At 44.7% G+C, this 72,089-nt stretch overlaps 1 protein-coding gene across 1 annotated transcript; it reads right to left on the reverse strand.

Annotated features, from left to right (window-relative positions):
* Positions 1 to 17,856: 17,856 nt before the first annotated feature.
* jakmip1 (janus kinase and microtubule interacting protein 1) lies at positions 17,857 to 53,949 on the reverse strand (the record flags this gene model as incomplete). The annotated part of the gene is made up of 21 exons (XM_080746004.1): positions 53,783 to 53,949; positions 52,976 to 53,308; positions 50,679 to 50,840; positions 46,319 to 46,531; positions 45,242 to 45,409; positions 44,276 to 44,422; positions 43,265 to 43,435; positions 42,986 to 43,045; positions 41,068 to 41,196; positions 39,846 to 39,974; positions 31,853 to 31,936; positions 30,451 to 30,513; positions 29,244 to 29,342; positions 27,511 to 27,612; positions 25,148 to 25,201; positions 24,971 to 25,036; positions 24,378 to 24,446; positions 23,742 to 23,819; positions 21,403 to 21,612; positions 18,067 to 18,132; positions 17,857 to 17,907 (listed from the first exon to the last, which is right to left on the reverse strand). The coding sequence occupies exons 1-21, from the start codon at positions 53,936 to 53,938 to the stop codon at positions 17,857 to 17,859; spliced, it is 2,610 nt and encodes an 869-aa protein (XP_080602130.1). The 5' UTR covers positions 53,939 to 53,949.
* Positions 53,950 to 72,089: the final 18,140 nt, after the last annotated feature.

A 72,089-nucleotide genomic window follows, 5' to 3' on the forward strand; every position in this document is an offset into this window, starting at 1 on the left:
ATGCAATGTTGTTAGTAGGAATGAACACAGAAGCACCCAGGAGGAAGTGGACTAGGAAAGGGGAGGAGCCCAACAGAGTTCCTGTTTCTACACCAAAAAAGAAGGTGGTGCCCCCAGGGCCAAAAACTATCTCAGAACCGGATGGGTTCTCAGATTGCTAACACACACACACACACACACACGCACGCGCACGCGCGCGCGCACACACGCACACGCACACACACACACACAATAATAATTACCGTTCTAGTTTCAACCATTGGCGGTTTTGAAACGGAAGAGTTGCTCAAACTCTACAAAGAGACGGACAGAATGACATGATGATACAGGCAGCGTTGATGTCATGTGAACAGGCAGTAAACGTCTGACAGAAGCGAACTTACGGTACGTACATGTTGAGTAAGGCCACTGTGTCTGTGTGAAGGGGGAGAGTTGTGGTCAGGAGACGCAGAATGGGGAGACTGCTGTCTCCTGATGGAGTCTGTTCTGTCAGGCTGCAAGTCGATGGGAGGATGAGGAGACTGCTCTCCCCTGATGGATTCTGTTCTGTTAGGCTGCAAGTCGATGGGAGGATGAGGAGACTGCTCTCTCCTGATGGAGTCTGTTCTAACAGGGGCTCGGTACACGGTGTGGACCTGATTAGAACACAGACCGTTGGAACCCAGCGTCTGAACACTGATGTGGATTGGGACACTCGAGTCCACATCCTCCAGAATACACTGAGGGAGAGAGGAACACACACACACAGTTGTGAACTTGTGCTGTTTGTGTTTTGATGGGTAAATATGGTAAGCTTAGCTGTAGGGATGGGACGAAAATATCCCCAACATACATTATCCTGGGCGGAAATCTTTTTGCCAATAAATAGCCGATCTACAAGCTCACAACGCGTCGTGACACGTTGTGAGCTTGTAGATCGGCTATTCTTTGACAAAGAGATTTGGTAGAGAGTGAAAAAAAGACTGTATCAAGTCCGTGTATTAAAAGTACATCAGTGCATGATGGAGGACGATTTCACGATAAATTAAATCTCCACAATATAATTATCGTGAGTGTTTTTTATCACGATAATATCGCGTATCGTCCCATCCCTACTTAGCTGCCACACATCATGGATACCTTGGTACATGCTGAACTCATCACAGACTTGTGGAACTCTCCATCTATGTACACCTTTAGAAGGGAAAAGAAACAAGACACAAAAACAAACAATGAGGTGAAGTCCACATGCAAATAAGAGATTAAAATAGTTAAATAAAAGGTACTTTTTCAAATGTCCAGTAGTGGCCAGTGAAGGCTGCCTACCCTGTATCCGTACACGAATGTTCCATTGCTGCAGCCCAGCTCATCCAGGGGCGGTCTCTCCCAGCCAATCATGAGGCTGCACTGGCCCACATTTCTGATCACCTCAACAGATCCCACCTCTGCTGGAGCTTCTGGAGGATGAGAAGAACAAGCAAAACAATTAATCAATAGGGCTGTGCCGTCATTTATGAGGCAATGGAAGTCGGTGACAATATTCTAGGTGGTGATGGTTACGCTTTAATGTACATGTTATGTTCCAAGAGGTGGCTGTTCGTAGTTACAGTGGAGTCAGTACTGCTGTATGGGGCTGAGACATGGGCCCTCACAGCACAACAGCAAAGAGCCCTGAATGGAGTCTACACAAGAATGCTACGAATGGCAAGAGGTGTCACATGGACGGACCGCATCAGAAATGTGGACGTCTATGGGGACCTACCACGGGTCACAGACAAAGTCAGAGAGAGAAGGATAGCGCTGGCAGGACACTACGTCAGGCACCCAGAACTAGAGGCAAGAAAATGGACTCTATGGGAGCCAACCCAGGCCAAAGCCACCTACGTAGATGCACTGCGGCGCGACAACTTGGCTAACAACACTGAAGAGTTCAAGACCCTGATGTTAAGATAGGAGAGTGTGGAGGACAGCGATGCAGGAGTCCTCGGATTGCATCACATCACACGTGATATCATGGGGAGAAGTACGTTAGACACACAGTCTGACACAGATCGGTGGTAAGGTAGTTCTGCCAATTGGCTCCAGCTCCGATCGGTAGTGATGGAAGCATGACACCCAGGTAGACACCACCCGATTTCACACAATGCTATGAGAGGGGCTTCTCTGGATTCGAAGGGAAGAGGAAATAAGGAGACCAAGGGCTCTACAGAGCCCTATTACTTGCAAGTGCACTGTGCGAGTAAAGATTACCGCCAACTGTAATCTTTTCAATCCAAAGTAAAAGAGAATTAGTTTGAAGTAATTCAACTTTTTTGTAAGCTGCATCCTCTATTATAACCCCTGCCCCCCCACCCCCCCCAGCCCCATGACTTTTCATAATCGCAAAGCACAAGCAATGCCAAATCAATTATTGTCATTGCTTTGGAGAGTCATTAGTCATAATTATGTATTGCCTCTGGGCAGCAGCAGCAGCACACACCCGAGAGATACAGAGAGAGAGAGAGAGAGAGAGAGAGAGAGAGAGAGAGAGAGAGAGAGAGAGAGAGAGTGAGAATTAGAGAACAACAGAGAGAGGGAGATAGCAAATGCTACTTGCAGCCACTTCACAAATGCACTTATTTCTTACAGTCTATGGAACACACTCATTGCTGAAAGAAGAGCGGACTGATGAGATGACAAACATTCAGTTATTGGTAGTAGTAGTGTGTGTGTGTGTGTGTGTGTGTGTGTGTGCGTGCGTGCGTGCGTGCGTGCGTGCGTGCGTGCGTGCGTGCGTGCATGCGTGTACCTGGTTTTGGTCTTTCTGCTTTGGTTTTGTTATCTGGAGGCAGAGTGGACTTCCTGATGACAGGCTTGCATGATCTTCCAGGAGATGGAGGGGCAGATTTACTGCAGGCTGTTGGTGATGCGAGACCAGCAAAGACTTGGGCCATACTGTCCAGGTCCCCCGTGATGGAAGTGATAGATTCTGCCATTTTAGAGATGTTAGCCTTGGGGGCAGTAGGTATGCTAGGGGCAGTGGTATCAGGATTAGTAACAGTACACAGAAACACAGTGGGGACAGTGGCTGCAGAATTGACTGCATTGACTGAGGTAGTTGACCTTGGAGTTATAGTGGTAGCGACTGGATGCTGAGCAGTATATGATGCTGTAGGGATAGAGGTGGATTGCGTTGTCTGTTTGGAGGATATTGGTGTATTGGGGGCAGCAACTATATGAACACTTTCACTTGAGGTGGACTTTCTAGGTCCCATATGGTTGACAACGTTAGAATAGCTAGAAAGAGCTTTAGTTGTGGCAGTGCCTGTGGCTGCTTTTGTGTGTGTCATCTTACTGGGATTGAGTATAACATTTGCGGACCTAGAGGCAACTGCAGTGAAAAGGGTTGCAGACATAGCAGCTTTTATAGGTTTAGTTGATGTTGTTGTTAATGTTGCCGTTTGTGTGGTTTGGCCAGGGGCAATGGTGATTGGAAGAGGGGTGGAACTGGTGACAGTGAGGTTCTTAGTCTGAGAGGTCAGGTTCAGGTCTCCTGTGGACGCATATGAGAAGGCTTTCTTAGGGTGCTGTCTTCTCCCTCTGTCACCTACTTGGATGTCTTCTGACTTTCGCCTCGCTGGACCCTTGAAAGATATTAGATATACATGTATTATAATCACAGTATTAGCCTATTGATTTGGCATGGTACACCTGTGTGTACATATCCATAACAGAGAAAGTCTGAAGTTGACTTACAGTACCGGTTCTTGTGTAACGGCATAACAAGACGCTATTTGTCTCTGCCAGGCCAATGTTGTGGCCAAGACTCAGATTTTTGCCCCTGTCCGTCTGTCTGTGTACAGCTAATCTCTGGCACCGAATCGATGTGAAACTGTGCACACACACTCCCTGGAGGCCAGAGCATTACCTCTACCCCAAATCTTACACATCGGCCTGTTATAGTGCCACCAGGAAGCTGATTTTTGCAAAGCACATTGTTTTGTATTGCTCCTACTCACTTTTGTCCATGTGATCAAGACGGACCGGTCCGATTTTTTATATTTCATCCTGATTGGCTAAGATTGACTTCTACTACCTGGCCTGGCAGAGACCTGTGCTCCGAGGATCCACATTTATTTGATGTAGGGGAGAATAAAACACTCTTCCCCCGGTCACTGGGCAATAAACCGTTTTTTGGTTGTTTGTTTGTTTATTGGCAGTATGTCTGCAAGTTCATAGCTCTATAGTGTACCTGATAGCTGCTGGAGAGAGTCTTCTGAAGTTCATGGTGTAAACTAATGATCTTCTCAGGACTACTCATTCTTCTGCCCTGACCGAAGCATCTGTCTGGGGCAAAGGGAGCAGATCTCATGTAGTTCCTGCCTCTGCAGTCTGAACCATTGGCCGGAACTGAGCTGGACTCCCCTTTCACCCCAACATGGTATAGTCCAAGTCTGTCTGGAGAGGTAGGTGTTTGGACTGGTCCACCAGGGGACTGGGGCATCTGTCAAGGAATGGAGGATAGGCCACATCAATGTCACTATAAACTGTACTATAGACAACAACTAAACTGTAAACAAATGGACTAAACTGTTAACAGATAAGAGACTACTAAATACATGTTATGCTCTTTGTAGATTTAAAGCTGCACTATGTAACTATTTATGTCATTGTAGGGGCGCCATCAAATAAAACAAGATTTTAGACAATTGAAAGAATTAATTGAATTTAAGTGTCAAGGATGAAATTGGATAACTATGTAGACTATCTGTTGTGAAATAAATCAATTATGGTGTATATACACTGCGTTCCATGCTCAGCCCTCAGGGAAGTTAAGAATTCAGAAACTCAACAAATGACACTATTTCTACATGACAAGAAAGAGACATTGGTGTCTATTGACAAGAAAGAGACACTGGTGTCAAAATATTAACGAGAAGAGACAGAGGAGAAAGTGATACAGTCAGCTTGAGCATTAAGGCAACTGTGGCCTCAGGAGGACATCCCATTTTTTGGTGCCAAACTGAGGGGCAGCGACGGCCATGGCCTTCGTGGGATCCCTGAAATTCCTGCCCTGCTGTTCACCACCAGATTTGAACCCAGGTCTCCTGTGCAAGTGCTGACATTTGACCTTCAGGTCAAAATTCATGTCAAACCAGAAACAGGATGGTGTCAAAGGTTGTGTCCAAGCAAGGCACAGGATCTAAATGTCTCAATAGAAGAGCAGGGAAACCAAATACAACCACCCCAGGTGTATAAGTTATATTGTATTAACATACTCTACCTGCGTTGTGTTGCATGCTGCAGGCAAACTCTTTGTCACTGCAGGAACAACAGGTGAAGATGGCGTGTGCCCGTTGGCATGCTCCGACACTGCTGACGTTGGCACAGGTGAATTGGCTTGGCTTTTCACTCCAGCATTTGGTGTAAATTCACAAATGTTTTCCTGGTGCTTTGCAGGGGGTCCAGCAGTGAACAGAACAGCACGGTTTCCCCCGGTGCGTTCAAGGTGTTTTATGCCAGATCCAGGAGTGAGTCCAGTTGGATATTCGTGGACACCAGGTGTGGAAACAGTGTTGCAGTTTTTATCAAATGTGAATCCACTGTTGTAGTCGTGTTGTTGTACATCAGACCGCGGACTGAAGCCATTTGTGTAGTCCTGGATCTTTACATTAGGTGTGAAAACAGTAGTGTAGTCCTCAATCTTTACATTTTGAGTGGATGCAGTACTATAGTCCTGGATCTTTACATCCGGTATGCATGCAGTCGTGTAGTCCTGTTTCTTTACATCAGGTGTGAATGCTTTAGTATAGTCCTGATTCTTTACATTCAGTGTGAATGCTGCAGTATAGTCCTGTTCCTTTACATCAGGTGTGAATGCTTTAGTATAGTCCTGTTTCTTTACATTCAGTGTGAATGCTGCGGTATAGTCCTGTTTCTTTACATTAGATGTAAAAGCAGAAGTGTAGTCCTGGACGTTTACATCCGGTATGAATGCAGTAGTGTAGTCCTGCAGCGCTGTGTCACACAGTAGGTGTTCTGCCTGCTGTGTGAGTAGTCCTGTTTCTTTACATTAGATGTAAAAGCAGAAGTGTAGTCCTGGACGTTTACATCCGGTATGAATGCAGTAGTGTAGTCCTGCAGCGCTGTGTCACACAGTAGGTGTTCTGCCTGCTGTGTGAGCGTGAAGTCCGCACATCCACTCCTATCCATGGCTCTCACCATCTGGGCCAGTAAACTGTTCCTCTCCTGACACTTCACCACTAGACATGACAGCTTGGCCTGTGTTATATTGGATAAAACATTGATATTGACATTAACATGGCAACAGCATGGTATGGTTTTCACTTTCCAAGGTTGAACAGCCTGTCAGTGAACTAATTAATACAGTGTTATGGGGCTGTTAAGTATGACATCATTTTGTAGGCAGAGGAGAATTTCTGCCCCCAGTTTCCGTGAATCTTTTTACTATTTTTACTATTTACACATTCTTCTTCTCTTTGTTGTTGAAAGGAAAGTGTAAGAATTATACTTTAGTCGTTATTTTTGTCTCGGATCTGTTGAAATAGCGAGGGACAGAAAATGCTCTGGGGGCAGAGTTCTCCTCTGCCTACAAAATGATGTCACGGCTCCCCATAGCTGTGTAGATTAGCTAATAAAGCAAATGAAAAATATTTGCCATGTCCAGAACTGTATGAGCCATTCAACTTACCTTTAAAGGAGCTATATCCAAATCTGTCTGGCTCTTCTTTTTCAAGAGAACATCATACTGTAAATACAAGGAACAGATTTATGTCAACTGTTGAATACCCTGAGCTTGTAGAACTTTGTTGACTGCAATTCCTACAACAGACTACTAGTACAAAATGGCAGCTGGTTGCCTACTTTAGATCTTATGTCGCCATAGTGTGACCGGAGTGAGGTGAGAGTAGCGCTCAACCCCTCCTTGTTCCCCTGGTCTCTTCTCAGGGACGTGTACTCTGAGTTCAGCTCCTCTAGAGCCACTGTCTGTGGGTTTAGACACATACGTACATCTTTGAAAACATACTATAGACATGGATCTATGTGCAAGTGTTTAGAAAAACATATCGTCACTGTCGGGCAGAAACCTTGTATCTCCAAGTTTCAAATGTGTACGTTTTTTTCCCGTAAGTAAAGCCCTGCTACATCATACAAGACTGTCGCACAAAACTCAAAACTAGTGAAAATATATTTTCACTAGTTTATAATAACAAAAAAGGGAAGGTTTTGGACATGTTTTCACCCGACAGCAACGATATACAGGCAGCAACACAATCATTGAATCACAACAACGACACTGATACAACTTTCAAACAACAAAACATGGCCACCTTGGCTTTGAGTTGAGCCTGAAGGACATTGAATTGCTCCTCTATCTGGGCCTTCAGTGCCAGAGCATCAGCCTTTGCTCTGGTCAGACCTGCCAGTCTGCTGTGTAGTTCCTTCACCTAAACCAGACCAGTACACCAGTAAGCAAATTAATTAACCATCCACAAATCTGCCTTGCCATTATTTAACTTTCTATGTTTTCTTTCATAAATCAATGCCCCACTTCATCATACTATAGTGTCACACACAAAAAGGTAGCAGAAATAGCAGATCTACAAGCTCAAAAGGTTTATTTTCAGCTTGTACTGCTATTTTTACATTTTAATCCTGAAAAATAACCGTTTTGTACATAATGAGGTGACGATGTCAGTGTAATCATGCATTCAAGTTGTTATCGTGTTCAGGGTATTCGACAAACAAAAGTGAACGAATGGCACAACAATATGATATTTATTAGTGGAAGTTTTTCAAAAGTGCCTCAGGTTCATAACATCACGTTTCCACTTCCCAGCTCTAAAATGAAAATTAACGACTATTACTTGAATGCAGTGACATTTTACAGACCTCTCGTGAGAGCAATCAAATATCTGCTGTTCAGCAAAAAGTTGGAAACCTCACTAAGGCGATATGAACTACATTTGTTTCCTGGGGGCACTGAAAGAAAGCTAAGTAAGCAAAAATCACAGTAGAAACTTTTTCATGAATGTACCTGTGCTGTCAAGCTGTAATTTTCCTTCCTGGCGTCTTCCACCTCATTGGTTATATCGGTCAACCTCATCATTTCATAGGCTGTTTGATCTGCCCTCTTCTCTGCCTCTGCCCTCGCAGCTTCCGACTGACACAGTTTACTGTTCAGTCTCTGGATCTGCATGCACAGACAGTTGTATTGATTATATATAATGTTGCTAGTAGGAACTACGGAAGCTGTTTCAACAACCAACATCTTTGCATAATAGTGTGTATGGAGGCTCACCTCTAGCTGGCTCAGGTCCAGGTCTTGTCGCAACATCCTGAGTTGTACTCCCAAAGCTTCAACCTCCGTCATCAGAGCTATTTGCTCCTGTTGCCCACTCACTTCCACAGCCTTCGTCGCCATGCCAGCATCGTTGAGGCCGGAGAGATCCTGCCTCTGACTCCAGTCCGCCGCTTGCGATTGGCTGCAGTGAGCGGCAGCATCAACAACCTGTAGCTCCTCCTCTCTGAGACTCAGAATTGACAGCCTTATCTGGTGCTCTTCTTTCTTCAAACCAGCGATTGAACGTTCAATCTTATCTTTCTGTTCATTCAAACTGCAAATTGACTGCGACAGCTTGTCTCTCTCTTCTCGGGATTGTTCTTGATCTCTGCTCTCCTCTAGACTGTGGAATGAATCCATAATGTCCTCGCTCTCCTGTTTCAAATCACACACCTCCTGGCTCAACCGGTCCCTCTCCTTTTGTAAACTTTGCAGCGTTTGTGTGATTTGGTCTCTCTCTGCTTTTTCGCTGGAAAGAGACTCTGACACTTTCTTCCTTTCCTCTTTCAGGTGAGGTAATGTCACGGTTAGCTGTTCTTTTTCATCTTTCAGTGCACCCATGGACCTTATAAACTGGTCTCTCTCATCTTTTAGCACACAGACTGTCCTACTTAGCTGCTCTCTGTCTTGTCTGAGACCAGACAGAGACTGACCGATGCCGTCTCTCTCCTCCTTCAGTCCCCAAACAGTCCGAGTTAGCTGCTGTTTCTCTTCAGTCTGAGTTTGGATCGACAGGGAAACCTCTCTTTGCTCCTCCCTCAGGGACCGTAAAGAAGCCATCAGCTCCTCTTGTTCTTTTTCCAGGTTCTGAACTGACCTGCTCAGCTGTTCAGACAATAGACTACCGTGTGGTTTGGCTCGTAGGATATGGCTTGTTGAGACATCGTGGTCATCATCTTGAGAGCAAAATGCTGAATCTGTAGTTAAACGGTCTGCTAGTGAAACGGATATGGACTCTGTTTTATCTTCGCTATTTAATACTCTGTCCACTAAAGCGTCCACAATTACTTCTAAATTATTCCCTAAGTTTGGAGTCATGTGTCCATTTTGTAAATGAACACCATCAGGTATGTGATGACGCTGTGATGATTCTTCTTGAACCTGCCCATTCTCCGCCATCCTCTGCTGTAGCTCCATAATAGTGTTGAGATCATCCTCTGTCTTCTTGGTCAGCTCTGTGATCAGACAGCCGTGCTCCTGGTTCTCTTGCTTGAGCCTGGTTCCGTCTGCCTCTAGCCCAGATATATGCTGCCTGAGCTGGGCAAGCGCTTCAGCATTCTCTGCCTCCTGGAACCTCATGTGGTCCAACAGCTCTTGGATCCGGTCTGCCAAGGCCCGGTTCTCCTGGTTCAGAAGCTGGACGAGGTCATCCTCAGCTACGGTGAGAATGCGCTCATCTTGGGTGGACGGACATGAGAGGTGGACAGCGCTATCCTGGGTTGTTGTGTTCTGCGCTGGCACCCTGTGAATCTGAGAAGATGAAAGTAGCACTAGATCAGTAAACCAGGGGTCTTCAACAGGGGGTCCGGGACCCCCAGGGGGTCCTCCTAATCTTTGTGTGATAAAAACTCTTTTTTAAATTAACCACTTGAACCCTATCATCCATATTCTGAGAACCTTAGCCAAAAATAGCAGATCTACAAGCTCACAACGCCTCAGGCTGAAAGGGTTTTGGAGTATAGGGGAAAAAGAGCAGACCATGTACAGAGTGAAAGGCCAAGTTTATTAAAGGAGTAGTTCACCCCCAAAATGACTTTTTTTCTATTGATTACTCATGCCATGGAGACTAGAGTTCAATAATATTTTTTGGTTTTTGTAAATTTACCCCCATTGATTCCGGATGGTGACCCGTTTCCAAACTAAATATATTATTGAACTCTAGTCTCCATGGCATGAGTAATCAATAGAGAAAAAGTCATTTTGGGGGTGAAATACTCCTTTAAGTATTCACAGTTCAAGTGGTTAAATATCTGAAAACCCAAATTGACGTGAATCCAAAATACACTGATGATCGTGCTGTCAAACGATGAAACTATATGGAATCTATGAAAAGGTTGTGGGGGTCCCTGCTTCATCTCTCTCTCAACTATGGGGTCATTGGCCTGAAGACGTTGAAGACCCCTGCAGTAAACTATTTTTAGTTTAAAGGCATATGAAAATGTATAATTCTTACCAGCCCTGGGGACATCCAAATGAAACATTTAAAAACACAGGTCCAACCCTGAATAATGTACCTTTTCTTTTGAAGGCCCTTGACTCAGCTCTTCTTCCACTTCCACTTCCTGTTCCCTGAGTTGTAACTTCAGGTGGGAGTTCTCCTGAGTCAGCGTCTGCAGCTGCTCCTGTGTACGCTGCAGGGTGGCCTCCAGGCGGTCCCGCTGCTCTCTGAGGGCCTCCACGTCTTCCCCCAGCCCCAGGCTGATGTATGCGTCCCTCAAGGCATCAGATTCCTCACTGGGGCATTCCTCCAGATTCAGGGCCCCTCTGGCACACCAGGTCCCCAGGCTAAATGCCCCGACCTCCACCGCATCCGTGGTCAGAGAGAGCGACTGGTTGTGTTTGGAGTTGAGGTGGGGGGAGAGATTCAGAAGGTCTGGTTTGGCCTGGCAGAGACAAAGGTAGACAGGTGGAGAGTGAGATTTGGTGTTGTGTTAGTTGTCTGCTGCGCCCTGGTGGTGAACAGATGTAAGTACAGCTGGGCATGTTTGTTTGATTGATTGATTGAAGACTTTATTAGAAGTTTGCATAGGAAAAGGTACAGTTTCATGACGGTACAGTTCACTGGTACAAGGTCTACTAAAAGGAGATCCATGAAAAGACTAAGCTTATTTCCACTGGAAACCATTTAAGTATCTCATATAACATTGAATGACAGACAGATAGAACACAGTACTATGCAGTAGATATGTAAAGAAAAACAAAACAAAGACAGTAATTCTTAAACAAACAGTATATACAAAGAAGGGGCAGGGGAGGGTAGGGTTGGGGCTAGGTTCATTATTACCAGTTGCGAACGGCTGCTGCCTGTAAGTGGCTTTTCAGGGCAATTTTAAAGGATGCAAGTGATCCACACTCCTTTATGGCCTTCGGTAAGGCTTTCCACATTTTGGTGGTATAGCAGAAAAAAGAGTTTGACCCTTTGTTGGTTTTGACTCTGGGTTGAAAGTGATCTGTGGCGCTGCCTCTGGTGTTGTAATTATGGACATCCTTAATGTTTATAAAGTATTTTGACAGGTACTTGGGTATCATAGTGGTGTAGTGTATCTTGTACACCAGGCCCATTGCAAGCTGCTGTACTCTGTCATCTACTCTGAGCCACCCCACTCTTAATTGGTGAGTAGCGGTGAGGTGAGTCTGATAGGGAAGGCTAAGCAGGACCCTAATTAGTTTATTTTGGGCTGTTTGGAGTTTAGTTTTCAGGGCTTGTGGGGCGTCACGATACCATACGTGGACTCCGTAGTCAAAGAGGGGCTGGATTATTGCACCAGCTATGGTCTTCAGTGTGTTAAAATTGACCATCGGGGCTATCCTCTGTAGGAAACGAGTTCGTTGGTTGATTTTATTTATTACTTTAGAAGTCATCTTTTCACTGGAAAGATTAGCTTCCAGGATACATCCTAAGTAAGAGATTTCGTTTTTTCGTGTTATGACCTTGTCACCCACTTTGATTGTGAAGTTATCGACCTTTTTGAGGTTATGATTTGTTCCAAAGAGGATGGACTCCGTTTTTCCCAGGTGAATTGATAATTTGTTGTCGTTAAGCCATGTGCAGATCTTACTTAGTTCAGAGTTAAGTGTCTTCTCAACCTGCAAGTGGTCCTTGCCCGAGACTAGGAGAGCCGAGTCATCCGCGAACAGGAACAGGTTGCAGTCACAAGCAGATGCCATGTCGTTCACGTATATTAGGAACAACAGAGGCCCCAGTATGCTACCTTGAGGAACACCACAGCTTACTGGGAGGGGGGGGGACATGGTACCGTTAATCTCCACCACCTGTTCCCTCCCCACCAGGTAAGATTGCATCCAACTCACTGCTGCGCTGTCAAGACCGATGGCTTTTAGTTTCTCAATCAGAATAGAATGATTTACGGTATCAAATGCCTTCTGGAGGTCCATCATGACCATGCCGCTATATTTGCCGTCATCCGCTTCGCGTTTGATTTGGTCAGTCAAATAGAGAAGGCATGTGTCGGTGGAATGAGATTTTCTGAATCCAGATTGGAACTCGTAAATCAGATTATTCTCATCGAGATATCTTGCAATCTGTTCGTAGACTATTTTCTCCATGACTTTGGATATGGAGCTGAGAATGGAAACGGGACGGTAGTTTCCAGGGTCTAGTTTGCTACCTTTTTTATGCAGGGGGGTTACTTTTGCTAGTTTGAAGTCCTGTGGGACATGACCCTGTTCGATGGAAAGGTTAATTATGTGGGTAATGATTGGAGCAATGGTGGCGGCTGAATCTCTGAGAAATCTAGCTGGAATTTTATCAAGGCCAGTGGCCTTGTGCTGAGGTAGGGCGCTCAGTTTTTTAAACACTTCATCAGTTGTCACTGTGGCAAGTTTAAAACTGTCTTTTATGACACCCAGTTTATTGTAGTATTTCTTAACAAAATTTATACCATACCGCCCAGATGGGGCGACCAGTCTTTCAACCAGTACTGTTAGTTCAGTACTAACACACTACGCAGTCATATTTAACACCATATACACACAGTATGGAACGTTTGGTAGAAATGAATGAAGATTGATATGAAAATAATAGTGTCTCTGATGCACACACTAGCCCTAAGATACACTAATTACATGTTCTTATGCTTAGATAGAGAACATTTAGACATTGCACTTTGGGCCCATAGTGAAATAATAATATCAATTATACATAAATGACTTAATTGAAATCTTTTCTGACGTACCTTTCCAGAGCTATTTGCTGAACAGTGTCTCGTGGCAGTGCCATTTGAGAGGGACAGCGAAGGGCAAGAACCAGGGGCTGGACTGGTAATGGTGGGAATTGGGGAGCTAGGCCCAGGGCTTGGAAACGCAGACCCAGCGATGGTGGATGTCTGACTGGGTGTCTGGCCAGACGCCTCCATATCCTGCTGGAGTCTCTGGTTCTCTTCTCTCAGCTCCTCCACCTCCTCCATCAGAGAGCCCTCGGACAGCTTCAGTCGGTAGACCTCGGCCTTCACCCCCTCCACCTTACAGCCCAGGAAGTGGCTGTTCTCCTGGGCTTCCTGGAGCTGCTCCGTCAGCTCCCTTCGCTCCACCACGCCTTGCTCCTCTCTCTCCAGCAGAACCCTGAGGTCCTCCTGCAGGCTCAGGATGAAACCTTGCAGTCTGACCTCGTTTGAAACATCCCCCTCTTTCCCACCGGCTCTTTGGTACCCAGGTGCCTGCTTCCTCCTCCTCTCTTCTTCCTCTTTCTTCTTCTTCTCCTCCCCTCCCTCTTCTCCCTCCCCTTCCCCTCTCAGACATGGCAGTCTTTCTAGCTCCCCCCTGTGCAGCGCAGACCCAGCAGTGATGCTAACCGCGTCGATAATCGCGATGTTGGTGGCGGCGGCCACTGTCATGTCCAAGAGCTGTTTCTCCAATGTGTGCACGCGGCACTGCAGGCTCTGCTCCCGATCTCTGGCCAGGCTGAGTTTGTGCAGGAGCTGCGTCTTGAAGTTCTCAAAGTACTGCGACTGACGACTTATCTCCTCTTCTTTGACCCTCAGCTGGTTCTGGCAGCGTTGGAGTCGATCCCTCCACACGCGCTCTACTCGCTCCTTCTCAAGAGTCTGGGGAGGAAGGGAGAGGTCAAGGGCGGGGAGAGAGAGAGAGAACGGGAGGGGAGTGAGGGAATGGTAAGCAGGCGAAGAGACAAGTGATACTAATGTTTTGCAACACAGAAGTTCAGGAGACTTAACAACTGAAGATACTCCAAAAAATAACATGGTACGCTCAATGTTTCCCCCACCTACAATTTTGGCCTGGCTTCACTGGTACAATACGGTGTATTTTGCCTAAAAAAATCATTTTAATCAATATCAAAGCAGTAGCAGACCCATACACTCACTGACAGCTGTCTCTTGTATAGATACTGTACTGTAGTACTGCTGAATGTTCAATTCAGTTATACATCATCGGATTCTGTGGAGACGCAGACGACTCACCATGGTCCTGACCTCGTCCCTGAGCGTGTGTAGCTTCTGGTCCAGCCTCCGGGTGTGTTGCACGCCGGGCCAGCAGTCGCGTGAGGCGGCAGCGGCAAGCTGGCTGAACTGAAGGAGCAGATTCCTCTCCGACTGCTCCAGCTCTGTGATCCTAGCACCAACCACAGCACATGATACACACAAGCTCACATTACCTTAGCTTTGCGCTAGCACAGAGCAACTAAATCATACTAAATCAACATGGAGCGCTCAGCCCAAATGAACACCTACATTCACAATGACTTACTTTTTACTATTTGAACGCCAAATGGTATCGTTTTGCATTCCGCTGTCAGGGAAGTCAAGTCATGTCGAGGAACACAATTTGGGGAATGATGTGAGCACTGGTGTGTACGCGTGCAGAGCAGTCAGGAGTGTGATACGTGATATCACCTTGGCCATATGTGAGTCCGAGGTAGTAGGTGTGTGTGTGTGTGTGTGTGTGTGTGTGTGTGTGTGTGTGTGTAAGTGTGTCGGTCATGGGATCCCCTCTCCCCCAGTCTCTCACCTGTTCCTCAGGTAGCTGCTGCTGTCAGACTGGCTGATTGACGTGTGTTCCAGAACCTTCACTCTGTCATTCAGAACCCGCAGGGCCAATAGTGGCTCTGCAGCCGGAGAGCCTGTGGCCACCGCGCCGGCGCCCACGCCGTCTTCCATTGGTCAGCCCACTCACTCCTGGAGAGATACAAACAAGTAAATAAATACTCACGTATTCAAAAGTACAAATTACGAAGTACGTTTTATTTTTAATATCAATGCAGTATTGAAATTTAGAACAGTTCCCTTATGTTAATTAATAATTGTTTTATTAATTGGGTCCCAAGAGTCCCTTCATAGAAATGTAGTGTCAAAAGTACAATATTTCTATTTGAAATGTAGCGGAGTGAAATTGTGCTTGCAATGAAAAAAAGAATAATAAATACTCCACACATGTCCTTAAGTACACTATTAAAGTAAGTGTACTTAGTTACTGTCCAACACAACATGTGAGTTTCTAACTGCAGCACAGAATATACTTCGCAGCGCTTCTTCCCCTGCCCCCCCTTTCTTTCCCTATTAAACTTATTTTACACTTGGCACTTAGCTTGGCATCAGACCAAAACACACACACACACACACACACACACACACACACACACACACACACACACACACACACACACACACACACACACACACACACACACACACACACACACACACACACACACACAAATATAGGTACACACACATGCTGAGTTATTAATTATTCACAATAACAACAGCTTGGTACTGTAGCAAGTTGCCAACCGCAGGTGTCTATCAAGTTACCCCACCTCCTCAGCAGCTAGCCCCGCCCCCTCTCCCCTTCCTGACATTCCACAGATCCCTCTTTCCAGGAAACCTTTGCTCTAACATGGCTCTAAGTTAATTTAGGTTACTACATAACCTTGTTTAGGACAATGAAACCAATGGATAACAGAGTTCATAGACTGTATGGGCTAATACTGTACAATGTTCTTTTTTTTTTTGACAACTTACCAATTAATGAAATCAGGTAATAACAACAGTTATGTCACATCATGATAATACGATATCTGATCTAGTCTCATATCATGGTATCAATATAATATATACCAGTGGTTCCCAAACGTATCAGGTCAGGACCCAAAAGAGAGATTAGACGTTTGCCCGGGACCCAAACTAGTGAAAAGTGCACAACGCGTTCCGAGCTTGTAGATCTTTTATTTTCAATACTTCTTAATTATTATACAATTTTTATTTATGGAATTTCTTAGATTTGTTTGTTTGTTTTAATATATATATATATATATATATATATATATATATATTTTTTTTTTTCTTTTTTTAAACTCACTGACTGCTTTATGACGAGTTTGACGATTTATAATCAATGTTCCAGGCCGCCACTGACGAGTTTGAATAGTTATTGTTATATTTAATATACTTGGTTACGATGGTGCACATCTGCTGTAAAAAGAACGAATCCGGTTTCCAACAGGAAACAGGAAGTAGACAAAAAAAAAAAGGAAAAAAATCTTCATTGGCTCCCATGTTACATTTGCAGGAAAACGCCCATATCTCTGTTTTTTGTCATCGACTCCGTGGCGTGGCGTGCGTGTGGATCGTGCACAATCTACTGGATCTTACTTGAGATGGATACAGTATGCTGTGGCGCATATCACATAGGCTCTGTCTGCCTGACAGCGTGTCGTGGGTTCGAGTCCCGTTCCCGACGACCTTTGCTGCGTGTCACTCCCCATCTCTCTCCCCATTTCAGTCTACTGTCCCATCAATAAAATGCATAAAAGCCCCAAAACAAATCTTTAAAAAAAAATGGTGGCGGTCAATGTAGGAAAAGAAAATGGGATTTTTTCTTGAGTCGTGACCCATGAAAATTGCTTTGTGACCCACAACTGCAGTATTGGCCTGCCCTAATAAAAAACTGTATTCTGAAATGATAAGAAGCAACATACCTGCTTTTTTTCCCCTGGTCCAATCACTGTAATCTGGTCTTCTCAGTCCCAAGGCGTCGCTCCAGTGTGTTGTTGTCTTCTGACCGTGGCTGTTCTCTGGTTTCCATAGACACACCATGGACGCTGACCTTTTGCCAGGCTGTCCAATGTCCAGGCAGCCAAGCATCTGGGTTTGTTCATTCCTTCACTCCTCCTTGTGCCCCAACTCTCTCCCTTTCACTACTCTGTATACTGTACCCAGTCCTCCAGTCCTGTGCGTCCTTCCGTCCGTCCGTCCACCTCCCTCTGTGCTGCACTCTTTCATTGTCTGGCTTAGCATTCCGTGTCTAATTTCTCTGTATTCAGAGCTTTTTTCCTCCCTAAGTCCATACATGTTCTTATCTCACAGTGGCGTTTAGGCTCAGGGTTCCAGGTCCAAGAACCACTAGACTAAGACATAATTTATTAGAAGAATATATATATAAAAACACTATCACTACCTCACATGTAGCATCTGGAGTTTGTTTTTATGTCTTCGAATGCTTCCAGGCAGCAATCCAGTTTAGGGTCATCCGCAAAAAAGTGCACGTTTATCAAAAAGGCCATTGGGTATCGACAGCTGTCTAGAAATGCATAAAAAACAAAGTTTGTGTTTTGTCCTCTCTTGCCATCTGAGCGCCTTAGCACCTGAGGAGACAAAAAATAAATATTTGTACATTTATCACCATCATCACTCTGCTTGTACTAATTTTGTCGATGTAAATGTCTAGTCTTACTAGTGGTATGAAGTATTTTAGCCAAAGTAATTCTTCATTTTGATTTCTGAAGTGAATTGATGATTGTTATGGAATATACCTGATATCGCTCCACGTCTCCTGGATTAAGGCCAAAGAATAAATGCTAAAGAGAAAAACAAAAAGAGGAACAAAAACTAAAGAAACACAAAGGGTTTAACAAACAGGCCAAAAGGAAAGGAAGACAAAGATCATCAATACACATAAAGTAACATCAGTATATGTATGTACACACTCTCAACATGCATGCTTATTCCTATCGGTCAATGACAGAAAGAAACAGAAATAACAAGTACCTTTTCCTCTATATCCTTTATTTGTCTCTTTTGCACATCAATCCTGCCCTCCAACTCCCTAATTCTCTGCAAGGCAAACAAGACAGGAATAGTGAAATGCTGGTCAGCTGTTCATACTGTATGTATTACAAGGCAAACGCTGTTACTTTTCAGTAAATGGAAAACAACAACCATGTGTTCCAATGGATACAATGTAGTTATTTAAAGGGGCCACGCCATGCTTTTGAAAATATATATTTTATATAAATATTTATTGGTCCATAATAGCCTAAACAGCCACTCAGATATAGAAATGTCATGTGTTCTGTCTGTCTCTAATTCCAAGCCATTCAGAAGCAATACCAAAATACCCTTTGTTGGCAGTCTTTGGGCTAAAATTGGAACGATACAGGGAAGATACCATGGCACCATGCTTATCTTCTCTGTATCGTTCCAATTTTAGCACCACTTTACCTCATGGTTCCACCTCATATATATATAATCTCAATAGAATATAGCCTCCCAAAAAGTACCGCCCCCTTTTCAAGGGGGCGCAACAGGAAATGAGCCCCCTGTGACATAGAATAGGGCAGATTTCAAAAGAGTACCGTTCAGACACGCCCATTCAGAAAATCACTTAAATTAAAGGTAAGGCTTAGAGTTAATTAATTGGGTTTTTTTGGGCTGGAAGAGACACTGGGAAGACCAAAAAACAAGAAAAAATGAAACATTTTAAATTCATGGTGTAGTCCCTTTAAAGCTCATTGGCATCAAATCATTGGCCAAATAATTATAAACCCCACAGTCACAGACATAACCATTTAAACCTAGTTACCCCTATATAGGGCATGTCATTATACTGTAGGTGAAAATGTTACATTTCAAACATTTCCAAAGTTCTGGCCAAAATATTTCAACAATTAGCTGATAGCTGATCTACAAACTCATAATGCATCACAACATGGTGCATTGTGATCTTGGAGACCAGCTATTTTCTCAACTTTCGTGTGACTCAGTCATAAGACAAAGTATAAAATAGTCAGGGCATTCATTCTTTCGTGGGGGGGATAAACATTAAAAAGATTAAACATTGAGATACAAGGTTTCAAGGTTTACAATGTGACGATATGAGATGAATACAGCAAGGAAACTGCAGCTTAAATGTAACCGTTTCATTCTATTTGATTGAAAGGGCAACTGTGTGGCGAAACAGTTATTGAGAATGTTAAGCCAACCACTTCTGCATCCCAAATCCTGCCTGCTTCGTTCCCACCATGCCCCTGGTCTCCAGGGCAGCCGTTGCTCAGCGTCCAGTGAAGCCTAATTTATGCTCGGTCGCATGGTGATGTTGCGCGCAGAGAATAGCAGACGTACAAGCTCACAACGCGTCGCATACGCGACGTGTTGTGAGCTTGTAGGTCTGCTGTTCTTGCCGTAAAGACACCGCCGAGGGACGAAGCATAAATTGGGTTTAAGAATGGGCTGCCATGGAAACTGCCTGGAGCGCCAGATGAGTGGAGGAAGTGACTTCATCTGTAAGATGTAAAACCTGAGTGGCTCATTTGCACACTGGGAGAAAGCAGATTAGCTAACAGGCCCTACAAACAGTGTTCTTGGCTACAGTGAACATGTACTCATCCAGCCACTTGTCAAAATCCCCCCTTTTGTTCAACCAAATATGCATTTCCAATTTGTTGCAAAATAAAGGGATTTCAATCCTCCCTGGCAAACAAACTAAGATCAGTGTGAAATTGTTAAACAGAAATGTTTTTTTGTTGTTGTTTTGTTATTGATATTACCTCTGAATGAAGGAAAGGACCTGCTTCCAATGAGGCAGGTCCACTTTTATTGGACTTTGAAGTGAGAAGAAATGCTGAATGTTCAATAGCACATAGCACCTTTATCCAAAGCGCTTTACAATGTGACATCCCCAAACAACGTTGGAGGAAACCATGCAAGGTACCACCCTCATCGGGCCAGTCAGCCAGTGTCTTGGTCATAGGACACTTTGACATGAATCCATTAAGAGCCAGGCTACTCTTCCTCTATGTTGTCTAACTTGGGGGGAGTTGCTTTAATTTAATTCTATGAAGTTCTATACAGAAGACATGACCAAAGCAACCTTCCTAATATCTCATTAGCATGGGCTGCAGGTAAACACACTGTCCAAGTTATTCCTCTAGTGTTTTGTCCTTCTAAATTCAACCTCAAATGATAGGTTAGTATATAGGTTAGGTAGATGTATTGAGTTGGGTGTTAGGGATTTCATGGTAAAGTTAGCTACAATAATTTCAAATGAGGTTTGGTTGATCTCTTCAGTGCATTCAGGGCATGGGGTCACATGACTCTTATGAGGGTTGTGGAGTGAAGGGATGCAGAACACAAAAACACGCACACGCGCACACGCACACACACACCTCGTCCACTTAAACACGAGCCGTCACAGGTAGGGATACTGCATCTTTTTCTCCACACCAGAGGTTTGGAGGATGTTTTTGTCAGGATGTCAGGTTGAGAAGTAGGCAGAACTAATGGGGTGGTTGTTGGGGAGTTGTTGTCTCAGGGCCAGTGGTGGAAAGTAACCAAGTACATTTACAGAGGTATACTATGCAAATCTTAGGAATGAATATACAGTATATGTTTTTAAGAAAACATTTGTAATCTAATAACATAATCAAACTCAAATCTTTGCTTCTGGGGGTTCCCTGGAACATCATATTTTGAGATGGGGGTCCGCGGCCAAATACATAAAATTCTAGGGGTCCTTGATATTAAAAAGGTTTGAGAACCACAGATCAAAAACCTTTGAATTTAAGGATTTAGAATACATTAAAGAATCGGGTCTCCTCAGGACTTTAACAGTTTTTAACATAGAACGGGTACACATTATTGCGTATCATTATGTTATGCTTTAACTATTGAAAAATAGCAGATAGACAAGCTCACAGCGCGGCACCGAGTGCCGCGCTGCGAGCTTGTAGATCTGCTATTTTTGAAAAATCGTGAAAATTAGAATTTTGACCCGATTCTATAAGTGTCTTTTGAATCCTTCTAAGATCTTTTTGAAAAACCCATGTTTCTATGTCAGCAATCTGGCTAGCCATCGTCAAAGAAAAGGTCCTTTTCACTTCAACTGGAGTTGAACCCTGACTTTTTCAAAAATAGCAGATCTACAAGCTCTCAGCGCTGCACTTGGTGCCGCGCTGTGAGCTTGTATATCTGCTATTTTTCACTGGTTAAAGCATTCAATAATTCTAGGCCTAAATGGGTTAAAAAAGAAGAAGCGGGGTGCTCCGTTCCACCACTGGTTTACTAGGACGGGACGGGGGTTCGATTCCCTGCAGTGGCCTTCCTTACCTGCTGGGCCTGCTGCAGGAGCTCCATGCGCTCCTGTAAGATCTGACTGTCAAACTGCCGGCTCTGCCGGAGGATCTGCCGCCGCAGCTTGTCCACGGCGAGCCGCAGCTCCTCCCTCTGCCTGTCAGTCAGGGACTCGGCCACGCCCCCGCCCGGTGGCTGCTCCTGCTGCAGAGCGCTATACAGCGTAGCCTCCAGCTCATCGATCCGCTGCAGCCGCCAGCCAGCCACGTAGTACACACACACACACACAGGTTCATGAACACCTACGCACCAACCAGGGTTATTATAGTGAACTAAAATGAAATGACAAAAACTAGAACTGAAAAAAAAGAAGAAACTAAAATGTTTTGGTTGATTTCACCACTTTTCAACCTATCTTCATATAATTGTTCCTCACTAATGTTCGTGATAAAATAGCCAAAAAGGATCTACTCGCTCTTTATCTCATAGGAGGGCTGTGGACAGTTCAGAAACCCACCTACCAGTGACATCATCGATGGGGAATCCAAGCTAATAGAAACTTCAGGCTTTCTATTCCTGAAAAGTTACCATGCTATTAATGGTAGTAGCCATTGTTCCCGCGATAGTAAAAATAATTTTATCTTTAATTTTACTCTTTTGAAATCTGTCCTATTATTAAAAAATCTATAAAACGATCATGTAACTGGTAGGCGGGTTTCTGAACTGCCCACAGCCTTCCAGAGAGGCAGACCGAATATAAAAAATGTTTTGCTATTTTATCTTGAGCAGTGAGGACAAATTATACGAAGATAGTTTGAAAAGTGGTGAAATCGTCCTTTAATTGAAATAAAGATTTAAATAAGGCTTTACCAACAAAGTGAATACCCCATATTACAGTAAAAAAATAAAAAAATAACACCATTTAAAAATGTAACAACCAAACCCAGTTAAAAACTGATTTTGCAAACAAAAAGTCAAAACGAAATAAAGATAAAAAGAAGAAAAATGAAAAACTATAATAACCTTGGAAGTTGGAACACACGCACACACGCACGCGCACACGCACGCACGCGCACACACACACACACACACACACACACACACACACACACACACACACACACACACACACACACACACACACACACACACACACACACACACACACACACACACACGTGCACATGCATATATAGACAAACATGCACATGCACAGCACAGGAAGATGCACAACCACACGTAAATACAGATTTGTGCACACACACACACACCAACACACACCACTGTGAACATGGCAGATATGAAGAACACTGATTCACTGTTTAAGTGTTATTTGGGGCATAATAGTACAGTGGCTACACCGTACAGTACACCATAATAATAACACCAATATCGTTGTCCATCCCTTTCACATGTGCACCTTTTGGAAAAACAAATTTTTGCCCTATTTGTGGAGATAAGCCACCTACGGTCGCTTATCTCCCGATTAGGGAGTCTTACTGGTACTGTAGCTCATGGTGCAAACGCTTATAAATACTAAGCTTTAACCCAATGTTTCTCAAAGTGGGGTCCAGGGACCGCCACAGGTCCAAATGGAACCTTACAGGTCTGTACTTCTGAGAGCATATTAATGGAACCTGTACGCTCTCAAAGTTAAATTAACACATTTTACAGGGTAGATATGGGTTTCCAGAGGAAATCATTGTATCACATGGCCTAATGAATAATAAACTTTTTTTTTTTCTTTTTTAATCATAAGAAATGTTGAGAATCATTGCTTTGACCAACACAGTATAAATTGGTACCATAAACACAGACCAACGCAGAAGCAACCAGGTCAAATGGTTCAATCCATGTGGAGAGTGATGCTATTGAAGTGTGACGTTATTCTGCTCGGCTAACAGGCTACGTGGAGTAAGTGAGGTTTTGAATCAGGATAAGACAGGAGGGAAATTCTTTCACATCGCCCATGCTCTTCTTGAGCTCCGGGGTGAAACTGATTCAGACCAGTGATTGGCTTTATTTGACATAAGGCAGCCAGTGAACCAGCAGCCAAGCGCCCCAGATAAGCCCCTGCTGTCTGTTGTTCACAGCATGTTGGACTTTATTGATAAAAGATGCAGTATCCCAGCAAAACATGACAAAGTTTACCGTTGCGGTGTGAATAGGGCGGATGATGTCTGATGGATTCCTGAAGGCTTATTTATTTTTCATGCTTTAACCACGTCTACAGTGCCGAATTACTGTATCAATGAAACCATTTGGCCTTGCATGTAACTTTCAATACTGCAGTTAAATAATTGCGTTTTTTGTGTGGCTGACAATGAACTAGAACTAGACTGAGGTAGAACTCCATAATGCTCCAGGCTCCGTACCATGTAAGCCTGGTCCAAAGCCTGCTTCCTGTAGTCCAGCTCTTCTTCCAGGAAGCCCTTCTGTTTACTGAACAGCTCCTGCAGAAACATGTGGCATTTTATGACACAGGAAATGACATCACAACAGGAAGGCCCAGTACATATCAGGGGATTTAGGTTGGGCGGAATTTAGCATCCTTTTTGACATAAATGGATTGACGAACGCATAATCACATAAAAAAAGAGTTTTACTGTGAATACCCCGAGTCCAAAATGATTCGAGGAAGTCCAGTTTGAGTATCAGACTATGGGAGAGTGTTTTCTGCTGGTGATTCAGTCCGAGTGTATCAAAGGGTGCGTTCGTAAATGCGCCCCGTTTGTGGTTAGGGTTAGGGGTTATGGTTAGGTTTAGGCATAGTTTTACTGAGGTTAAGGTTAGGGTTAGGCATAGTTTTACTGAAGTTAGAATTAGGATTAGAGTTAGGTTTAGGCACTCACTACACTGAGCACACACCCGGTGCGCATTTCCGAACGCACCCTTTGATACACTCGGACTGAAACACCAGCAGAAAACACCATCCCATCAGACTATGCCTTTAGGATCTCTGTCTGGAACTTAGAAAGATTGTGAATTCTGAAGGTATATCAGTTCCTCACCTTGTCGTTCTCCACGTCTATCATCTTCTGAGTAAGGGCAGCCTCTGTGTTGTCTATCTGCTTCAACCACTGCACAACAGAGAGACAGAGTGAGTGATTGATTCAATACTTTATTAGTCAGAAATATATAACACAAGATAGTCCTAAGGACTTGTTTCCATTGTGGTCCTGTTCAATTAATCAACATAGCATACACAAATTAACACAATAACACTTGTACATCAACAAGTACAAACACTATTATGTACAAAAGAGATGGGAAAATCACATTTATCTCCCCCTTTGGTCTCCTGAGTTCTGATAGATGTTTTTTACAGGCCAATTTAAAAAGAAAGCAGTGTTACCAGTGTGACAAAGAAAGAGCTTTATTGTATTGTGGAAGAGGCTAAAGGGGATGGCATTCATAATGATGTACACACACAGCACATCTATATTTATAAACTAAATTGGTACTGGTACCTGTGTTATATGAACAATAGGCAATCAGAAATTGAGGAGATGCTACACATCACACTGGTTCTATGGCACTACAGTACATGTGTTCGTCCACTAGGTGTCAGAAGAGTATCTTGTAACAGAGGCTTTCGACTGACCTTCTCACACAGGGAGAGCACTGTTCCTGCCTGAATCACTGCTACTTGCTCTTCATTACGGAGATTCTATGGAAAACACCACAAGCTGCTATTAGTATCAGGGTCAAAGCAACGGTCAAATACAAGGTAAACAGATGGATCTCAGAAGACTTCCATCAGCAGGTTATTTTGACTCACCCCGTTGTCTCCCAAGATATCCAATTTCTTCATCAGTTCAGGAATGACCACATCCTAGGTTCAAAATCAAAACCACACATCCCATGTTACTCACTGTGGAGTCTAGCTCAGGTTAGGGCATTCACCAAATATTCGAATATTCAAATATCAAAGTCACTATTCGACGTTGTTCACCGAAGTCGAATATTCGCTTATTATTATTATTATTTTTTTTTCGTTTTCTCTTTAAAAAATACAGAGTTTATAAAGCTTGGCTAGATAGGAAGTCATAAGAATGAGTTGTCAATGCCCCTGGTGGATGAATTTGTTAATGCTCTATACCAGGGCTTCTCAAACCTTTTTAGGCCGTGACCCCCAAAATAAACATAAAAAACTGGGGACCCTCACCCTGACAAGCACTTGGAATTGTAGGTATTAATGTGAGTCGGTTCCACAGATAAATATTGTGAAAATAGCAGATCTACATGCTCACAGCGCCTCGCGTTGCAAGGCGTTGTGAGCATGTAAATCGGCTATTTTCACAATGTTTGCCTCTTGCTTACTTAATATTTGACAGTTTGGCCAGTCCTGTTGAATATTAGACTATTCGAATACTTTGAGATCGAATAATTAGAATACTAAAAATCACTATTCGTGAATGCCCTAGCTCAGGTCAGGTGACCTTTGTAACGATGCGTTCATGTTTACTGTATACATTTACTGTGCTGTGTGATGGACATTGAGTGATTGTGCAAATGTGCATATTATTACTTGCGCCAGCAGCGCGTGCAAGTACTGCAATTGGCTGGGTATGTATGTTCAGTGTCCTTCTTTGTTTAAGCCCGTAGCCCAATCAGGAACCAGCATTTCTGGCAACGTCATCATTAACAGCCAATGAGGGACCAGCATTCCTGGTGATGCCAGTGGTGAGCGCGCCTCATGGCCCGCTCTGCTGGCGCACAAGTAGGCCGGCCATACATGGCCTACCTGTGCACAAGATGCAAGTTGGCACCTCGACAGAGTGCAGTTCTAGTTTGTATTGTGGATATTTGTATTTTTTTAGCAGCAACTTGTGGGAAATTGAATGGAAAATAATTTCACCCACTCTTTTACACCTGTAAACTTGTGATGTGAGACATTATTTGAAGTAGAATAATATTCAATCTATTGAGGGCCATAATTAACACGTTTAATCAATAACACTGAAACTGTGAGTGCAGATAATGCAGGTCATCTGTTCTCATTTTACAGTGTATATATATATACATATATTATCTGACTTTGTTTGATGAATGTATCGTTGTTTCATGTAGCCAATTCTGATATCTTCACAAATTGGTACCACCCAAGGTGACCGTACATTTTTTACATTTTTGACTTCCTACATGTCTCTAGTTAACATTTTGGTATGATAACCCTTTCTGAGACCCAGCTTAATTGATGTTATCAGCCGCTAGAGTCGGTCTCCCATCGACTTTCTATACAGGAGGAAAATACCCAGAAAAGTTTTTTTTTCTGGGTATTTAAGTGGGATGTGAGGGGTCTAACTAGGGGTTTGTCATGATGCTGAATCCATTGCAGGCATTTGTTTTGCACAAAAAACATTCAGTGGGCTAGAAATGGCCTCAGAAAACAATACACGTATGGGTGAGTATTCATGTTAGTCGGAGGCCTTAGGGTTTTTTTTCTCGTGCTAATCAGTCTAAAAGTGCAAAATTTTGCACAGATGTAGCTCATGGCATGCTCTAATGATTTAGCTAGGGCGCCCGAGTCTGCGACATTCGGGGTCGCCACAGCGGCCAAATCAAGTTGGGCTCCCATCGACTTTAGTGATGAAAAGTGATGAGTCATCACTTTTCAGAGTTTTGTGGGTGCTGTGGTGACCCCGAAGGTCGCCGACTCGGGCGCCCTAGCTAAATCATTAGAGCATGCCCTGAGCTACATCTGTGCAATATTTTGCACTTTTAGACTGATTAGCACGAGAAAAAAAACCCTAAGGCCTCCAACTAACATGAATACTCACCCATACGTGTATTGTTTTCTGAGGCCATTTCTAGCCCACAGAATGTTTTTCGTGCAAAACAAATGCTTGCAATGGATTCAGCATCATGACAAACCCCTAGTTAGACCCCTCACATCCTACTTAAATACCCAGAAAAAAAAGTTTTCATGGTATTTTCCTCCTGTATAGAAAGTCGATGGGAGACCGACTCTAGCGGGTGATAACATCAATTAAGCTGGGTCTCAGAAAGGGTTATCATACCAAAATGTAAACTAGAGACATGTAGGAAGTCAAAAATGTAAAAAATGTACGGTCACCTTGGGTGGTACCAATTTGTGAAGATATCAGAATTGGCCCCAGGCCTAATGTGAGTATGTGTCACCTTGACTCCCTCCTGGTGGCAGTAGACCTGCAGGGCACTGTTGCTGTTCTCAGGGAAGGCAGACATGTGGAGGTTGAGGGCCGGAGATCTGCGCTCCCTCTCCTATAGAGAGGATAGGGCCATGTTACACCTCGGTCTAAGTCTCTTTCACACACACACACACACACACACACACACACACACACACACACACACACACACACACACACACACACACACACACACACACACACACACACACACACACACACACACACACACACACACACACACACACACACACACACACACACACACACACACACACACACAGCGTGAACTGTCTATTAGTGGTTCCAAAATGGTTTGTCAGGGTACATTGGTGATGGTCAGACAAGTCCAAGTGTGCTTTGGAAATTATTTTATACTAGATATACAATTTTACAATATCAGTACTATGTTAGGCACTCATTTGTCATTTCCCAATTCAAATTCTATACCCTAACAAAAATACGTAAACTTATTTCAACCACTATTTCAAGCATGTCATTATAGAAAAATCCTTTTAATACTCTTTACCAAATTTGTCCAAAAACAGCAAAATAGGCCACAACGCACCACAGCTTGCAGATCGTCCATTTTCCCTATGAGTACAGGTGTGCCTTGAGATTTCTAATTGCCAAATGGTGTGCCTTGGACGCAAAAAGTTTGAAAACCACTGCTCCTGCATAATATATTATAAATGGGGGTCTGCGGTGACGGAATGAGCACAACATGGAATGAGGATTGGGAAGTGGGTGAAATGTACTCACATGGCACTGAAAGCATGGTCAGGATCTGCCGAAATGAAACGGGAGATGCAAACCAAGGCAGTTGGATTTTGAACACACATGCTAAAACTCAAGATAACGATGAAAGTGGGAACTGTAAATGCTGCCTCTGCAAACGCTCTTCTGCCCAGAGATTCAGTTAGAGCAGAAATGTAGATACAGTACAATAACCGATAAACATGTAGGTGATGTGAATTTTGATTACCTATTGAACTGATTGATAAATACCTGTTGTCAAGCTTCTTTCTGTGTGTGCACTTATAGAACCAAAATGTTACAGATATGATAGCTTTTCATTGCAGCAATTAACTATAACTGCTGTGAAACAGATATTACCCAAATGAATGGCAGACATATGAGATAGGATGGTCACTTGAGAACAATGGCAGACATAAGATATGATGGTCACTTGAGAACAACTACTGTACTGTTGTATGTGCATTGGCTGAGTGAACATGGAAAACATTTAAAAACAAAGAAAAAACACATGCAAGGAGGTGAGGCACGAAATGAACAGATAGATATGGGTTGTATGGTGAACTTAAATACATTTTTATTCCATTAAAATTATATTCATCTTCATCTCAACATAAAATTCAAAAGTAAAAAAAAAGAACTAAAACACATTCCAGTTCAGTTGAGGGGGTTGTGTGTATGTGCGCAGGCAGATGACATGCTAAAGGAGCAACTGTGGTTACACAAAACGAAAAACCGACATCTTTGCATGTGTCTACTGTTATGTCTTTGTATTGACCATATGCACCCGGCAGCCACTTTGCTCGTCCGTCACATCTCTGAAGCAAAACGGTTGCTGCATCATATGGTCAAAGTGTGTCTTTGTCACTGTATGTAGGTCCTGCATTTGGAGGTGTGATTGTTGGTGTCGCCCCCTGGTGACAGCTTGATGGGGGTGCACTCTCTTACTTCCAGCTCCAGCACCCTGAACTCCAACAGTTCATTCTGGTCCCGGGCGTCCTGGACCTCCGCCTGCAGCCGGGATTCTACCTGCTGCAACGCACCCATCTGCACACACACACACCATGAATGGGCTTAAGAAGGAAATACCACGGCCCTAAACTCCATAATGTGTCCTTGGCAGGGCCGGTTCTGACCCAACTGCCGCTCCAGGCAAGCTGTTGCATTGTCAAATTAACAACAATGCACACGCATTTGGCGACATATTTTGTTGCAGGCTATTGACCTACCTGATCTAATGCCAGCTAGCGTTAGCTCAAAAGGGACAAGGAGATCTCCATATATGGCCATATCATTTGGATAACTGGTGCCTCATAGCTGTGAGGGCCTGCCCGAACCTCTAGTCATTATTATATTATGGAGGAAGAATTTCTTCAAGCAAGTGTACAGTAAGTGTAAAAATGCTCTTTTTCTATGAAAACATTCCACAGTTCATTAAGAATTCCAGGTTGGGACCTTAGTAATGTAATTCATACATATTTCATATTATGCTGCTAGTTGCACAGGAGACGCAGGTACTCTTGTCATCGTTTTGTTTTATTTATTTACTGAACACACACCTAATGTATATTGTTTTGTTATTTTACATTTTCCTTTTTTCACCCCTCTACTCAATTTTGTAACAACACTTTGTGGAAGCTTATACATATAGAAAGTAATTTCTAAACCTATAAACTTGTGACACTCTGTGTGAGGATGGAGACCTCGAGACCACACTGGTTTTCCCTCCTGAAAGCAACCAAACTGTCTTATAACTGTTTAAAATGTGGTGCTGACCTATATTATTGATGTTAATATACTGGGAGAAATATGGTCTTGATATGCCGTTTCTATTTATCCGTTTGACAGACCTCAAAAGACATCTTTGTACATTTCCAACCACGGTGGGTGGTCTAGAAGACTAATGTTGAATGAAAAACTGAAAAAGTACCAAAATTGTGGCACTGACTTTAATTAAAAACGTATTAATTGCCCCAAATAAGCCAATAAAGGTGCTTTGGAAGATGTTTAAGTACAAATGAGAAGGTTTGTGTATTAACAATTATTACAATACGTATAATGTTCTGACCTATTAACTGTCACGGTAGAAATTATTTTGAGAAGATGTCAAACTATTCCACCTCTAAAAGCTTTTGTGTTGATGGTGAGAATCTACCTTTTCATGGAGGTCTTGGTTGGTCCTGAGAAGGTACTGCTTCTCCTCAATCCATTTAGAGTCCTGCCATCAGAACCACATAAGCACAAAGCCATCATGTAAAACATTCAAAAGACACACATCAAGTAAGAGGGAAGGAAGGGAAATTGTGAGAGACGACAATGTGTACTATTACCGTAGATGCACAATAGTCTCGCGTAGCCAGACAACTATTCCACAATCTCCGAAAGCTATATAGAGTCTGGAACTACAGCTCCTGAACGGCGAGTAATTTTCCGCCCATGAAAATATATTTTAAAATCTTATTTCTGCTAAGCAGCAAGCTAAATATGCTTAGATGATTTCTATTTATATTAGGATAAATGTGCGTGATGTTAAAAATGAAATGAAAATGGGGAGGAGGCTTCACTTTATCCGGATACTCATCATAAGACATCCGTCGCCCCCAGACTGTTTGACGGGAGCATTTGCAAATCGTGGGAGTCGACAGTCTATCCACGCGAGACTAGATGCACAAATAACCCAAACTCACAGGAATGAATGAGTGTAATATGTATAACCGAAATATACAAAACAGTATACCAGTATACCACTCATGCATGCAGACACAGACACAAGCAAACGGGGACAGAATGCCAATAACTCAAGTTTATTGATCCACAGGAGAGACAGTCCACTACCGTGATTACAGATGAGTGAGAGAGAGCTCCATTCGCAGTCGTTCAGTGTTCACATAAACAGAAGAACAGCACTCTGGGATTAACAAAACAGTGGTGCAGCACAATGCTAGCAGACAGTGATGCATCAGGCCATAGAGGAACAGGCAACATGCAGTGAACATGCAGAGACAAGCCCAAGACCAAGCTCATTCAGAACTAAGGAAGGAGATATGAACTTAAATATCGTTAACATTCCTCATTATTAATTTACAAACTCTCATTAAAGTGCTCTACAGCAGGATCTCTTCATATTATTAACACATAAATACTTCTCCAACAAAGGGTATTAAATGAACAGTAACTCAAACAATTTTGCTTGGTTCTCAGTCAAACTGATTGATATGTCATGAACTTTTGTTAGACACGAATGAATTGAAATGTAGTTTGTACAACACGATAAAATTGCATCATGTATTTGTATTTGTGAAAATAGATCAAATTGGATTCGATCTCCTGTTGGACTGCTGAATTTACAGACACAGAAAGAAAAAAGAAACCCACAGGGAAAAAGAAATGTGTGTGTGGGGGTGGGGGGGGCATGCAGGCGCAGGAGGGTTGTGACATCGTGAAGGCAGGAAATGCCATCACAGGACTGTGCAGCACACCCTGTGGGCATAGTGTGCGGCCAGCAGCAGAGCGGCCAGACAGACAAGGAGCAGGGCCAATGAGGAGGTCTTTGTTACCTGCCCCCGCTCCGCCAGGGCCTTCTCCAGGTCGGCCATCTTGGCCAGGCAGCTGTTCAGTTCTGCCTGCAGCTGCTCACGCGTCTGTAGGAGGGGTCAATATTAACCAATCAGGGAGCCAGTGTGGAAATCGACAAGGCAAACAAGTAACAGTGGGACAGACGATGCCCGGACATCACACTACTGTATTTGGTGGAGAAACTATAAAAAGGGCTTGCGCACGGTGTCACACATTGGAAATAGCAGGTCTACAAACTTGCAAGCTGCACAATACGTTGCACGTTTTGTTGATCAGATATTTTCAGTATGCAAGCATAAATCTGGCTTAAAGGTAAAGGTATACAGGGAGCGTAGGTGATACTAGTCAATTTCTAGGTGTCTACTGTAATGGCAGTTTGCCTCTTTGCAGCAGCTGGACAGAGTCAACATTATGGAGAAAAAGAATTGTAGAGCGATACAAATAAGCGATTTAGCATAAAATCCCACTGCTCGCGTTTGGAGCTGCCGAGGACTCCTGGACATCATAACATCAGATTAACATGGTAAGAAACGGCTAGCCCAAAATTCCCCTTTTTAAAGGATCGTCTTAACCCTGCAAGGCCCGAATTAATTTCTACTGGCCAAAAAAATAAATTAAAAAAAATCAGATGGTGTTGTAGGAGTCCTAATCACAGGAAAATGTAATGTAAAATTAATAATGTTTTTGTAAGGTTTTATAGCCATAAATCATAAATCATAAATCATGCTCTGATTTGCATTTTGGGGATATTTTTCACAATATTAACATATGAACGTGTTCTAGACATTCTAATGATCACGAAAAAAAATATTACAGGCATTTTACTTATGTTTTAGTGAGGAATAGCTTCAGTTAAAAAGTGAGATGTTGTTCGTCCAGACGCTGGAATTTCAACTTCTCTGGGAAGTGTGAATGTCAGTCTCTGTGGGGGGTATTTATATGCAAATATCGTGGCCAATGGCATTGTAATACTAAACAATAGGATTTAATGGTGATGTTAATGTGAAAAAAGAACAGGAAAACTAATTATAACATTTAAAAAAAAATGATTTAAAAAACGTTGCCAAAAAGCAACGCTGGGCCTTGCAGGGTTAAAGTGCACAAAACTCCTTATGGGGGAAATGGGGTGGAGTCAGAAGGTCATACCTGATAAACACAAGTGTTTCGAACGAAACACCTGTTTATTTAGGTCTGGAAGGAGGTACTCCCTCCTTTGGGTGGCGCTATTGCGTCAGCCTCACAACAGAACGTACTCACGTTAACTCCCGCAGGGCGATCCCTGATTGGCCGGAGGGCTTGTCACTCAAGTTTTACGGTACTGGGTCAGTCCCCCATAAAACCTGTGGCATCCCACAATACTGTCTCTTGAAAGCATCTGCTCCGAAAAATCGAACAGAGGGCAGAGACTCGGAGGGAGTACCTCCTTCCAGACCTAAATAAACAGGTGTTTCGTTCGAAACACTTGTGTTTATTTTCGGTCTTCCAGTTCGGTACTCCCTCCTTTGGGTACGTCAACTCCCGTAAGCGACGTCGGCCAACGTCTACTCACCATACACATGAACGGCAAAGGAGACGTCTTCCAGACACACCTTCGCCCACAAGGTCCCCCCCTGAGACCACCGGAATCAGTCGGGGGCAGTGAGTAGGAAAGAAAAGGAAGAGGAGCGCGCCAGAAAGCACAAGGGCAGTCCAAGCGCTCCAGACGAGGAGGAAGACACAAGGGTCCTCCTCATTCTGCAGAAGAGTCAGCAGCCACCTGGAGGACTGAATGCGCTAACGAGCGCGGAGCCACGTCCAACTGGTAATGAGCTGCAAAGGTGGACGGCGAAGTCCAGTTCGCCGCCAAACAAACCTCCTGAATGGTGGTCCCTTGCCAGAGACCCCAAGAGGAAGACATCCCCCTAGTGGAATGAGCTGTGAAACCCACAGGTCTAGCCACATTCGCACTATCGTACGCCAACCTAATGGCGTCGACAATCCACCCCGAAAGGGTTGCTTTAGCAATCTCCATCTTCGCGGTGGACTTGCCGTGAGGAACAAACAGGCTGCGCGACTTCCTGCGCGCCTGAGTCCTCTCACAATAAATCTTCAGTGCCCTCACAGGGCAAAGAAGATTAAGGCGCCTGTCCTCCTCCGTACCAAAGGGAGGAGGATGAAAGGCCAAAAGCCGCACCGGAACATGCTGCACCACCTTATTCTTCGGAATGAAGTGAAGGTGAGGTTTAAGTAGCACCTGCCGGCCGTCCGGAGAGAACCTCATGCAATCCTCTGACACTGAGAGGGCATGTAGGTCACTAACCCTCTTGGCCGTGGTTAAGGCCAGAAGGAGAGCAGTCTTGTAGCTAAGGAGCTTCAGAGAGATGCTCTCCAGAGGCTCAAACGGGGGTTGTCTCAATCCCCGTAAGACCACCTCCAAGTCCCAGGCGGGGGCCAGGGGTCTCGCCGTCAGGGAGTCCCGCCTAACCGCTGCCATAAACTGTACCACCCACGGGTGTTTGGACAATTGGTCGCCATCAAGGCTCTGGTGACAGGCCCTAATGGCTGCAAGGTAACCTCTCACCGTAGAGGCCTTACAGTTCCTATCCACCCGATCTTGTAGGAACTCCAGAATGATCGGAATTGAGGAGAACACCGGGTTCACCGAAGGGTGTTTAACCCGACACCACTCCTCAAAGGCTTCCAACTTGCCCTGATACACCTTACGTGTAGAAGGAGCCCTGGACCTCTGCATCGTATCAACGACTGAAGGGTTCAGGCCGGCTGCGATCAGCCTTTCCCTCTCACGGGCCAGACCCACAGGTCTAACCTCTGAGGGTCCGGGTGGAAGATCTCGCGATCCGCTTGACTCAGCAGATCCCGTATCTGGGGCAATTGCCAAGGATCCCTGTACAGGAGCGGAGCTATCAGTGAGCTCCAAGTCCCCGTCCTCGGTGCTATTAGAAGCAGTTCGTGACCGTAACGACGAACCCTCTCGAGGGTCGGAGTAATGAGGTCCATCGGTGGGAAGGCGTACAGCAGGCCCTGGGGCCAATCGTGCGCCATAGCGTCTATCCCCAAGGGTGCAGGCCCCCTCAGGGAGAAGAACAGTGAGCACTTCGCGTCCTCGCGAGAGGCGAACAAATCCACCACCGGATGACCATACTTGGTCCAGATCTGAAACGCTACCGACTGGTTCAGGGACCAGTCCTCGTCGCGAACCCTCCTCCTGGACAGCAGGTCCGCCCCGCTGTTCAGAAGACCAGGGACGTAGGAGGCCTTGACCGACTGTAGGTGCACCGAGCACCAAAGGGCCACTTTGCGAGCCAGCACGTCCAGGGCTCGCCGCCGCCCCCCCTGTTTGTTCACATAACACATTGTTACGGTATTGTCCGTCCTGATGAGGACGTGACAGTTCCGAATGAAGGGCTCGAACTCCTGGAGCGCCAGGAACACCGCCATCAATTCCAAGTAATTGATGTGCTTGTTCATTAAGTCGGGGCCCCAAGGTCCCCTCGCCGTACGTCCTTCCAGGGTTGCACCCCAACCCGAAAGACTGGCGTCCGTGGTGACTACCTTCCTGTGAATCACCGCCCCTAGCCTGGCGCCGCTTCGAAGGAAGCCGGGAACCAGCCAAGGGCTCAGGGCCGTCCGTGCTCGCTCGGAGACCCGGACCAGAGTGCCGCCCTGGCAAGAGGGGATGTTCAAAGAGAGCATCCATTTCTGGAAAGGCCTCAAGTGAAACCTTCCCAGACTCACAAGATCCACGGCCGAAGCCATCAGGCCCGCGAGCCGCTGCACCAACTTGAAGGAGACCTCCTCCTCGGAAAGGAAGGTGCTGGCATGGGACAAGAACTTGTCCACCCTCTGCTGAGAGAGGCGGGCAACTATCTCCCGGGAGTCCCACTCTGCACCCAGGAAGGTGGTCCGCTGAGATGGGTTCAGCACACTTTTTTCGTAATTGACTGCGAACCCCAAGGACTCGAGGTGCGCTATCACCACCCGGGTGTGTAGCGCCACCTCCTGGCTCGAACTTGCGCTTATTAGCCAATCGTCGATGTAGTTTGAGATCCTTATCCCCTGCCGCCTGAGAGGTTCTATAGCTGCCTTCGTAACCATCACGAAAACGCGTGGACTGAGAGACAGGCCAAAGGGGAGGACTGCGTACTCGTAGACCCTCCCCTGGAAAGCGAACCTCAGAAACTTCCTGTGAGGAGGATAGATCGACACGTGCGTGTAAGCATCCTTCAGATCTATTGAGGTGAACCAATCGTTCTCTCTCACGGTTCGAAGCAGGCTGGCAACGGTCAACATCCTGAACTTGAAGGTCATCAAGTACTGGTTGAGACCGCGGAGGTCCAATATGGGCCGCAGCCCTCCCGTCTTCTTGGGAACCAGGAAGTAGTTGGAGTAGAACCCTAAATGGAGCTGACTCCACGGGACCTCCCGTACAGACCCCTTCAAGAGAAGGGCCTGTATCTCTTCCTCCAGAATGCGGGCGTTCTCGCCCTCGGCCCTGGTGAAGCTCACCGTGGGGGAAAGCGGGGGCGACATCTTGAACTGTATTCTGTAGCCCCTTGTAATAGTGCGATAAATCCAATGGTTTGGATTGCACCTCCTCCACTGATCTGCACAAGGTGCCAGCGGAGCGTAAAGATGTGTTGGCAGCACCTGCCGAGCTATCGGCCGCGACACTGTAGGCCGTCCGCTGTGGCCAGAAGAAGCTGCCGCCGGCCTGGCCGCGTGGTGCACCGCAGGCAAAGCAGGAATCCACCTGTGATCCACTTTCTTTACCTTTGCCCGACTCGGGCCTACAGAAAGCGTTTCCACCACCTGAGGGGAAGCGCGCTTTACCCTTAGCCTTCCTGGAAAGGTCCCGGAAGGACTCATGGTTTTTAGCATTAGCAGGTTGTCCCTGGGCTGCCGCAGTGGGCAGTTTACCAAAACCTTGTGAGGAGTGGAATGTGAGCTGGGTGTGAGTGGCTCTTGCAGAAAAGGAACTGGAGCCTGAATAGGCAGAGAAACCAAACCCTTGTACAGACTGTGTGAGTGCGGAACTAGCTGAGGCAGCGAAGGTGCCTGAGGAGGCTGAGCACATACAACTTTCTTTGCAACAGAAGATGCACAGGGAAGAAAGACACAGTTTGTATCGAACACACAATTCTTTACTGGTATTTTCGATTGGCAAGGCACGAAATTTACAGCATTGAGAATTTTTGCAGCACACAACACGGGCGGGTTCACAACACAAACACACTGCACACAAGAACCCGCCCTTAAGTGAGGGGCAAGAGGCCCCTGGGGAGGCCGTGCCTCCCTGGGCAAACTGTCATTTACGCTGCTGCCTTCCGCGTCCCTTCGCGGAGCGGGGCTGGGAACGCTGCTGATGACGGTCTTCCTTGGGCCTGGAAGGAGGAGGGGGCCCATAGGTCCGGGCTCGAGACCCCCCTCTAGAGGAAGACCTGGAGCTTGATCCCGAAGCCCTGTCCCTGTAGTCGTTCCTCTGGACGACCTTCACCATAGAACGCGGGGTACGCTGCCTGGTGGTCGACCGCCGAGACGACTGGGCAGCAGGTGTCGGAGGTACAGTCTCGACCACCAACTCCCTGGTCTCCCTCCTGGCAGCCGCCCGCGCCTGGAAGAGAGCGAGCCCGCCCGCCATGATCTCCGTTCCCGAAGAGGGCAGGTTGCGGAGCTCTTTTTTGTCCGCTTCATCCTTCTTCCAGTCAATGGGCTCCAGCCAGCGGGTGGACTCCATCTGCATACACTGGTCCATGGAACGCCCCACCCAAGCCATTGCATGGAAATTGAGCTCGATCATGAGGTCCAGTGAGGCCTTGATCTCAGCCGCCACATCGAGGGGAGGGTCAGAGGCCGGTGGGTTCTGGAGGAGCTTCACATAGGCCGCCAACAGGCCCGCGGCATTGAGAGCCCTCACAGCATGTCCATCAGCTCTGTAAGCCTCCTGGGTGGCCTTGGACATGAACCTTTCCCACTTGTCCTCTAGAAGCGGGTGGACACCCGACAGTGAGTAGGGACTCGGCTCACCAGGCTTATCATGGAGGAACCGGGCCTGGAGCATGGAGGCCAAGGCAGGGCTGATGTGCGGGCATCTAGGAACGCCCATCTCCTGCGCCCCCTCGAACTCCGTGGGGAAGTCCAGTTTTTCCGGATCCTTGTGAGTGGCCCAAGTCTCCTGGAAAACCTGCTGTAGGCCAGTGATGGCCGGCAGGCAAGCCATGACAGGCGGCAGGGGTGGAGCACGGTCCACACCCAGCCGCGGTTGGCAAGAAGTTGCAGGCTGCTGCCGTACAGGGACGGTGAGGTTCTGCAAACGAGCGGCCCTCTCCAGGACAGACCAGGGGTCCATGGGAAGGGGAGGGCTGGCGCCAGCGGCGCCACTTGAAGCTGCTACGGTGCCGGAAGGAGGGAGCTGAGACGCGGACAGGGCCGCCGCCTGTGTCAGACTCGAACTGCCGGCAGCAGAGGGGGCCTGTGACCCCGGCAAGGCGGAGGGAACAGGCTCGGTGCCACCAGGAGCTGGGGAAGCAGCAATGCCTGCTTGAGTCCCAGCCTGAGCGGTGGTAGGGGAAACAGAAGCTGCTTGGCTCGGGGCGGCAGCGAGGCCTGCCGGAACCCTGGCCATAGCAGAGATGGAGAGAGGCGAGTCATTAACATCAGGGTGGAGATGGATCACAGGGGACCCTTCTTCCATCAGGACTACGACCTCATCAGGCTGCTGGGTGGGGGAAAAGTCCCCCTCTTCCCCAAAAGCCTCTTCCTCGCTGTCGTGACGGTCGAGGGCAGAGAAGGAGAATTCAGATGAAAGGCTGTCAGCCCTGGAGTGGGCTGGAGAAGCACCACCATCGGCTGGAGGAGCAGTGCCGTCAGCCGGAGCGCCGCCGTCTGGAGAAGCGCCCTCATCGGCCGGAACGGAGGCGCCGCCGCCGCCGCCGCCTGGAGGAGCGCTGTACCGGCCTACAGGGAGGCCCGGGGACACAGCAGAGGCGAGGCCGGAGAGAAGGGAGATCGTGTCCAGGCGGAGCCGACGCGCACCTAGAGGTAGGTCACGACACTCCAAACACACAGGAGGATCTTCCTCTAAGGCATCCAAGGCGTGACGCCAGCCCATGCAGGCGATGCACGCACCATGGAGATCGTCCGGGGCTACCAGCAACCTACAGGCCAGGTTGGCACAACGGCCATAGGAGCGTGAGGACGTCATGTCCACACAAAAAACTTTAGCATCGATAGAAGATTCGAGAGTCTAAAGCAGAAAAGCGTGTATTAGCGTGAGCACAGGCAAGGCCAGTAGCAAACAGCAAACGCCAACAATAACAAAGCTAGCAGAATACAACGAAGCCGGTAGCTAGGAGCTAACGCTAGGCTATCGTGAAGCTAACAACAAGGAAAAACAGCTGAGCGCTGCGTTAGCACAAACAACGAAGCCGGTAGCTTAAGAGCTAACACTAGGCTATCGTGAAGCTAACAACAAGGAACAAACAGCTGAGCGCTGCGTTAGCAACAACAACGAAGCCGGTAGCTAAGAGCTAACACTAGGCAAAGTAACGTGAAGCTAACAACAAAGGTAAACAGCGGTGCTGTGAAACTTTACGTTGAACATTTGAAGAGAAGAATAGTCCCGAGACCGGTGGACTGGTCCTAAGCTGTCGCTCTCGGTTATCCTCGAGACGATTATATCTTCTAGAATAGGTTGAAATATACTTACAAATAACGTAGGTCAGGAGCTGTGAGATTCCGTTCGCGCTGTACCATTTGAGGAGCAGATAGCGAAAAGAGACAGTATTGTGGGATGCCACAGGTTTTATGGGGGACTGACCCAGTACCGTAAAACTTGAGTGACAAGCCCTCCGGCCAATCAGGGATCGCCCTGCGGGAGTTAACGTGAGTACGTTCTGTTGTGAGGCTGACGCAATAGCGCCACCCAAAGGAGGGAGTACCGAACTGGAAGACCGAAAATAAACACAGTGTACTCACCCTGGCCTCCCTCTCAGCGTCCAGAGAGCCCCCCGCCTGCTCCTGCAGGAGGGCATAGGCACGCTGCAGAGCCTGGTACTCCCTGGTGAGCTGGCGGAAACGCAGCTCCGACTCCTCGCGAGACACGCCCTGAGGAAAAGGATGGAGGAGGTCAGAGCATGTACAGTGTGCACGCAACTGCGCACACACATTCACACTGCATTTGAGACTTGACTACGATATTATTGCGAAAATCAATATCCACTAGAAATACTGTTCCTATGAAACAGTGTGGGCTCGCTCGTGACTATATTCTGCAGCGTGCTAACTGTCATGTGAAGCTCAACCAACTAACACCACTCCCAGGTTTTCTGTACCTCATTGGCTAAGGGCCCTGCCTTTGTACTGTCTGCGACGGAACTCATGCGGCGAGGACTCTCGCGCCACAGTTATGTGGACATCAGGGATGTGGACATCAGGGATCCCCATATCTCCATATATGGGCATAAAAGTGATTTGTACCCCCTGGCATCACAGGGATCTCTCTAGGGCATCATTAATATTGATGACATCAGGGAACTCCATATATGGGCATAAAAGGGATTCTGTTAGTGGTTCCCCTGACATCACAGTGACATCAGAGCATGATGACATCATGATGACACATTTTTACGGTCTATGGGTTTGCCCATAGACCGTATACACGTCTACACAGAGACAAGCTGTGACGTTTCTCATGGTAAACTGCGACATTCGGTCGCAATTATCCTGGGGAGGAACATTTGGCAAAAAATAGCAGATCTGCAAGCTCAAACGCGACACGTTGTGAGCTTGTAGTTCAGCTATTTTTTGGCAAAGACATTTCATAGAGTGAAAAAAAGACTGTATCAATTTACGAATATTATAAGTGCCTTTTACCAATTATAGAGGGTTTAAGTGGTACCGGATATGCAGCTCTGCAAATAAAAGGTGAATTGATCCCAGTGCATGACGCAGGACGATATCGTGATGAATTAAATCTCCACGATACGATCATCGTGAGTGTTTTTTATCACGATAAACGATAATATCGCTTATCGTCCCATCCCTAGACTAGACTCGTTTACCATAACCCTTTCATGACCTCCACCTCCCACACACACACACACACACACACACACACACACACACACACACACACACACACACAATTTGTTTTACAAACAGTTGAATAAAATGAATCCAAACAGAGGGATTCTCTTACATCTTCGAGGTCTTCCTCTGGCGTGGCGGGGGTGCGGTCTGTCAGGTCAGTGTTATAGGAGGTCAGAGAGGAGGTCTCGGAATCTATCGACTCCTCATCAAATCCAAAATATGTCTCCACAACATGCCTCTATGAGAGAAGAGAAAATAAAAAGACAATCGGTGTAGACTCGAGGACCCGGCCAACAAAGTATACAGGGTTATAAATAACAGTGGAATAAATACACAAACACACACACAAACACAGCTTACCAAAACACACACAAACACGTGCCGCTAATGTCAATTACACATTCTAAAAACGGATCATTCCAGTCCTGGATTCTAATTGGCAGAGTCTGTTGTAAAATACTCGCCAACAGTCTTTTTTACAATATTCGTAATGTTCTGCCTGTGTCAGGCAGGGACTACATTCTTGTAGAAATGCTTTAATTCCGATACTTTGTAACCCTTTTAGAAAACCAATAAGCCACACAAGGCAATTTGATTTTAGAACAGCTTAGAAGGTCAGAATGGCAGTGTGTTCTCAGCCATTCTAAACACCAGGGTAAACCACAGCCCTGTGGCTTATTGCTTTAATAAAGAAAACACATCTCACGCATCCAATAAAAACATCCTGCATCATTTCTGTTCCTCAAGTTGATGCTGTCAACACTCGTGCCTCCCAGTCCTCACGTCCAACTTTTTCCTCACATTTTCTTCTTCACAATAAAAATGACAACAAGATCCACACACAGGGCATAAAACTGGTCTTCATTCAACAGGCATATTTATTATTACCAAACCAACAAATGGACCACCAGTCCAGGTTTTTAGGTGTACTACATTACTACATACTGTACATATCCTGTGCTTACCATCGTGTTTATAGGTCATCTCCTGGCAGCCAGAGAAGTAGAGGCAGACCAGCGCACACAGGCAGATGAAGGAGGAAAAATAAAGGATGAGGAGGACGTACTCTGACATACTGCACTACGTGCTCCAATGCCAATCTATACAGGAGTTGTGTACCGCTCCTCTACCATGCATGGACCTATGCCAGCAGATCTGTACCACACAAAGCAATCCTTGAATGCTGAGTTGAGAGGAACGACTGTCCAACCAGTCAAACACCCACTACACCCACAAACACACGAGAACAAAAACAACAAACAGATCCTTCAAGAAATGAGAAGACTCAAGAAGATTTCTGTCTCGTCGGATTCTCTGTATGTCTTTAAATTGTGAAGCTGCCTCCAGGTAGAAGGCACAGTTCTCAAAGAAGATAGAGAGATCTACACTGTAGAATGACTGGTTCCCATAAATGATGGAGAGGAGAAAAAAAGTGTGTTGCACGTTCAGTCTCCTCCTCTCCTAGCAACATCACTGTCTCTGCAAACTCCCCTGATGAACCAGTCCAATTAATAACACCACACACACACACACACACACTCAGGATGTTCACGGAGGGTTTGTGTGTGTGTGTGTGTGTGTGTGTGTGTGTGTGTGTGTGTGTGTGCGTGCGTGCGTGCGTGCGTGCGTGCGTGCGTACCATAGACTGTGGGTGGGTACGCGTGCGTGTGTAATTCAGTAAACAATTTGGTGAACAGGTGCTCTCAGTTGTGAAGGATGTTGTCTCTTGAGCCCAATTAAACAGACACACACGCACATGCACACACACAAGAATTGACTAGGGCATCAGCAAACCCCAGGTACAGTGGTTGCTATGTGACAACACCACTGGAGTAACTGTGTGTTTGCAAACACACACATATATAACATACAGTACAGTGTGTGATACACACACACACACACACACACTGTAAGAGATGAGACAGAACTCAGATCTTTACAGGACCTGAAGCCATGCGGACGCACGCGCGCACATACACGCACACACGCACACACACACACACACACACACACACACACACACTTACTTTAGATATTTTGATAGGTTTCCTTTTGTTCTTTTTGTTGATCACCAATCGGTCACGTTCCTAATGAGAAACACAGAGGAGAAATAGAGCTTTAATCACACTATTGTGAGCATGTCATTACATGACAGGCACAAATTCTATAGACTAAATCTATTTTAGATTTTGACTTTGCCCATTGGTGTGCCTTGAGCACTAAACTTGTGAATGGAAGCGAGGGATGGGTTCAGAGCCCATTGACTAGAAAGTTACAAAACATTTTTCTTTTTTTAAATAGTAGACCTGCGTGAGTTCGTCGATGATGCCACGTTGCTCGTTAACCTGTAGCTTGAGGAACTCCAGCTCCTGTTCCTCGTGCGCGTGGCTTAGATCTGTCAGGGAGCTGGGGCGCTTCAGCTGAGGCTGATGGGATGGCTGCTGAGACTGCTGCCGAGAGGAGGTGGCCTTCTCCTTCTGAGAGAGAGAGAGAGAGAAATAAAGGGGAAACAACGGATTATTTTCTAAGTCAGGGGTCTTCAACAGGGAGTCCGGGACCCCTTGGGGGTCCTCAGTGTTACTACAGGGGGTCCTCCAAATCTTCCAATCCTTTTTATAATCCTTTTTCTACTGCTCCTACTGATGTTGTCCAAACCTCAACCAAATTCGTACACATTATCTCTAGTCTGTAGTCACGTGATCAAGATGTATCTGAAAGCTATCTGAAAGCTAATCGGAATAGAATCCGAAAAATCTGACAAAACTTGCTGGAAGGGCCCGTTTTGTACGACATGCTACAAACTTGGCATGCAACCATGCACACTCCCAGTAAGCAGAATATCCACAATTCATTTTTTTTTTCCTAAATCGCCTAAATATAGCGCCACACCTACAGATTTTGTCCAAACCTCACACAAATCGGGATACATTATCGCTCACATCTATCACATTTCTCATATTCCATTCCGAAAGGATTTCAAAGTATGTGGGAGTGGCCGTTTTACACAATATCCCACACATCATGCATGCAATGCCTGATTGCTGGGAAACTGCACGCTGCACGCACATCTTTTTTGGCCCTGGATTCCTTGAATAATGACGCAACTTATAGGCCCTGTTTGTGCCAAATTACATTTTCTGCCATAGTGTGTTTTTTTTTTCAAAAGACATGTTGGTTCATTAAAACAAACATCTGTTTATCTGTGCTAGGGCTAGAAACGGTGAATTCTCACTACTTAAAGACAAAGCCAAGTAAAGGCTACAGAGTAAAGGGGAGTAGTAGGAGAAGGCCTGTCAAGGCTGGTGGGTCTTTCTCACCATTTCTGCGTTCTCTCGGCTCAGGTTCTTGAGTTTCTCCTCCATACGCTGCAGTGTGTGCAGGAGATCATCGTTCTTCTTGGACATTCTCTTGTTCTTCTCAAACATGGGCTTCATCTGGCTCTCCGCCTCCCGCACCCGCTTCACCTGCAATGCAGCAGAGGAAATGGAAGAAAATGTTATCTCAGGTTATTATTATTATCTCACCCCCCAATCCTCAATGATGGAGGATAAGAACAAAACAGCCATCATGTATTCACATGATGGCTGTTTTGTTCTTATCCTACATTTTCATTGCGATCGACAATTTCAACCAAGCAATAAACAGTGGAGCTTATTTCTAACTTTTTACGGAGTGGACCTTATTTTATTTCATGTACTGTTGTTTGTCCTGCAGCCGGGCACTTGGATGTGCGTGCGCTATCCTTTCTTTGCATTTTCCAGTTCAAGCATATTGATTTTCCAGGCCTAGCGCATTGACGAGATAATGATCAGTTGGGACACCAAAAATCAACCGCAGTCGATGGATTGGTCCTCACAAGCATAGACATACAGCACAATGTACATAAATGTGCATGTTATTTCGCCCCAAAATATATCCGTCTCTGGACACTCTTATGTCTGTATGATTGATGATTGATTTTTCTTTATTAAAGTGTCGTGCTTCCAAGGAAGCCCAGCCCATATGGACAATTTTACATTTCATTTGACATTGAACCAACATAACAATTCACAAATGATGATCAAACAAATAACCAACATAAACACTCAAGCTTCATACGGTACATGTCGGATTCCATAAATACAACTTAACATAAAACATTGGGCCTGTTCCCTCACATTTTAACAGGAGCCCTGACTTGAACCTATTTGAAAAGCTGAGACTGTCTTCTATATGTGGGTGCGTGTGTGTACACAGGTCTTTAATTAATGCATGTACAGTGCATTCGTGCGCGCGCTTCTCACCAGTTCGTTCCTCTCGTCGGCCAACAGGGCGTTCCTGTCCTCCAACTTCCTGATGACGGAATGCAGCTCCGCCATCTTCAGCTGGAAGCGCCTGGCGTCGCGCTCCTCCGCCTCCTGGGGGGGAGGGGGCAGAGGGGAGGCGGTGGAGGAGGAGGAGGAATACAACAACTGAAATAGAGGGAGTGCATGCAAATGGGCGGAGGAGGAGGAGTTGGACGGGGAAGAAGAGTTCACGGGATGGAGTACGAGTTGGTTTCAATGGGCGTGTGTGTCAAAGCATGTTTTGCCTGCATGTATGAACTACATGTGGCTGTCTCATTGTTCGTGTGCATGTGCTCAAATCCATGCATGCATGCATGCACAAATGTATTGTGTATGTACGAATGTATGTTTTACGTCAATGTGTACACAGCATGTCTACGTGCATGGGCATTCCACGGATTCCCTGTGTGCAAACAGTGCTTATTCGCGTGCACAATATGGAGACGTTTCTGCTAAATGCCTAAATTGCTTGATGTTTGATTATACGTGCCTGTGCAGGCTGAAGTGTAGTAGCATACAGTACATTGTACAGTGTGTACAGTATATTGGCAAGCACACCCTAGGGCTGTAACGATTCACTCAATTCACGATATACAAAATGTAAAAGATCTACAAGCTTGTAGATCTGCCCCAAAAATAAACAAAGCATGGCTGGAGCCGAGTCTGCGAGCAGACATGCCGCTCCACCGGATCATAAATATCTCAATAGTAAGAGCATTTATGCTCCGACCAATAATTTTTACACAGTGCACTGCTGCATTTATAGTTTAATAGTATATTTTACTGCTACAGCCTAATAGTACTCCATGGTACAATGGTATTGCATGCGGAAATAAAACAAGTGCGTGTTGTGAACAGGTGAACTTAAAAAGAGTGTCGAGTTTCATCTTTCAATCCACCGGTTTGAATCGCCAAACATTTGTGTCAATAATCACGGATAAGTTGCACTAACAACTTTAGCTGTCATCATTACTGTGCATACACACATGCACATTGCACATGCATGCATTTTTGCTTTTGAACATTGAAATGTACCTGGTTGTTCAGCAGGTCTGGGGTGTCTCCTAGCCCAGGCACAGCCTCTCTCTTGGGGCTGCCGTGGTTGTGTCTCTCAGCTTCCCGGACATGTCCCAGCTGCTCATCCAGGGCCTCCTTCTGAAGCTGGAGCTTCTGGGCGAAACCGGCCTGCGTCCCCAGCTCTCGCTCCAGGGCACAGACCACCCGGTCCTTCCCCTTCAACTCATCCATCTAAAAAATACAAATAAGGGGGGTGGGGGGTAGTGGAGGAGGGCAAGGAGTGGTGGTTGTGTTGCTGTGTGTAAAGAATTGATTGCGTTTCCGAATCAGGAAGATTTGGATTGATTCTGGGGTGGCCGCTGGCCTACCGGTCCAGGCGCATAGCACATAGACTCAGTGTTGCCTGACAGCGTGTCGCTGGTTCGATTCCCGATCCCGACTACCTTTGCTGCGTGTCACTCCCAATCTCTCTCCTCATTTCCTGTCAGTCTACTGTCCTATCAATAAAGGCATAAAAGCCCCAAAACATCTTTCTTTAAAAAAATAAGATTTGGATTGATTTCAGAGTCTTTTACACCTGAGTTACAGCTCACATCTGACATTTATTTCCCACCAAGAGAAAATACGAAGTACTGTAATTGCTGGACTATAAGCCGCACCTGAATATAAGCTGCATCAGCTAAATTTAGAACAAAAAACAAATGTTTACATATATACGCCACACCTGACTATAAGCCGCAGGTGTCCTTCCTGCTTCCCGCTAGAGCTCCCCTGGGGGCCATTAGCTGTACAAATCTATATATAAATCCTTGTTAAAGACCATTGTAAAACTAACTAACTGGCCGTTTGCTGTAAAAATCTCTATATAAGCCGCACCGTTGTATAAGCCGCAGGGTTCAAAACATGGGAAAAAAGCCACAGCTTATAGTCTGTCAATTACGGGTACTGTAGTTTGGGAAGTTCGGGGCAAAATGTATTAAATCACAAAAAGAGGTTTTGCAGTGACAGCGAGTCTTTACTCATTCTAGTTCTGCACACTTACTTGTACAAACATTCATTATGGGTAGAAAAAAGCCTTTTAATCCTCTGTTTCATTTGACTCTCATTCCATTCAATCTAGTTCTCTCCAATTTAAATTACAATATTAAATGGTACATATTGTACCTCTGTCATTAATAATTGATGAAGCGTTGTTCCTGGCCTGAGTTGACATGGCTTCCTCTGCTACTGTCCCCGTTTCCCTTGCCTTTGTTCTTTCGCTCCTGGTATTTCCTGCATTCCTTATAAACAATCCGTCTAGTTTTATTTACATGGAATTTAAGCTTACTATAGTAGCTTGAATATATAGAACAGGGGTCAGCAACATTTTTGAAATTAAGTGCCATGTTTTTATTTTCTAGATAGTCAGTGTGCCATGTCAACATTCATTTTAATGACACCCCATCAACATTCTGACATATTTTGGTTGTCAGGACGTTGTTATCACAATCATTTGACTCTCCCCGACTCCCTCAGTCAGAGTTAAAAATTTTAATGAATGTAGAATTAAGTGCAGGATGTAATTTGCTGCAAATTGGGTGACTTAACACTTGGGTGACTGAACTGAAAAAACTACCCCTCCGCCTGCATTTACCGTTCATTTAGACCGTTAGATTTTCTCCCTTTTGGCCGAGCTGCGCAACACCTCCTCCCCCTGCTGCCGGCGGGGGTTCTATTGTCTTCCAAATGTGAATTAGCATTTCAATTGACCTCTCAAAATACGACGGGACAACAAGCTCACCATAGCCACACAGTTTGTGAGCTTATATAATTAAACATTTGTTTGGCAAAGCTTTCATATATGTCCCGACTTTATTATTATTATTACTAGAAATTGATATAAGTTAGTTAATTATAAAGAGAACGTTGATCAGTAGGTTCACTAGAGCGAAGCCGTGGCGAGCGAAGCCGTGGCCCAACACAAAGTTAACAAAGAAATTACATAAACAAGGGAAATAACAAATAAAGAATGGTCTAAACACAACTTATAAAGCAACGAAAATAATAAGCTAAATAAGAGGAAACGAAAAATACAATAACTTAGCCAAACAGAACCTTTCCGAAGCGTTCAGAACTCAACAAAAACTCAACACATCTTAAAAATAAATAAATAAATAAATCCCGTCCTGTCCCACTCCTGTACAAGGACTCCTCATACCTGGAGTTGTTGTCTTATGTCTTTCTCTGCTTTACTGTAGCCTACTCACTACTCAGGGATTAGACACAAGTTCATAGGACTACTCTTCTCGGACCCCGAAAACTTTAAAGGTAGAAATGTATTTTATTCACGGCTTTTATGCGCAACTCTATTGTTGCGCTGACGGCGCCTGGTTTGTGCTGCGTCAGCCTGCGTGCATCTCTTAGTTTTCACTTGAGTTGAGAAACAAACCACTTCAATATGATGGACGTTATGTAACATTTTGTCAACAATCTCTGCACCTTTGGAGTAATATAAAAGTTCACTTTGAGTCTTTGACACATATTTATATCCATCGCGCTGTTCAACTCTGCACAACGCGGCACAAAGCGTTGCAGCGTGATGCGATCTATAGGCCTATATAGAGAGATAATTCACATTCTCTTCACTCTGTAAAATGTTCACGTAGTGTTTTTTGCTTAGGCATGTAACAATAAAAAGCAAATGATTATCCATTAGAAATTAAACGTGCAGGACACAAGTGTCGGGTGCCTATACTGTTTGATCGCACCCATGTCACCGTGACATGCGTGCCGTCTAAAAGCCGTCTCCACTCGGACAGAACAGGCGCAGCGTGTGCGCAGTGTGTGCCGTGTAGGCATATCTATACAATATATTCATTTTGGCCGATAACTTATAGATCACCCAGTTGTTCTTTATATGTAGGTATTAGCTGAAATGATGCTTAGCTTTTAGAAACACGCTGTGCAGTGGCAGCAGCGTCGCACTTCTCCCGGTCAGCAAGAGCATCATCTCCCCGCAAATGATTGCTCATGCACGGCTAAAATAATAATAATAGGCCTACATTATATACACCATAGCGATTCTCATAATTAATATTATATTGATACTATTTATGAAATAAAACATTTCCAGGTAGTGGTTTTAATGTCTTTGCTAAGCTGACAGTGAAATGCAAATGATCCATTACCTTGAACAAAGGCGCACAACGGGAGCGCTAAACGTGTGAATTCTCTTAGGAGGGGGAGAATGGGGGAGAGCGGTCTATTCTGCCGATAATTACCGTCAGAGTGGTATAATTGTATTTTATTTCATAATTAGGAAACTTTTCAGAAGGGGAAAAAAAACGAGAACATATATCTTGAGTATTTAGGAAAAGTCATGGAAGGGGAAATTTCTGAGACCTTCACAGGGAGAGTTATTGCACTTTGAAATCTCAAAATCGGCCTAAAGGACCGGTTAGTCACCCGTGTGTTAATGTAATTGACCACGTTTAAAACAATATTTGATTTTAAAATACAAATCCTCTCTCACACTTCTGCCAGTGTGCCAGTGATCACCCTCCCCTGTGCCAATGTTGGCACCCGTGCCTAAGGTTGCCTACCCCTGATATAGAAAATAAACCATGTACTTCCTTCAACATTTCCTAGATATCAATAATGTTTTTATATTGAGACCTTCTTATCTTATAATTGACTTACATAATATAGTTAATGGATAACTAAAATTGGCATATACTGTAGAGCTGTATCTAGGGAGACAAGCAAATAATGAGATAAAAGCCTGTGTTTGGACACACACACTACAATAATTTACCACCAACTTGTACAGTAGGTCAGTGAAATAAACACACCCTGCACCACAGAGCATGACGTGAGCGCAAAATGGCCACCATGAGAATACAGCAGGTGCCAGCGTGGTGATGTCAAGTAACGCCAAGGGATGTGCAGTTTATCCCATTCAGAACGGGTACACCTTATTCTGTATCATTATTTTATGCTTTAACTATTGAAAAATAGCAGATATACAAGCTCACAGCGCGGCACCGAGTGCCGCGCTGCGAGCTTGTAGATCTGCTATTTTAGAAAAATCGTGAAAATTTGAATTTTGACCCGATTCTATAAGTGTCTTTTGAATCCTTCTAAGATTTTTTTAAAAACCTATGTTTCTATGTCAGCAATCTGGTTAGCCATCGTCAAAGAAAATGTCCTTTTCACTTAACCGGAGCTCAGTTAGTCTGTTCTGGAGAGACTACTATGTCAGTGGTTCTCAAACGTTTTCATGTGAAGGACCCCCAAACTGATATTTATTTGGCCACAGACCCCAATCTCAAAATATCTAGTTCCAAGGCCTAAATGGGTTATGTGGAGTCTGACTCCAGCAGCAGTTTTGCGGTCTCACCAGTCGTCGGATGTCTCTCTCACAGTCCCTCTTGATGCGATGCACCTCATCCTGGTGCTGCTGATACGCCGTGCGGAGGTCGGCGGCCTTGGCCTTGTCCGCTTGCAGTGCAATGGCCAGCGCCTCCTCCGCCTGCTTCCTGGCTGTTTTCTGCTCGTGGACCTGAGAGAGAAAACACACACAGTTTGTAAACACACACACACACACGCACGCACGCACGCACGCACGCAAACATAGGGCATCTGTCATTATCAACACTGTTTGAAGGCACTCAGCCTGTTTATCTCAAAGGTTACAATGAAACAATAGGCTGGCACAGAGAACTCTCCATACCGCTTCCTGTTTTTCAATGACAAAGTAACGTTCGTACAGTACACACTATACAGACAAACGCACATACGCGCACGCATTCTCAAATACCTCTCTGTCTGACTAAACTAAAAGCTCATTTTAAGCCCTGGACACAGATATAGACCTAGCCTTCAGTTTACGGTGTACTCTGTGTTGATACTATTGAAAATAATTCCGTCCACATGTCGCATTGTGTATTTAATGACCCCGCTGTGACGCCGTCTACAACACTGCCTCCACTTTTGACGCTTTCTTTATCCTCATTCATTTGTTGTGAGAAAACGTTTAATCCAGAACTGCACTCTTGTGGATGTATTGCTTTAGAACCATGCCAGCGTAAAGGATGCATGGAGTATGTGAGCAGTGACCATGGGATGGCCACACCAGCAGCCACACAAAGTTGGTAAAACATGGTGGACTCTTTTTTGGTTTATATTTATTTTCAGCAATACATTCTTCAAACATAAAGGACTATACACAACAGGCTAAATGGTGATAAGACAGTCTGACTGCTAGTGTAAATCCATTAAAGGGGAAGACCACCCATTTTCAGTATTGAACTATGTCATTAATATAACTTAGAGGAGTTGTGTGGAAATAGAAAAAATGTTCCCCCCCTTCTGTGTTGCCTAGAACTGGAAGATGATTTTGGGGTTTGTATTGTAAAGTACAACGGTGTGATGTCATCAAGTTGTACTTTACAAAACAAACCCCAAAATCAATCCTCCAGTTCTAGGCAACACAGAAGGGGGGGAACGTTTTTTCTATTTCCACACAACTCCTCTAAGGTATATTAATGACATAGTTCAATATTGAAAATGGGTGGTCTTCCCCTTTAAGTTCTTTTGTCATGGCTTTTTTATGAGGAGTTCCTGTCACCCAAAACCCACTCTTCTTTGTCACTCTTCTGACATCACAATGACATCACAATATAGCTGACCTGTTCCGAGTGACTTCACAACACCTCATCCCAGCTCAGCAGAAGGATATAGCTATGGGATATAGCATCATATCAGAGTGATGTCAGAACAGGTCAGCTACAGTATATCCTTCTGATGAACTTGGATGAGATTGACATCAGAGATCTCCATATATAGGGCTATATCCTATATCCTTCTGCTGAATGATATTGATGACATCAGGGATCTCAATATATGGGGCTATATTTCCATATATGGGGCTATAATCTATAGTCTGTACGCGCCCATTCTCGCCCTTAGGGCGTCTTACTGTTTTTTGTTGAGTTATCAGTTTGGATGAGTGCTGTAGTTTATGTGGGACTGGCCAAAGAAACAATAATGATGTTCTTTATATATATAGCTCCTTTCTATCATGAGTCACAAAGTGCTGCACAAACATGAGACAGAATACACAAAACTAAAATTTCACACACACAAAGAAAAAGGGAAAATAGAATTCGCTAATATAAATTAAACAAGAAATAACCTTGCATACAAGGAAACAAGAGATAAGGAAAAAGGTAATGGAACAATGAAGAGGTTATTTATAGGAATGCTTTCTGGAACATATACGTTTTTAAAACTGATTTAAACAAAGTAATCAGTGAGGCATTCCAGAACCTAGGAGCTTGGACGACAAAGGCCCGACCATCCTTGGTTACATAAGTCAAATTACGGACTTTTAGGAGCGCCTTGCCTGAGGACCTCAGGCCACAGGGAGGTTCATAGGAGGGCAAGAGCTCAGAGATATAACTGGGAGCAAGACCCCGTTGAGCCTTAAAACGTAATTAAACAAACTGTAAAATCGATTCTAAAAACAACTGGAAGCCAGTGAAGTATTGCTAGGACAGGGGTGATAGGGTCACGCTAAATGAGGCTTAACCATCATTTACAGAATGGGCAACCAGCCACACACACATACACATACACACAAACCCAACACATACAGTTTCTCACATGTACACACACAATCCCACCCATTCATACCTCCTGTTGCAGTTTGATCCTCTCCCCGTCGAAGGCCCTGCGGGACTCCTCTCGGGCCTCGAGGAGGAGGGCGGTCTTCAGCTTGTCGGGTGCCCCGTCCCTCAGGGCGAACACCAGGCCCTGGAGCCTCTGTACCTCCGTGTCTCGGATCTTGACGGCCCGCGCCAGCTCGGCCTCATGCTGGCGGGCCAGGGTCTCGCGGGCAGCCGCCGCCTCGCGGAGCTTCTCCTCGTGGAGTTTGGCGCGCAGGTCGGTGATCGCTACGGCGTGCTTGTGCTGCTCCAGCTCGCGTGCCTGCCGCTGCTCTTGGAGCCGTTCGCGCAGCTTACACACCTGGTGGGAGTTTGTAAAGTATGGTGTTTTTATTTTTTTATAGTTATAGTGCTCAGTGTGAATGGCCCTGGCAAGTTTAAGGTAAGCTGCACCACGGTAATTTTTCTCAGTTTGGGTCGAGTGACACTTGTTGAAGACACTTGATACCGTTTTAACAACAACGCCATAGTCTGTGCCATTATCATAGTAATCATAATCACTGTCTTTTTGTCTCCTCTCTCCTCTTCCTCACTAGAGCCAAACATTATTTTCTTCTTTATAGATTTTTGTGAAAAAGACACACAACACATCGCTCAAATAGAAACTTTAATCAAGTCTAATTTGTTCTAAATTGATTAGAACCTTTAGCACTATTTTACTAAATAAAACATTGGTCAAAACATCTGTAATTGTTGGTGTAGGTCTAAGACTCTCAAAAATTGGGATTGGCATAGGGACCCATAAATCTAGCATGGGTCGAGCTCTGATCGTCACCTTGCTCCTCTCCTGCTGCAGCTCCATCTGGCTGTCCATCAGTTTGCTCTTCAGCTCCTCGTTGGCAACCTGCACCGGCTCCACCATCGCCTCGGCTTTCTCCGGCTTCCTGCCCTTCTTAAGGGGTGGGCCCGAGGGGGGTGTGGTCGATGACATGGCACTCTGACCGACCAATCAGGACAGACATAGAGCAGTGGCTTTGGTGGAAACGGCGTGGTCAGAGTCAATCGCTGCTCTTCCTCCCCGCGCGGATTAGCCCACATATTACCTTCATCGTCATCATCCGTGCCATCCTACATCATTGCTCGAGGGCCCCGAGGGTTCCTTTGAGAGAGACGGGGCGAACACAAGACACAAAGACAAAACGGTGAGTCAGGGTTAAAAACTGGGTTAAGACAAAAACTACATTCAGCGTGACACCTCTGCACAACACCCCAGGCCTAAACTATAATTATGACACATTATATTCTGGGAAGAACAGTCTATTTTGGGGACCAACATTCACACAGTCTATCCTTCCTCACCGTCTTCTCTCTCACTCTCACAAAGAGCAGTGCCTGCCAGCACTCCAATCCTGACCATAATCATAATTCACAATTTCTCTCCTTGTTTTCGTCCCCTTTTCTCTCAGTCTCTCTAGAGAGAAATATCCCTCACTCTGTTTTCCTACATGCATCTTCCCGCAAATCCTTCATTTTGGTCTGTTTGCATAGGGAATGAAGTTCTGATCTTCACATCACTAGTAGTCTTTCTCTCTCACTCTCACTCTCACTCTCACAAAGAGCACTGCCAGCACTCTTGACCATTTATCATAATTCAAAATTTCTCTCCTTGACTTGTGTTTTAGAGGCTCCACCACAGTACATGAAAATGTGCCTGGTCACAATGGTCCCCTCTCTTCTTCTTCCCATTCTCTCTAGAAAAGATTATCCCTCTCTCTATGAGATTATCCCTCTCTCTATTTTCCTAGAATTCCTACATGCATCCTTTCACCAGCAAACCTCTCATTTTGGTCTGTTTGCATAAGGAATGAAGTTCCCTTTTCGGATCACTAGTCTAGTACACAAACCTCTACTAGTTTACATGTACAGGCTCTACTGTTCTCCAACAATAAATATAACTCACAATAGTGTAGTGGCTACAGAGCATGTATGAGTGCTTAAACACATGGATGAACATCTGGGAAAAAAAGGAATAAGATATCTCTCTTCACTTCCCGACCAGTTTTAAATGACTTCTTTTAATAGATTTACATCGAGTAGTTTTGTCTGAGACGAAGGCCTCTGGTTAATATTATTTGTTAGTTAGTTAAAGATATGTTATTTTTCTTTTCTCTTTCTACCTTTTCTATTCATAGCATATCCAGTATAATTCTTCTTGAGTTGATGACGTTATACTGAATTTCTCCTGTGGGATCGATAAAGGTCTGTCTATCTACAGTATCTATCCTGCTATCACAGTTTTGCGGACCTTGCCAGACAAGTATTTAGCTACTTGTATCTGTAGTGACAAATAAACGCTCTTTATTTTTGAGCGGTGGTCACACCGTCTCCTTAGCGAGACTAGCAAGACTAGATGATGCCACAGCTTAAATGCTTTAGTGGGTATGAAACAAGCTAACAAGACAGGGAGGTCTTTATGCCTCTGCACAATTGGATTAACCTGAAAAGTACAGCTACCTTTTTCATTTGAAGCAAGATTGCAGTGACGTTGGTACTGGTAGCCTTATACCTGTGCCACAGACAAATTCAGCAACCAGGTTGAAGGAATATAAAAAGGAAGGAGACTGGTCTTATAACTCCTTCCTGGATTTAAAAAAATAAACCGTGGGTTTCATTGTAATGTACTAACCTTGCAGTCTTTCTGTTGACTATTGAATAAATAATGCACACTGTAACAACGAAGGAGCCAAGGTGCTGAAGCATTACAACCGCAGGCACTTCCATCTTTTCCCACAAACACATGCACTACTCACTCATATATTGCACACCGACTCACTCATACGATACACATACAGATGGCAGCAATAGTTACCACGGCAACCGTCGCTTCAAAGACTCCATCCCTCCCACAGTAGATGGTGATGGGGAAGGAAAAGAAGGAAAGAGCACTTCGGATGATTTGAGACACGTGTATGCCTCAAACACACATGCACCAATAGCACAACATTAATACACATTTGATTTTCGTTTTTTTAAAGACGTGCACGCTCTTCATTTGAAAAACCCAACCATGTGTGCTATTCCATCATCTGGCTCATCCATCTCTTAAACTGGATTTATAATGTACATAGTTGGGCACTGGAGTCAAGGGATGGGACGATAAGCGATATTATCGCTTATCGTGATAAAAAACACTTGCGATAATCGTATCGTGGAGATTTCATTTATCGTGATATTGTCCTCCGTCATGCACTAGGATCAAGTGACCTTTTATTTGCCGAACTGCATATCCGGTACCACTTAAATCCTCTATTGGTAAAAGGTACTATATTATACATACTTGATACAGTCTTTTTCTTCACTCTCTATCAAATGTCTTTGCCAAAAAATAGCCGATCTACAAGCTCACAACGCGTCGCATTGCGACGCGTTGTGAGCTTGTAGATCGGCTATTTTTTGGCATATGTTCCGCCCCAGGATAATGGATTTTGACTATTGCGATAATATCGTAAATCGCTATTTCTTTTGTCACAATAATCGTGATATGAAATGTTCATGTCGTCCCATCCCTACTGGAGTCGTGCACTGAAAATTGCACATCTGTAAGCTTGTAGATCGGCCATTTGTGGAGCCTGCAAGATCGCCTAATTTCGGCTATTAGAATAATTCAGGCATTAGTCAAGGTTGAGAGAGAGACAGAAATGCACTGTGGCCACTGGCGGGTGCATACAATTACAAGGTGGCCTTCAACCATGCGGTCTTAAAGAGTGAACTCTGAGTCCACGCAGGGGGAATGAACGTACAGAACAGGAGCAGGAACATCAGGAGTCAATCATGGAAAGGCGAAAGGAAATGACAACTAAAAAAAGAAAATCAGCATCAGCCCAGGATAGGCCAGAAGGGGGCAGCAACAGTCAGAGACCCCCCCCCCACCACCACTTTGGCCTACATTCTCTCCACTTCACCCCCACCCCTCCATCCTCCCTGCTATAGCTGGTAGGATTTACGTCACAGACCACTTGGAATCAGTGATCTCACTCCCATTCACAAAGACACACACACGGATAGTGACACGGAGGGATCCTTCACATTGAAAAAGCACAGACATGACATAGACCAGGGGTCCTCAATAGGCGGACCGCGGTCCATGTCCGGACCGCGAGGCACCGCCGACCGGACCCAGGACGAATTATAGTAAAGAAAAAAAAAAAAGGAAACATATCTCCACGCTTCGTTTCACTTCATTCATTGCATGCGCTGTGAGTGTGTGTGTGTGTGAGAGAGAGAGAGAGAGAGAGAGAGAGAGGGGGACAACGACGAGCTGATTGGCTGATGCCAGCTGGGTCACTAGTAACCTCGCCTCACCAGGCTTTCCCCTGAGAGAAAGCCTGGTCTTCGTTTACTTAACGGGCCGTTTGATCCGGTCGGGAGCGGAAGAGCTCCTACGTTTTTCTGTAGTCCAAAACGGACTACACTTTGGCCGGAAACAACGACCGGAAACAGTTTCAACCCAGTTTAGCGCATGCGCAAGTAGTTAGCGCATGCGCAAGTACGGGTTAAAACCTGGTTAAAACTGTTTCCGGTCGTTGTTTCCGGCCAAAGTGTAGTCCGTTTTGGACTACAGAAAAACGTAGGAGCTCTTCCGCTCCCGACCGGATCAAAAGCCCGAAATTGGAAGCCAGCCCAGGCTAGGTCACTAGAGTTCATTCCACAGACCCAAAATCTTCCTTGCACAGACCACGGTAGCGAAGCGTCTCAGTAGTAAGCGTTCGGAGCTGCAGCAGCGCAACTATAAACCAGTGGGTTTCATTCACGCACAACAACATCAACGTGAATACGTTTGTAGGATTGTAATCTTCTCTCCAGAGAGTTTGTCGGGACGTGCCACCGTCGTCTCTCTCTTTCTGCATGGATATGCAGCTAAGCTAGCTGTGAGCTGCACTACTCAGTACAGGAGTGAGCTACGAGCCGCTTTAGTTTACTTGTTTTCAGATCGATATTCATGTTGTGAGAACTTGTGACACAAGCATAAATTATTCGAAAATTATCCCAGTGTGTTAAAGGAAAACAAAGCAACAAACATTAGCGCAAAATATCTCTGCTCCACTTTGATTTAAACATTCTGTAATCTCCCTTCAACGGGTTGTTGCACTTCAGTCAAGTGAGGTCCCCAAATGATTTTTGGAGGAATCCCCAGGCCAGATGACAGTCATAATTTAAGGACCTAAGACCCTTTTAATAAAGAATCTGGAAACAGACCATTACTTATAAATATATATATATATATATATATATATATATATATATATATATATATATATAATATATAATATATTTGTTTTTCTGGACCCGGACCTGGTTCAAAAAAATATTTGTGGACCCCTGACATAGACAGTGTAGACATATACAGACGTGTAAAGTATGCAATCTACATCACACGCACACGCACACACACACACACACACACAAAGACTATTTATTAATATAGCTAAGTAGGTGTTGATATTTCTATGCATTTGATGTATTGATGATGATGTATTGACTATTGATCTATTACCTTGCTTATTGTAAATCACTCTGGATTAAGAGACCGTCTGCTAAATCCCTAAATTGTAAATTGTAAAATTGTGGTGTTTCACGAGCATCGTTATAATGCAAAATCCAGGCGAGAGTAAAAGATGTTATACAGTGGGTACACTTTTACAGACTCAATAGTTAAATGAACACTTCAGATTTTACTGTGTGAAAACATTGTTAGATATGTTTCTCATGGCAGCATGTTTTGGCATGCCTCTCTGCCACAGCCCACAGTGATAACCAGGTGTTCCCAGGCTGAAGAGGAGGCTGAGGAACGAACATGATGGATATGGGAACGCTAGGAGGAGGCGTGGATGCTCAGTCTCGCAACATCTGGCCTTACTGTTAAATATATTGTCAATGGATAGAAATGAGACAAAAACCTTTTAGAACAGAACAAGACTAAAATAAATCTTTGATCACACAAAAGGTTAAAGAGCCATGGCCCGTTGATTGACAAGGCTAGTGGTGTCATGCTGGTGTGGCACACCAAAAATATGCAATCTACAAGCTCACAACGCATTGTGATCTTGTATTCTTCTAACTTGTAGCCTTGTAGCAATTGTGACCGGTGCAAAGGCAAGTATAAATCAGGCTTAAGAATTAACTCATCTTCAGAATCCTACTCTTGAAATGATCAAATACTAGTGTAAATCTGCTGAATCAATCTTTGGGTGCAGAGAAATATGGAAAGGAAAGTGCAGTCTACGCACATATACACACAGTGTGCGTGCACACACACACACACACACACACACACACACACACACACACACACACACACACACACACACACACACACACACACACACACACACACACACACACACACACACACACACACACACACACACACACACACACACACACACACACACACACAGCTTTCATGACGCATCCTGGTAGCACATGTTCCTGTGTGATGGAAGGCAATAGCTAACTTTATGGTCCAATGCAAACAAGGAATGTTAATACGGGAAACTGGAAGTTTTATAGGGGCATGGAGAATCTAACAAGCACCTTTCATGTCAACAGAAGCAAACAAAATCCAGCGGAGGTCACATCACTAACCTTTCAATCACTGCTCATAGTATTTCTACTTTACTATTTAACAGCATGTACAACCTTGCCCTGTCAAACTGACAGGGGACTGATACCATATGAGAAAAACGGAATACGGATACCACAATTTCTCATATCAGTCGTCCAATCATCCAGGTTTAGAGATTACCTTATGAGTCTATATTCATAGCTTTCTATTTCATACAGTGACTCGCCAAATTATGACATTTTATTCCCAGTTGTGAAAGAGGAAATGGAGCAAGAGACAGTACTTTAGTACACCTTTGAGGCCTATTCAAACGCCACACTAAGAAAATCTTGTGTGTCTGTGTGTGTACCAAAAGAAGAAAAAGAGGAAGTTTTGTAACAGCTAAGGTATTTGCCAATCCCAGTCTTCTCCCGCATTGTTAAAGAATACAAAATTCCCACAGGACCATAAGGCACATAAAAGTTAGAACACATATCAGGAGGAGGCTCTTGGGTGGCGCAGTGGTAAAATGTCACCACTGCGGAGGTTGTGGGTTTCGATATCCACCGTGGTGGCTTTGTCAAGCATCTACACGTGATCGGGCGGGAGAGAAGCCGGTAGGGAGGGTGATAATTGTCACCGCACTAAATCCTACAGACCGAGGCGGCACCTGGTGGCAGGGAGTGTTGAGCAGGAGGAGTAGGATGAAGGCTCTACGTCCTCCTGGTGGGGGCTCCTCACTCGCCAGCCTATGGTGATACCAGCCCTAAAGAGCAAGTTAAACATCAACAGTCTTACCCCTAAATAATACATCATTTACCTAGTTTTTAGTTTTACATAGTCATACCTAATACTTGGACCCACAGAGAATTCAGCTTCAAGACTTATGCCTCATTCACACTACGAAAAGCCAAGCTAATGGTTTGCTTGGTAATACAATGTATTCTCTATGCAAACCAGCTTTAAAAATGTCCAAGCTGGGGAAAAAGCTTGGAAATGTTTAAAGCTGGTTTGCATAGAGAATACAATGTATTACCAAGCAAACCATTAGCTTGGCTTTTCGTAGTGTGAATGCAGCATTAGCCTGTTAACAGTGACGAGGTGCTATTTTGTTACCATGTCCAACAGGGTGTATCAAAGCAACTAAAAAAAACGAAACATTTGCAGGCTTCACAGGGGAGTACACAAATCCAAAACTTTTCCCACTGTCTCAGCATGGTTTTGTTTACAAACTGACCCCGTGACCACAGATCACTCCAACCACAGTCGCACCAATGGATGGATAAATAGTTCCATAATTTCCGGTTTAACGTTACTGAAACTATGGGTGTAAATGCTTTAAAATGAAGAATATTTGATGCATCAAGTAAGAACATTTGATGCATCGAGTTGACTTCTCGTAATTTTTCTCTTAACAGAAAATTAAGAGAACCAGTACTCTGTATCAATGCCAGCTGGGAACGATGCATGTTGGGAATGCAAGCCCCACCTGATTATACAATCCCTGTTGTACCCGTTTGTATTACAATTAAATGAACTGACAACAAGTGAAAGGCATGGTTTATTAAATCTGTCAGATCAAACGCGAGGCCATATTGCGAGGTGAGCAGTAGCCTTGTGGGAGCCTGTTATTATAAATTAAGGTGATATTCTCGTAGTTTATTTGTAATATTTTGCAATTACCCTATCATTAACATGAATGAGTGTGTGTGTGTGTGTGTGTGTGTGTGTGTGTGTGTGTGTGTGTGTGTGTGTGTGTGTGTGTGTGTGTGTGTGTGTGTGTGTGTGTGTGCGAAGTCAACTGGATGACTGGTTCTCCAAAATCGCCCCACTCTGTACAACCACACGTTCCGAATGGGCATTGCACTAGTTAACTGATGCACAACAGCATGATGTGCCTCTTTAAACATGCCCAATTCAAACTTTCTGAATAGGTAATACAAGGAAATAAATCTTCAGTGGTACAGTAGATGCATGGTTACCTAGTAACTATTTAGGTATTATTAGGTATTAGGTAACAGTAGATAAGAAGATCATTACCGGAACACAGATGGACCTCTTATAGGCTGCAGAGACCACACACATACACATAGACAAACACACACAGACACCAACTGTTAAACATTAACTAGTGACTTGACCTGGGCAGACACACACGCCCAATAAATACATAAACGACTTGCATATGTGTCGTCAAACAAACACTCCACCATTTTGTCTGGGTTCAAAAACAACAAAGAGAGAGAGAGAGAGAGAGGAGAGAGCGAGAGAGAGATACATACAGATAAGACAGACACTATACATACTGTGCATACAGTACATTCATCCATACTGTACTGTAGCTACACTACTGTACAGTATGTGTACAGTAGTCCCCCACCCCACCGTTGACAGACACACAAGCATTATTTTTCCATCAGTGATGTAAAACATCAGCAGACTGACTGTAGGGTGACAAAACAGGACCAACCACACAAACATACCAACCAATACACTGGCACACACAAACACACTCAATAGCCTGAGAGCCAATAGTCCATTGTGCGGCTGCATAATCCAGCCAAGTGCAGCACAAGTGAAGCATGTAATCTAAACTAATAGGAATATACATACGGTATGGGTTGAACAAGTACAACGATCTCACTGACCCTGATGTCTAATGAAGACAGACAAAGAAATGATGCTGACACGGCGACACCATGTCACACCAGTCTTTCACACAATTGTTTTATTTATGTTTTACTAATATTTTGTATCCCACGGTTTTTGTAACCCATTTTTCTCACCCGGTGACTACCTAACCTGTAGTCCTGGTTTCCGCTCTCCCCCTGCCGCGCCAGGGGACATTGGGGAGCACCCGGCTGGCTAGGGGGAGGTAGTATAGAAACCAGGACTACTGCATGTTTTTGTGTGAGGGCCTATGCCCAAGGAGACACGGGGAGAACATGCAAACTCACCACAGAAAGGCCCTATCGCCAACCCCACCTAGGGTGTGGGTGCTGTCTGATGACGCGGATGGAGGAACACGCCCCCAGCTTCCCCCGGCGGGAATCGAACACACAATTTATTTTAAATGAATGTTCACTTTAATTCGTTATTGGAGAATGTTAACGATGTAACTATGCACTGACCAGTGACCACAAAAGGGCACACTGCTGCCTTCAAAACACTCTGAGGTATTACAACACAGATGTGGTTTTAAATCCTGTGTCAGGGGTTACTTAATGTTGTGCTCACGTGACTCCCTGTATGTGACACTGGCAGATACAGATAACGACACAGGCAGCTGTGTTGTGTGTGTGTGTGTGTCTCTCTGTGCACATATCTGTGTGTGTGTGTGTGTGTGTGTGTGTGTGTGTGTGTGTGTGTGTGTGTGTGTGTGTGTGTGTGTGTGTGTGTGTGTGTGTGTGTGTGCACCAGTAGTATACCCTCCTCTCAGGGGCCTTTTCCACCGGCCAAGAACCGGTTCCAGAACCAGTGCCGGTTCAACTTTCTTGGAACCTCGGTTTGTTCTTGCGAACCGGCTTGCATTTCCACCAGATTGAACCATGATTGAACCAGAGGAACCAAGGATTTTGTGGTTCCCGTTCGGAACCAACTCCGGTTCTCGGTGGAAAAGCTCTGGTTCATCCCATAAGTGGGAGAAAGAACCAGAACCGGTTCTTTGCCGGTGGAAAAGGCCCCTCAGAGGCATTGAAGTGCAGCCAATAACACCGTCTATTTAAGACCACAATCAATATCAACTAGCCCTTACCCGTTCAAAGATATGAGCTCCAAAATGATGTGCAGTGTGTGGGTTATGGGATGTGCACTGTGCACACAGTATATGAGGGATGGAAAGTAACTTTAACTGGTGCTTGCATGATGTAGGAGCATCAATGTAAGAAACCCGTTTCGTTTAATGGCTACAGAGATACTGCCCCCCCCCCCCCCCCCCCCCCCCAGCCCGCCCGCCCACCCGCCTGCACACACACCCGCCTGCCTGCACACACACACACACACACAGAGCTGGTTAAACATTTTGCCTCAAGCTAGATGCAGAATAGATGTGCCTCATGCTAGATGCAGAATAGATAGTAGATACACCATAAAAATGCTAATATACAGCATACGATTTGTGAAAGTGACAAACGGGCTTCACAGTTATGTCAGGTGTGTTCATATGCTTATGGTGATGCGATTTCAGATCAATGTGTGTGTGTGTGGGTTTGTGTGTGATTGTGCATGGCCTGAACAACAGCGCCCCTCCCTTAACATGTGTGGTCACAAAAGGTACTGTAGGCTAAATAGATATAGATACACCATAAAAATGCTAATATACAGCATACGATTTGTGAAAGTGACAAACGGGCTTCACAGTTATGTCAGGTGTGTTCATATGCTGATGGTGATGCGATTTCAGATCAATTGCTCCAGCCACCGAGGAGAAACGCTGTGACAGACAGACAGACACTCACTCACTCACTCACTCACTCACTCAGACATTCGCAAAATTATAGTATAGACTAGCCCTTACCCGTTCAAAGATATGAGCTCCGAAATGATGTGCAGTGTGTGGGTTATGGGATGTGCACTGTGCACACAGTATATGAGGGATGGAAAGTAACTTTAACTGGTGCTTGCATGCTAATATGTAGGAGCATCAATGTAAGAAATACCTGTTCCATTTAACGGCTACAGAGATACTGTGTACCGATCTGCATGATTTTTGGACAACATCTGTAAGAGGGCCAGAACCCCCCCCCCCCCCCCCCCGCCACACTGCCCCCCGTGTGTGTGTGTGTGTGTGTGTGTGTGTGTGTGTGTGGGTTTGTGTGTGATTGTGCATGGCCTGAACAACAGCGCCCCTCCCTTAACATGTGTGGTCACAAAAGGTACTGTAGACTAAATAGATATAGATACACCATAAAAATGCTAATATACAGCATACGATTTGTGAAAGTGACAAACGGGCTTCACAGTTATGTCAGGTGTGTTCATATGCTGATGGTGATGCGATTTCAGATCAATTGCTCCAGCCACTGAGGAGAAACGCTGTGACAGACAGACAGACACTCACTCACTCACTCACTCACTCACTCACTCAGACATTCGCAAAATTATAGTATAGATAAGTAGTAAAATTTTCAATGTTGACACTTGACAAGTTTTTTTTTGTATGACGAGATAAATAAACTAACTCACCAAGTCAATCTCTAAACACTGCACTCAACTGGAGAGACTGAGGGCAATCTCCCATCCTATCAGGAGGAAAATAATGGACTGATGTTCAACAACCCCCTAAAATCAGTATTGGTCTGAAAAATCAAGAAACAAGCGCCACTAATGCACACACACAGACAAATGTGTGCACGTAGCCGCGTACACACGCGCACACGCACACACACACACACACACACACACACACACACACACACACACACACACACACACACACACACACGTAAGACTGTAATAACTAATTGTAACAGTGTGTTTAAAGCTATGGTTAAAAAGAGTGTGATGACATGAAGAGATGTATATCAGTGCAGGCCTCTGTCTGTGATTAGCCTTATAGACCCATCAGTCAAAGCCTTCTGCTGAGATGGAAAGCAATGTGAAGATGGAAGATAATGGCTGGAAATGACTGGGATAGATTAAGTTAGAAATGGGAGGAAGAGAAGGGGAAGGAGGAGGAGACATGGTTAAAAGGCAATACCAGCAATAACCTATTGCTGCTGGGGGAAAGAGGGGGAATAATTGTAGGTTGTGCATGCCAGTCAATATCCTGACTGTACAGTAGATACTGAAGGTTATTAGATGTTAGGCAATTACTATATCTGGGGTGTTTTATGTGAGGACTTTTAGCTGTTAAACAGAAATGAGACAAGAATTAATACATCTGATGACATTAACAAATTCAGCTATTAAGGAATATCTAGAAGACTACTTTGTGAGTATTCTACAGGCAGACTAGTTCAAGTTCAAGTTTATTTGTCATATCATGTATAAATACAAGCAGTGTATAAATACAATGAAATTCATTGTGCTCTGAGCACCCTTCAGCCTTATACAACACACAACATCCAGACAGGACACAATACACTTAGTGCAAACAAAAAAACTAGACTAGTATTCAACACATCCATCGCCACCAATAGACACCCAACATACTAACAGTCCAGTCAAGTCCACAGCATGCATCATGCCATTATTACGGCGGCCAACACAAGCCGGCTGCCCACCCGTGTAGGATTTATGATCCTCCAGTCCAGAGTGCCTGATAGAGACGTGAGAGACTCGACACTAAACCAACTCGACATGCAGCACTAGTGTGCATGGCGGAGCATATCTACTGTATACATCAGCTACACTGCAGGCTACAGCCTGCTAACGCGACGTGGCCAGCTCTCTAAATGAGCTGTCAAACGGAAGATTAGCAGCGGCTACAGTCTGGAGGGTTGTCACTATAGTCTAGCCTGCACGGTGGCCAGTCGGCCCCTCGGTGTGTGTGCACTGCCAACCACACCCCACAGCGATCTGAGTGTGGGGGGCTCAGTCAGTGTGCCGCCCTGGCCGCAGCATCCTGAGGTCGAATGCCTCACAGACAGACAGTCACTCTCTACGCGCGCGCGCGCGCACACACACACACACACACACACACACACACACACACACACACACACAGGCATGGACACTCAATGTTGGCATTTATTGGATGCTATCACAGATCAGACCGTTAAGGTACTTGGGGTTTGTATATCCCAATTTCCCATGCCTCATCAATGGGGCTCCCCCGAACACAGAAGGCGATATGATATGACTCAACAAGGGCTGAGACGAATGAATGAGATAGATAGAAGCTGGAGTCTGGAGATGTCACGCATGTTCACCATTAAACACACGCCCCGCATCAGGCTCGGTGAAGCAAGCCTCACTGGAGGAAGCTACTGCCCCGCCGTAATACTATTCCTGCTTAATTCTGCAGCCAAGAACCACATGTCAAGCGCCGTCGCCAAGCGCTAAAAGGTTGCAGACGAATTAAACTGTTATGTACCCCGGATATATTGAGATCAGCTCGCTGTTTTGCCCGTCGCGTTTTAAAATCAACGGTGTCTGCTTTAAGTCACTCTCCTTTCCTTCATGACGAGTAAATTCACTTACCTCAAATCAAACGGAGGTCCAGACGTCCAGTGGATAAGAAGAAGACAGTTCTTGGGCAGAGGTTGAAATGTTGCTGCTGGCTTCAGATCCAGGGAGGCTGGGCTTGGATCTGGACACCTCATGAATGCACCTACAGATGCCGTGCCATTTCAAACATGTCCATTTTACTCAACTTTTTAACGGTACAATAAAAGCGTCCCAAATATTATATTGCCATGATTATTATCCACAAATTGTGATGGCGCTCAAACTATTGGATTAGAGCTCTGCTGCTCCTCTTGTGCATGTGCACGCTGACATATTCGTTCACGCCCACACACACGACGTCACCTGGCAAAATGACCGTCCGTTTCACCCACGGATGAAAAAAAGAGCAAGCCTATGGATGCGAGCGCTGTTGTTACGTGTGGACGTGGGAAAAGCCGGGCGTCGCCGGTAGCGTGATAGAAGCGCGACACCTGACTGCGTGTGCAAGAATGACACCGCGCACGGTAAATGCGTGCACACCGTGCTGGAGGAGGAACGCGTGTCGTCACTGCGTTTGGTGGTATATGGTTTATATAGCAGATCAAAAGCTCCCCATGTGTGAGAGAGACATTCAGATTATTAGATTTACATCCTACAATAATTGCCAATATTATATTATTATTATATTATGTGCAACTTCTGCAAAATGTGCAGGTATATATGGTTTATAGCAGATCAAAAGCTCCCCATGACGAGTGAGAGAGACATTCAGCTTATTAGATTTACATCCTACAATAATTGTCAATATTATTTAATTATTATGTTATGTGCAACTTCTGCAAAATGTGCAAATAGGCTATGCATAATAGAAAAGGGTGTGTAAAGTTAAGTTTCTAATTTCATTTATTCTAGGCCAATGACATCATGGCAAATAACAAAAGCTATGTTGAAAAATAATATGACACTAGTATAGAATTGTCCATAGACTTTCACTTAGTTGTATCTGGCTAGTATGAATGACCCAGATTGTGGGGGATGAATTACTCACGCCCAGCTGCCTGTTCTCTGCCTCACTACACTGTGCCTGACTGCCATTCAAGCACCACCACACACACATCACTGCACTTCACGGCTGCAGCATATGCATTCTACTGCTGCAGGGCTTTGGCCTAGGACATAGAGAGGATGAGTAGACCTAAACACTATACACAGCCAGGATAGGGATGAGTCAAACGGAGAGTTATCCATCTCACCCTCTATTAGTTCACTAGTACCAATAATAGCACATGCCTAATTGGAGTCCTTGTAGGTATTCCATATAATATTTAGGTTTATCCTATCTTAATTTTATCTTTATAGGAGAGGAGGAATGGCGGACACCTTAGCTTAGAGTATTGGTATGCAGCCCCTAGTAGTGATTACTGTGCTGAGGCCAGCACACAGACTCACAGATAGACTGATAAGATGAATGAGGGATGGTGTGGAGAGAGAACGTGAAGGAGGGGGGGCTGGATGTGTGAGTTGTGTTTTGTTAGTGAAGATTAAAGAAGAGAGAGAGAGAGAGAGAGAGAGAGAGAGAGAGAGAGTGTGTGTGTGTGTGTGTGTGTGTGTGTGTGTGTGTGTGTGTGTGTGTGCGTGCGTGCATCCTTGCGTGTGTGTGCACGCGCAATGGTTAATGGGTATGCTTCTGTTTATGGGTTTTCACCTGAGGTACTTTTTTTATGCCAGTGTGGGATTTCACGAGTTTCTTTTTGTACCATGTTCCCAACAACAAGAATGGCCTACAGCGAGAACAGAAGGATCATTTTATGGGAGGAAAAGGGGGAAAGGCAATCATGTCTATCTCTAATTGTGATAACCATGTGGTCAGCCCATGTGACTTCCCTGCCTCAAATGAAGAAACTGCTCTCAGCATCTGATGAGACTCAGGTGATCATGTTACTGCAGATGTACTGTAAGCCATGGGAGATGTAAATGAAGAGAGAATGCCTGTATTCTGAAAGTTTAAAAGAAAAGCAGTGCTCATCTAGGATTACAGCCAGGTCAGGTTGTACAACAAGCTTCACAATAAGAGACAATCTAACCTCACAACATCCAGTATGTGAGGATTCACATACTGGATGATTTATTCATATGACTTCACATTCATGATTGATATATGTTTTTTTAAACATACCAATTTGCAGTCATTATTAACACTAGTCAAGATCTGTTAGTCTAGATCAGTTTTCCAAAAATCTTAACCCCGAAGGCAAATCGTGTTAATTTGCACGTGTGTGTGGTGTGTCCTGTCATTTTGTTCGGTTGCTGTTGGTAGTCATGGTTGTCAGTTCCCACCTGATATCATGTGGGAGTTCAGACGGATCCAGACCATAATGAATAACTGATAGCTTGCATAACGTCTTCAGGCTAGGACTTAAATCTAAGATGTACAGATCATCAGACTTGCATCCTCCAAAGATGATGATACGACCTCCCACCATGCAACAGCACATCCCACGCATCTTACAGGGGTCTTTCCCCTTGGGCTCAACCTGCTTCCAGGAGAAGGTCTCTAGACTGAAATTCCACAGATCATTGAAGCACTGGTTCTCATTCCAGCCACCAAATATGTACAGCTCTCCATTGTAGGCAAAGGCTGAATGACCTGAACGTTCTTCTGGGAGAAGCTGTGCAGAAAGTGTCTTCAGCCAGCAGTTGGTCTCTGTGTCAAACACAGAATTGTTGTTTAAGTTCCCCTGGCTCCCCCTGCCCCCAAATACAAACATCTTTGTTCCAATGATGGTGGCAGAGTGGCTGTAGGAAGCAGGTGGTGTAGTTCCTCTGATGTTAATTAAAGACCAGACCATTATGCTGGTGTCCAACTTGTACATGTCATTAGTATATCCATTCAGCCGGGTGTATCTCATTCCTCCATACACATACATGACCTTCTCCAGGACACAGGCCGAGTGGTGGACCGTTGCTTCTGGAATAGACCCAGAAATTTGGGGTTTGAACCAACTGTGGGCATCAACATCAAAGGCATAAAGAACATTGCAGTAAGGATAACCTCCCCAGATGTAGACAATTTTTTCTACCAGCACAGCTGTGTGGCCCCAGCGCCTGGAGGGAACCTCAATGGGACTTTGTCCTCCTCCATTTGTCAGTGGGGGCAACTTCCTCCAACGCAAAGACACTGTGTTGAAGATGTGGACTTCAATCTGACGACCACAGTTGTTCAGGTGGTCTTTGTATCCTGCAAATGAGTACAGCTTGTGTCCTACTACCACAGCAGCATGGTAGTAGGACATGGTATCCTTAGGTGCTCCTTTACGATGTATCGTCCAGTGAATCATTTCACACTCCAGCACCGCTGTGAATAAGTGCAACAAATTTACAGGATTTGTCGACAAACAACAGCGAATTAGTTGGAATAGTTGTTGAATGACATTTGGTTTATTGGACCGTTTACTTTTAAAGACCAGTACATTGGTTGCGATGACAATGTTGTGATGTCAAATGCGTGATGATGTAATTATGTAGTATATTTGGCATTTCCATCCATCCAGACTAGAGAGGCCTGGCGGATCCCAGTCAACTAGACTGTCATGATCAGTGTTGCCAGATGTACGATAATTATCGTATTTGTACGATAATTTGACCCTCTGTACGATGTACGATCAATAATTCCAAAAATGCCCAAATGTACGATAATTTCGGCATATCACCAAAAAGAGCGTGAATTCACTATTTTCCCTGGCTGCTGATCTGGGATCTGGTTTGGCTTCTCAAATAAGCCAGGAAATCAGTCAATCTGACCCTAGATCTGTACTTGGAGGCATTAAAAACTCCGGTTGCATCTTTCCAGACCAGTTTCAGGCTTTTATTTGTGTAAGCTCCAGGAAGTTGCCTACCTCCACGCAGCATATCTGATGCGTTTTTGTCACGCAGGAGTCTCAAACAAGGTCGTTTCTTACACTTAAGACGCATTTTTTGGTGAAATTACTTTTTTATGCGATCTATTTCTCTTTTTTGGCTGTGTACGATAGTTTCATGTAAAATAAGATAATTCTGAGCCTCCGGTACGATAATTCAACACTTCCCATCTGGCAACACTGGTCATGATTACACCCACACACATTGTGTGCAGCGTTGAAGTGACTTAACACCTGAGGCAGATTATGTCTTCAAAACAGTTTTCTGAAAAACATATGTTGCAATATGAGTGGTGCTCAAATTGAAATTACCTTATAATTATATATTTGGCTGTGGACCCCCATCTGAAAATGTTTAGTTCCATGGACCCCCACTTTAAAAAATACATGTATTCAAAGATTTGACCAAACTTTAATGATTTGTCAAAAACAGCAGACCTACAAGCTCATTTGCGGCACAAAATGACGCACTATGAGGTGCGGCAGCGGCATAGGGTCACGTAGGAAATCATACCAATTCCCCAGCAGTTTGTTCTTCTGACCAGCCATCTTCCGTTGTATCCCTTGCCTCTTCTGACTTATTTTCCAGCCGCAGATTATCAGACAGAAAGGGAGGGTATTATAAAAAGTGCTCATGTCCACCTCTGTGTTGCATGGCTATATACTGTGTATATACTGTAATCGGGAGAAAGCTTCCAACAACCATCTTTCAACATTGAGATGTGCCGTGGCTTGCCTTGGGCATCTTGAGGCAGTCAGTTCTATTTGATGGACTCTTGAATGGAGTGTCTGTGGTCCCCGATCTTAAGGTACTTGTTGTACTGATCTCCACCCACTGATTCCACAGTGCAGACTGACACGTTTATGTACATAATTATTGGGAACATAAGTTATCGGATAAAGTTGGTTGGAAAAATATTCACCAATATATGACAATGTATACATGAGTTTTAAGCGGTTTCCTCACATTTGATTTCAAATCAGAATATTTATTTTGGAAAAGAAAAAAAAAGTTTCTACCTTGTTTAGTCCAAAAGATGCTTTGTAATATATTCCAGCATAGTGGTGGCTGCCATCTTTAAATTGTCCAATTTGAGGGCTTAGCAGCCATTTTTGAGCTGGGCATACAGCAGATTTGGATTCAGCACATTTTAATACCCCTAGAAAACATGTATGCCATAAATTAACACGATTTGCCTTCAGCACTTTAAACAAGCACTTTTTCTGAAATCCTGTCTAGTCTATGTGGCTCAACACCTACAGTAATGTTTGGTATATGAGCAGCCACTGTTTTGATTAACTTTATGTAACAACAGTACCCTGATGTGCCCATAATAAGCTTAACATATTCATGAGAAATAGCAGATTAAACTTGAAAAATGTGTTCCACAGAGCACAGGTCTTTGCCAGGGCAGGTAGCTTATTGTGGGCCAGCAATGTTTCACGGCAATCGGACGCTGTGTTCATGATTTTAGGCATTTTTTATGGGGCCCTATTTTTGTCCATGCCTT

Source organism: Nannobrachium achirus (genome assembly GCF_963921795.1).
Source record: "Nannobrachium achirus genome assembly, chromosome: 17".
Lineage (NCBI taxonomy): Eukaryota > Metazoa > Chordata > Actinopteri > Myctophiformes > Myctophidae > Nannobrachium > Nannobrachium achirus.